This window comes from Notolabrus celidotus, chromosome 1 (assembly GCF_009762535.1).
Source record: "Notolabrus celidotus isolate fNotCel1 chromosome 1, fNotCel1.pri, whole genome shotgun sequence".
NCBI classification, from domain to species: Eukaryota; Metazoa; Chordata; class Actinopteri; order Labriformes; family Labridae; genus Notolabrus; species Notolabrus celidotus.
This window is the reverse complement of record NC_048272.1, coordinates 35,022,124-35,082,405: the sequence shown is the minus strand read 5'-3', so window position 1 is coordinate 35,082,405 and position 60,282 is coordinate 35,022,124. Positions and strand designations below refer to the sequence as shown.

At 40.6% G+C, this 60,282-nt stretch overlaps 1 protein-coding gene across 1 annotated transcript; it reads left to right on the top strand.

Annotated features, from left to right (window-relative positions):
• Positions 1-221: 221 nt before the first annotated feature.
• On the top strand, positions 222-46,536 carry lhfpl4a (LHFPL tetraspan subfamily member 4a). Its single transcript, XM_034679903.1, has 4 exons — positions 222-741; positions 32,123-32,359; positions 37,242-37,258; positions 46,016-46,536. The coding sequence occupies exons 1-4, from the start codon at positions 336-338 to the stop codon at positions 46,067-46,069; spliced, it is 714 nt and encodes a 237-aa protein (XP_034535794.1). The 5' UTR covers positions 222-335; the 3' UTR covers positions 46,070-46,536.
• The last annotated feature ends 13,746 nt before the right edge of the window (positions 46,537-60,282 follow it).

The window sequence follows — 60,282 nt, the reverse complement described above, 5'->3', positions numbered from 1 at the left end:
CATCACTGGCCGCTGTTTTTGGCTCCGTAAACTCGGCTGTCGGCTCTGCTGTGTCTTTATGGTCTTTACGCGCTGAGAGGATAAAAGAGGAGAAGAGCGGAGAGGGAAGAGGAGAGTAGAGCAGAGGAGAGGCTTCCCCCGTCAGCTGAATCACGTTTCACCACTGAATTGATTGACTGCTCTGGAGAGAGGAAGGTGGCAAGCGCGTGAAAAAGGGGGCTATTCCAAAAAGAGCAGAATCCAGATCTGCTGGTTGACTGATCTTCTTCGGGAGAAGAGGGAGTCACTGGACCTTTGGACATCTGTGCGGGGGGGTTGGGGGGTGGGAGAGAAAAATGCTGCCTTCCCAGGAAGCGTCCAAAATCTACCATGACAACTACATGCGCAACTCCAGTGCCATTGGGGTCCTGTGGGCGATATTCACCATCTGCTTGGCCATCATCAACGTGGTCGTCTTCTTCCAGCCCTACTGGATCGGTGACAGCATCAGCACCCCCCACGCTGGTTACTTCGGCTTGTTTCACTACTGTGTGGGCAACGGGAACTCCAACAGGGAGCTCTTGTGCCAGGGCACCTTCACTGAATTCAACGCCATCCCGTCGGGAGCCTTCAAGGCGGCCTCTTTCTTCGTGCTGATGTCTATGGTGCTCATCCTCACCTGCATCGGCTGTTTCGCCCTCTTCTTCTTCTGCAACACCGCCACGGTCTACAAGACGTGCGCCTGGATGCAACTGCTATGCGGTAAGGACAGAATATACTTTGGTGGGTGTTTAAAGGGAAGGTTTGTGTGAATGGGGGGATCCTCCAAGAGGTTTCTGAGTTAGGGAGAGGAGCATCAGTATCCTCATATCACCTCTATTGTGTTAGTACACTTTATCGCTTTGTGTTACCAAAGGATGAGTGCAGCGGGAGCGCATCGCTCATTCTGCGCACGAACACTGCACGGGGGACTCGCTCGCTCCTCATCAGCAGCTGCACCCCCCTCTCTCTCCCTCTCTCCTGTGGGAGCGCACAGGGGCTCTCCTTAGCTAACAATAGAGCTGGAATGCGATCTTACACTTGAGTGAGTGAGAGGCAAATCGATAGAAAATATGGCCAGAAATACATCTGTCGTGTGCAGTAATATGTTATTTCATGCAATGCATGTATTTTAAACTCTCAAATTTTAGTCATAAATCATTTGTATTATTCTAAGCTGATTTGTCCACCATGAAGAGAGTTTGTAGTCTTCATAGACTCTGGGTCTTTCCCAAAAACTTCATCATTCTGACACTGCCTGTTCAGTTTCACCCAGCTGGCTGAGATAATGTGTAATTGTATGGAATTATGATAATGAAGTGCCTTCAGCAGTGTTGCATCAAAGATCACAGCTTCTATTTTGGTTGCCATATCTGCCTGAGAGATTAGTCTGCATTATGCATGATCTGCACATGCATTCCAGTAATGTATCCCCACTCAGCACGTTCATTCATCTGTTCAAAAACTGGAAAACACTCCATGTAGAGGCTATATTGTGTTTGTAATTGAATCAAGAGGTGCAATAAGCTGTCAGATAGATACAGCTGAGCTGATTAGTGACAGGCATGATAATTAAAAATAATTTTCTGTGTGGCCAGAAAGAGTATTTTCCGTGCAAAGCTGATGAATGTGTTCAGTTTTGTAGTATCGATCTTCTTCCTCAAAGCCCTGCAGAGCCATGGAACAGATTAAGCTGAAACACAGCTAAAAAAGTGAAAACAGCACTGAGTGACAGCACTTTGTTCTTCTGCAATAGGTGACATTTCTAGCAGTGGATACCCAGAATCAATGTATGCCTCATTATTGCAATCAAATTCCATGATTAAAACCAGTGTCCCTAACACTTTTCAGTTAACAGTCCTACGACCAGAACAAAGATGTTCAAAGGTCCTTCAGCTGACGGACAGAACATGACAAATGACTCGTATCTTGTTTTGCAATGGTCCATCTCTGATCACAGGTTCTGTTGTTTTGTTACTGCAACACATTCTGTAAGCCTTCTTTCGGGTCTCCACATTCAAATGTCTCTATCCCGGTTATTTACCCCATAGGCCTACCGTATGAGGAAGACTAAAGATGTTGAGTCTGTGTCAACACATTCAACAAACCTTTGTAGAAAAATGAGCTCCAAGCAAATGTTAAATCTGGTAAAAGGCCACACTTATAAAAACTTTGCTCACAAGCCTAAGCTTAATCAGCTTTACTGTAGGCTGTGTCACTTATTGTTTACATGCACTAATATGCAATCCAATGCTCTGCAGCATATTTACTGGCTTTCAGTTTCTTCAGAAATCAAAGTAAATAGATGCAGGTTTGTGAAACAGGCCATTAACTGCTTATACAGTGTTATTTAGCAGAGCATCACAACATAACATTATCATACAGTATTTGGTTCTTTCATGCTGTTTCCGAGAGGCTATGCTAACCTGGAAAAACTTGCAAATGGCGAGTGAATGCAGGAAGTTGCTTATTAGTCAGTAACCGTTTGGTCGATTCGGGGAACCTTGACATGTAGAGGCCATACAGTAGCATGCAGGATATAATAAATGACAACTTAGGTGATGTCATTCAAGTCATTTTTTAAACAGCAAACAGAGTGTTCGAAGTGTTTGCATAAATGAAAGCTTGCAAATATTTATCTTAAAGTTCTTTATACCTCTTATTTTGTGACCAACAATCCCCTCCGCTCTGCAGCCCAAGAAGCAAAGAGCTAAGTTGTGAAACGAACATATAGTAACAGGTTTGTGTGTTTGTGTGTGTGTGTCCCATCACGTAGCGCTGGAGCAGATTGTATCAATTCAAGTTGAGCCAAAAGTATCTCCTGCACGCTGAGTCGACATCAAAGAGTCCCCTGGTGGATTCATAATCACACAAACTGCTAATTAGCTGGACGAGATGCAGATTAAACCGGTCTCAGGAGTCTTTAAAAAGGTACAGAGTGTTCTGGCATGAGGGAGATGTTTTTTTTCACTGTGTTGAATACATCATTTGATGAAGGGTTTTATTTACTTTGTGGAGATTATTTCAGAAATCATCATCCCTGTGTTCTTGCTGACAGTGTGTGTGTGTGTGTGTGTGAGTGTGTGCTTGTGTGTGGAAAGAGGGGGGGTAATTGTGCATTGGTCTGGAAGGGCTGACATTATCTAGGATGAGGTATTGATGGGTAGATTATTCCTTCCCATATTAGGCAGCGGGAGTGTGATGGTGGACCTTTAGAAATTATTGACGCATTCCTGCACTCTGTAGCTATCAGTGTTAAGACAAGAGCAAAGAAAACAGAGTAAGTTTGACATAAAGAGAAGACTGTTCAGATAAAGAAATGAAGAACTTGAGAAGAGTGGGATGAAAAGAGTAAACTACAATAATATCACTGTTTGGGGACAGGTTCAAGATAAGATTCAAGTACTGAACAAGTGAAAAAACACAATGTTCTGATCACTGGTGAGAGGATAGGGTAACAGGACATCAATTATATGCATTAATAAATCATAGCTGGAAATTATGAAGCTTTATTTACTGTAGTTTCCAGATGTAATGGCTCATTTTCTTACTTGTCCCCTCACCCTAAATGCCTCTCAGCTCAGATGAATTTTTACTTTTCTTCCAGATGGGACCAGTTATTCTTAAGGATGTTATATTTAGGGTGACTTTTACTTCTAAAGTAGCTCCTCCCCAAAGACTTATCCATGAAAGACGTTGAATTGACAAATTACATGTTACTGTTAAGGCCTGTATTTAGGAGACTGTATTTCAATGAGTATGCAGAACGTTTTTCCTGGTTGACAGATTGTAAAGGTGGTGGCTTTTCAATTCAAAGCAACCCTTCAGAGTTTGCTGGTTTTAGACACTTGTGCAATAGTCTTCTGCAAATGTACATGCCAGTGGTTTATCTCTCTCCTCATCCCTCCAAGCAGGGGAACGGGACAATTCTGCAAGCAAACACTTTATTTTTTATTTGCTTTGTTGTCACTTGATGTGATGTTAGGCGGTATTGGCCCAATGTCTGAATGAACAGAGGAGCCCCATTTAGGCATTTTTGAAGCCAATCAACATGGCTGCCAATAATGCAGATCTTCTGAATCTAGGTCCATGGCAGTATTAAAGTGATGGGAGTTAGATCTTTCTTGGATCCTCCTCTTCAAGCGCCCTCTCACCCACAGGACACTTAAGCTAGACTCTTCTCCTCTGTAGTCCAAGGTGGAATGGTTTACCCAACTACGCTGAATCCCATTGAGTCAAGGTTTTAGGCTTTCTGTGAACAGTTAGGCACTTGGTAGTTTGGTACAAGAGATGATGTTGATGATAATGGCATTGATGATGACAAGATTTCATCATGATGATGGTTATGACAGTGTTGATGGTTTAGTGGTGATGATTTTGAAAAATGCATTTAAAGAAAAAAGGAAATAAAGAACAACATATCAGTCTGATTAGATTTGAAGTTGTTAGTGGCACTTACTAATGATTTTTCCTCCCCAACATCCTTGCTTGTGATGTACTCACTCTCAGATGTACATCACTTTGGAAAAAAGCATCTGCTAAAGGAAACTGTTACATCGTACATTATTCTAAAGCCCCAAACCTGCCCCTGCAAGTTTGTAAGTTGAACACCCCCTCAAAATGAGCTGTAGATCTCAAGAGGCTGTTTTCAGTGAATTCAATTACATTTCCAGCCTCCTTTCACACTCTGTCCATCACACCCATAGACTGTATATTGAATGGACATCACGCCTCCATTCTCCTCACATTGCGAGATGTGAAGTCAGAGTCCACCCTGATGGGCGCTGACATGTTGGGCTGGTCGAGTAAAGGCATGCTCAGAAGCGACCTGGCTTTGTGAGCCGCAGGACTAATTTCACACCTCCTCTGCCAACCAAAACACGCTTAACTTCCCAATAAGCCTTCAAAGTCTCCTCAGGTCGGTACAGTCCACAGCAGATTCTTGTTTCAGTTTGAAGCAGACACGCATGATTATGGAAAGTTTAATGACTCTTGTATTAGTGATTGTTATGTTTTGTCTCACTATTCCTCTTAACTAATTAAAACTAAACTATGTATTTTAACTTTCTAGTTTGACTCATGTTCCATCTGTTTACATGAAGTGGGCAGGGTTTACGACCAATACTGCAGCCCGTCAGTAGGGAGAGCTCCAAATCTTTTGTCTGTCTGTGGACGCTAGCATCAATGTTAATATATTTCATGATCAGCCAGCTCCAAAGGCCTGATTCTATTTCTCATCAACACATGGAGTACCACAAGAAGCTTAAGAGGTGTGAAACTGTGAACACACTTCATATAAGTTTAACACTTATTTTCAAAAGACAGTAACAAGTTAAAAAAGACACGGGTTTATGATTTGGACAGTTTTCCTCTTGCTGTGGGAATATAACTCTCTCTGTTTCTGCACGAGACGTATGCTCAAATATTACCAGTTTTAAAAAATAGCACATGATTTTCTCTCATCCTGTTGTAAATGTAGCAGAGGGAGTCATGATCTCACCGAATCAAAGTCTTCAGTGTTCCAGAAAGCTTCCCTTCATGCTCTGATAACTCAAAAGTAAGGAATCATCCACAAAGGCTTCCTCCCTGTCTTGTGATGTCCCTTAACTGGCAAGCAAATCATGTAATGTTTGTGACAATTTTGTAATGCTGGCTTGAGCTCAGCTGTAAGTTCAGTGATCTATAAAAGATCGGCCCCATAGGTGGTTTGCTGGGTCAGTGCAAAATAGTGCAGAGGAGACAAGTTCTCTGAAAAATCGACTGTGTGCTCCAAAGGTGCCAGAAAGAGCTCAAACAGACAACTTTATTTCCCCATCCACAGATTCTTCAGGTATTAAGGACCGACAGTATAAGTGCTCTGACAGTTCATTTTAAGAGGTTAATGGAGAGATACCAAATTTCTGCACACAGGCGGTAGAAATGTGATGGTGTGGAATTAAGCCTGTCCTTGCCAAAGTGAAACCATTTCTTAAAGGAAGTGTGCAGAGTCATCCTGAGGGAGTCTAGAGGACTTCTGACTGTGTTTCAATATACAGCCATTACTCCATTAATTATTTTGAGGCACAGAAGAAGTGGAGGCCGGGAAGTGTTTTGTGCTGATTTATTGCATTGTGCACACAGAGTGAGAGTGAAAACCCTGATTTAAAGACCAGCAGTGAGGTTGGGGTCTGTGCCACATTCAATTAATATTTAAAGCTGCAGAAACCTGACCAATAATAACATTCAATCAAAGGAAATAACTGAAACTGCATCAAATTTAAAAACTGATTCATAATTAATATCTAGCAAAGAGTCTTTCCTGATTAGAGCTTCTCTTATGTGAGAACATTCACCTTAAGGTAGGTGACACACGAAACGAACAGATACGACACGATGCAACACGATAAAATAAGATACAATACGACAAGATACAACACAATTCGTTACAACACGATACAACACGATAGAATACAATAGAATATGATATGATAGAATACGATAAGATACAACACGATACAACACGATACAATACTATACGATAAGATACTACATGACACGATACAACCCGATACGTTACGATACAATACAATACAATATAATTCAATACGATACTACATGATACGGTACAACACAATACAACACAGTACAGTATGAGAGGATACAACATGATATAATACGACATGATACGTTGCGATACAATACGTTACAACATATGATACAACACGATCCTTTACGATACGATACAACCCGGTACGTTACAATAAGTTACAATACAACATGATACTGTATGGTACAACACGATACAATATGATACAACACGATATGATACAATACAATTTGATACAATACGATATGATATGATACAATACGATACAACATGATATGATACAACATGATACTTTATGATACGATACAACCCGGTACGTTACAATAAGTTACAACACGATATGATACCATATGATACAACACGATACAATACAATACAATTCGATACAATACAATGCGATACAACACAATACAATACGATACAAAAATGATACGATACAACACGATTCAACATGATACAATAAGATATAATACAGCGCGATACATAAAACAAGATATTGTGTGATTGAAGATAGGGTACGAAACGATATGATACGGTATGATACGACTTTGGGACAAATTTATCTGATTTCTCTTTATTGTTTTCTACATGTTCTGAAATTCCCTGACAGTTTATCAGGGAAAAATGTTGATATCCTTTGTTAATAAAAATATTCTTTATTGCAGCATCCATGACTTCCTCACTTTTTTACAGAGAAATATTTTTACAGCATTAACTGTTATTTGGGCCGTCAGTGTTAATACTTCAGTAGTTATGCTATCAAGGTAAAAAAAATATTTTTTCATTTTTTTATGTCCTGTGCTTTTTGCTATTTGTAGCTAGTGGTGCTGCTGGAACGTCTTCCTGCTGCCTCCATGATGTAAAATAACAACACGACTGCACAGTTCAACTTAAACGACCGTCCAGATGGCACAGTTGTTGTGTCATAAGTAAAATGCACTTTATGTCAAATGGAATGAAATACCTCTGAGTCTGAGTTTGAGACTATCTCGACAAGCTAAACATACAGGTGCATCAAAAAATCTGACCGAGTGCTGCTTTGGATTGCATGAATGATCACAGACCTGTGGATGAAACTAAATCAAAGAAACAGAAAGCAAACTGGAACTCCTGACAAGTGCAAAAGCTGTTGCATTAACCAGGGATCGTTGGATATTAATGTTTAATCAAAGTGATCTCAGAATGACTGCACATCCCATTGACAGTGACTTTAAACAGTTTTTCCTTAAAAACAAATAATAAGCAACATGTAGCTGTCTCCTACCTCTAAGTTGTGGTTTGAGGTAACACTGGTGCAGCAGTGCAGCATTTATTTGAATAATTAATCTAAAAGTTAAGATCATAAAGTACATTTCATCATATTTATTTGATCAAGATACGAGTAAGAATTGCTTGTGTGTGATTATTGTAATAACTTATTCAAATTCAGTGACTAAATCTGATTAAAAAGATTGTTTTACAGCCCTAGTTTGGATGAGTAAGGATCCAAATTTACTGAGTGACCGGTTGATGTACAGTATCTCAGCAGAAATTCTGCATCTCACTCATGAGGACAAATTTATGAAACGTTCTCTTTCATCTCAAACATACACACTACCAAGATTTTCAGTAAATGAGGCCAGGATTAAGAGTTTCATTTGTAAGAGGACGTAGTTCACAGGTCATGTGGAAGCTGATGATATCAAAATAGAGACTGATACACCGAACAGATTTCTGCATTAATGCCAACACAGGAGCAGAAAAGAAAAGTAGTTTATGAATCTATTCTTCAGCTCGAACTGAAGAAGAGTTTTAGTAACTGTCAGTAGGAGAACGTTAGTCGTAGTTAGCCTGAAGTGCTTAAATGTTTAAAGTTGCTCTGAAACACCATCAAAATCAGAGGTGAGAGTTTAACTGTCAGTTTTAATATCCGTCACTGTAGTGTGCTCGCTAACATCAGCCTCAAGGGCCAGAGTGTTAACTGTTGTTTGGCAGTATGTTACTCTTAGCAAGTATCACACTCATTTAAAAGTGAAACAAATGCTAATCCAACATAATAAGGCTCGTCCACTCAGTTAATATGTAGACTTTGACATAGAGATAACACAAGACAGAGCAAAGTTAGTCGGACATGTGTCTTCATAGAGATGATACTGAGGTTCGACTTCATAATAACAATAAAGAATGAAACAACCCTCCATGTTTACAGAGCATCTCTCAAAGGCACCGACATAATAAATTCAATTGTGAAGCCGTGCAGAGTCACAGTTATTGTAGTGGCCGCAGTGCATCCTTTGTGTATAAGAGAGCTTCTCACTGATACACAGAGACTGCAGCATCTCTCCATCGATAGCTCAGACAGACGAGGGCTGCAGCGGAGAGGTAGAAACTGTGTTTTCATTCATGAATGATTGGATAGCTCCACTCACAGGTGCAGCTGCAGCAGGGACTGCTTTGTAATGAAACTTCCACAGACACCTTTGACTTCACTTTCCTCCATGGGTCGTTATTTCACAATAACAGAGCCTGGTCAGAAGACACCTAAGAGTTATGCTGAGATCTTGCTCTACAGCAGCATAGAGCTTTTCTCTCTGATATCTGCTGTAAAAAAAAAACATAAAGCAGACGTCTCTTTTTAGATATTCTTCTCTGTCAGTATCTCAACACAGACTGTGATTTCAAGATTTCAAAGAGGATAGGGAGAAGAGTATCAATGGCACACACTGAAAGAAAAAGATGAATGCTAACAGGCATGAAAGAACAAGATCAAATGTGAGTTAAGAAGATTGGTAATTAAAGAAGTAAAGGAATCCAGCAGATAAGCAAAAGGATTGAAGATATGCTCGGTGTGTGTGCCGCCTGCTGAGGCCCTTTTAATGCAGAGCTAATCTCCAATCAGATGGAGACTGCCCGGGGTTTCACATCACAGCAGCCTACTCAGCGCACCCATAATCCTCAGTTCCCTCCCCAGAGGTTAAGCCTCAACCAATTATTCTCCCTACCATGGAAAACCCATCATCACTGACACATCAGACCATCAAGGCTTCCCCACTTGATTCTCCTCCCTGAGATAGCAGAGGTAATAAGTCAGGGATGCTGGGATCTCTTTTGAAATTCAGTTTGATAATATAGGTGTCTGTATCTTTCTTACTCACTATCTAAAGTCAGTATTATTTCTCATAACATTCAGACAAAGTATTTGAAATCACAGACCATATCCCTGATAGATCAGCTGTCCATCCTCATTTATGCTTGATCGCTGCTGGAAGCATTATGTTTGAGGGCTATCAAACCATTTATACTTACATGCATCCTATTCATGTGAATACAAGCTCTAAGACACACCATTATAAAACAGTTTGATATCAATATTGATCCCTCTTTATAATCCCCAAAGCGAAGAAGGCCATCAGCAAGTCAAGATCATTAGCCATCAAGCAGCATGGACTATACAAACTAGCAGCTTTGGTAAGTCCAGTATCAGAAGACTTTTATTATTTTTTATATTATTATTATTTACATATATGGATTATTGGCTCCTGTTTGAAAGAAAAATTGAATAGAACTGAAGATGACACTCATACACAGCACCCTCTTCTTTCATAAGTGGAAAAAAAAACTCACACAGGTTTACTCTGTTTGTTTTTTTTATACCCAGTGAGCGGGTATATGTGCAAGACTCAAGACTCTGTTTAGCCTATTCACTTCCTGTTGGTATGATAAAGCCATAACATAAAATACACTATGTTGCCACTGACTAAATCCCCCTGTGGCCCAGCACCCTCCCTGGTTCTACCTCTAGCTGTCCTCCTGTCACCTGCTGCAGTAAAACCCTACCAGGGGAACATGAGATGTATGAGTTTGTACAACCAGCAACATGTTTCAAGAATCTTATGACAGGGACAACAAAACTGGTAATCCAGAGTGACCACTGCTTGACCATATAGTGTCATCAAATTTGAAATGAGTATATTTTGTATAAAACAATGCAAAACCCCAGGTTGAGCATTTGGGATGTTGTGTTTGCTCTGTTTTCAAGTAAATATAGGTTTTCAATAATTTGCAAACAATGAAATTCTGTTTTTATCAACATTTTACACAATGTCCTGTGTCTATTAGGAATTGGCCTTGTATTAAAAAGTACAAGTAACCAGTTCAGCATGGATATGGACTTAATTTTCTAGATGCAAACAGGACTATTTCCGTTCACTGGAATGACCAAGTTGTTGGTATGTCTAACACTGCTTCCCCTTCCTGAATTTAGATTCCTGACATTGTGATTGATTTAATACAGATAGATGATACTCCATCAGAGACCTTCACATGTTCATTAAGTCAGGAGTTTAAATGTTGGAGTATTTCTGCGTCTGCATTCACGCCTCAGTGTGAATGAGAAAGCAGCCCAACAGGGTTGGACCTCCGCCTGACTCTCAGGCCGGGTGCAGATGATAGTTTAATCAGCTCTGTGGTGCAGCTCCACACTCAAGCTTCTCCTGGCCAATGGGCCCTCTGAAGGAGCTCAGTCTTGTAGCAGTGTGTTAGCAGACTGCAGGACGTCCCAACAGATGCCTGCCCTGTCAGAAACACCAGAGGGACAGCTGCTCTGCGCCGCACCAAGCGACCACGCCAACACCTAGACTGGCACAGAGAGAGGAAGTACTAGTAGTAGTAGTAGATCCTCTGATAAATGCTTTACACGTGCAGCATTTGAACCACAAAGAAAGTGCAAAATAGAGATTTAGCATGCTGCACTGGGAAACAACATTTGTGTGAAAGGAAACCCTTGCTTTCTTCTGTGTTTCTGTTCCTGAGAAACAGCTGAACTTGCTCGGGGAATATCCTTTCATGCTGATGACAGAAAACAATGTTAACGAAGCAAAGCTCCCCTGAGATTCAAGACAGAGGCCCACAATCCCACCAATACACACTTACATTAACACACGGGTTTACTTTCTTTGTAGTTCTCAGTAAGTGGGTAATGTGAGAATGGAGGCTGGAGGAATAAGGACAACAAGAGAAACTGCCACGCCTGCAGCTGGCTGGAGTTGTTTGAGTCTAATTAGCCCACATTCAGAGAAAGCAGAGAAGACAAACATTCAGGATCGCTCACACACTTTCTCTCTTCTCTTTCCATAGTTCTCTGCTTTTGTAACAAACTCCTGCTCAGAATCTGACCTAGTTTGCTTGTGACTATGGAGTAGTAACTACAGTAGTAACTAATGTCTTCTTTTTAAATGACTATTTCTGTGTCTTTGTCAACTCTTAAAGATGGACTTCATCATCACTACCGCTCATGGTTTAAGTTACGTTGCATTGATCAGCAGCTTAGAGATGCCCTCACCAGCTCTGCTGCTGTTGCCTGGATTACAGGACAGAATGTGAGATGGTTGTGGTCCAGTAGCTCCTCAGGCTTCTCTCACACCTGTGCCCTCTATCTGTCACTTATGGCCCTTTTCCACCGGCCGGTCTTAGCCCTACTCTACTTGACTTGACTCGGCTCTACTCGGTTTGTGTTGTGTTTCCACGGGCACGGTACCTTGTGTCAGATACCAGTTTTTCCTACCTGCTCTGTTCTGGTTCCAAGCAAGCTGAGCCGATACTAAAAGGTGACGTCGACGGACTGCCAGCCACTGATTGGTCAGAGAATATCATCACCGAAGAGTCATGAGCGTGATGCCCAACCACAGTCTATGCGCCCAACAAAGGAATCAAACCCGCCATTTTTAAAAAACGGCATCAGTACTCTTTGGCTTTCCTCTCTCGCTCGGCCTGCGACAAAAAAGCCACAGACCGAGCAGCAAGTACACCATTGCCTCCATGTCCTCCATTGTTTGTGATTGTTGTGTTTGTGTAGCGTTCAAAATGACGTGAACGCGGTTTTGCGCAGCTGTGTTATGAAGACCCCGCCCACCGTGAGACGGTACTCAGCTGGTGGAGAAGGTACCCAAACCGAGTATAGTCGAGTCGAGTAGAGCCGAGTCGAGTCAAGTAGGGCTGGAACTGTATAGTGGAAAAGGGGCATTAGTCCCGACTCTCAGGACCAGCCTGAGACAGAAGGTGTCATAGTTGCCACATTGATTCCCAAGTTAGAATGCTGAATAAATACTTGTGTTTTCAGCACTGTGCCAACAGGCAGAGGTGAAATGTGAAGGACTCATTTTGGAGGTATTTGATATGACGTGTGAGATCAGGTCGCCCTCTTGAAAATTATTAACTGTCATTTTGGGGGTTTGAGAATCAAGTATTTCAGACTCAGCCTGCTAACAAGTCAGAAGGCTGAGTATATTGTACGCAAAATCAAATATCGGACAGCAAGAGTTATTTTCTTAATTTGTGGAGACCAAAGGCTTGTGTGTCTTAGTCTTTACATTTGACAGACTGAAAGGAACACGACTCAAACTGAAGTCATATTCAAGTCCCCCAAATGTCAACTGAACTCACACCTGATCCAATATAATAGTTGATACTCTAAATGAACAGTGCCATGCCCTTTAAAACTAAGGAGTAATTGTGTCACATCGTTCCATCTTCCCCATAAGTGATCTAAGCATTGTGTAATTACATTTCAATACATGCAGGAGGAAGCATAACATTTCTTTACTGTAGAGCACGCATGAAGAGGAGTTTCTCCTCAGATCGACACATGCTCTGAGATAATTATGTGGAGGGCTTTATTTATAAAAATGCCTAGGCTGGTTGAGTTATTATTTTAAACTTAACGCTTTACTTCAGTGAAACAGACAAGCTCCTGTGTGTAGTCCTCTGTATGCAGGCAGCCAAGACAGGAAGCATTGTGACTGCATGCTGTCGTCTGTCAGTCAGCTTCTGTTTTCGCTTCTGTCCCATTCTTTAAACTTGATATCTGAGGAAGGCTTTGAGGAAATTCCTTCAAATTTTTCACAAACTTCAACATGGATCTAAAGGCAAACTGATCTGACTTTGGTGGGCAAAGGTAAAAGTTTTAGTTCACTGCGATGTCATATTGCTCCTATATCAGAAAAGTCTAGGGGTACATCTTTAACTCCAGCACTCTGAGCGAAGGTCAAGGTTACTTGGGATTTAGAGTATCTTAAGTTAAGAATTCATGTGCTTATGTTTGACAGCTCAATAAAAATTTCCAATATTTTCAATAGAATAATAAAATTAGATTATGATGTGATTTTTTTTTTTTTCCACAGGTCAAATTTCAACCTACTTGTGAAGTTATAAAATCCTTTAAAAACACATGTATTTATTTCCATCCTGCTCTTGTGAACATGGACCACAGAACCATTTGAGGGAATAGATTCAAACTCAGCACTTACCTGCACTGGGACAAAAAGACATAGTGATAAGATTTGGTGGCCAAAGGTCAAAGGTCACGTGTACTCTGAGACTGTATCTGTCTTGTTTCAGGACTTTCATCACATGTGGTTTATTTATTTGTATTCATCTGTCACTGGACGAGGCTGTGGTTAGTGCTGTCAGCATCTCACAGTCTCACTGGTTTCAATCCCTGACCTGACAGCGGCCTCTCTGTGTGTTTACATGTGTGTGTGTGTGTGTGTGTGTGTGTGTGTGTGTGTGTGTGTGTGTGTGTGTGTGTGTGTGTGTGTGTGTGTGTGTGTGTGTGTGTGTGTGTGTGTGTGTTTGTGTGTGTGTGTGTGTGTGTGTGTGTGTGTGTGTGTGTGACAGGTTGCTTGTCTCTACATGTCAGCCCTATATGATAGACTGGTGAGCTGCCCAGGATGTACTCTGCATCACTCCCAATGACAGCTGGGATTGGCTCCAGCCTCCAGCAACTCTGAATGGTGTAAATGGTTCAGATAATACATGGATGTTAATGTTCAATCTCCACTCACTCATCCCCTCCTGTACCATTCTCTGGGAAACACTGATGGATGTAAATTGCCACTTTGGACTGGTTGGGTGGCAATTCAGTCTTTTTTTTCAGCAGGACTCTGTTGTCCCTCAAGGGTTGGCAACCTCATAGAACTAGACAACTTCCCAGTAGGCTCCTGCTCACTGATCGAAGTACAACATTTGAACAAATTAAACATTTTTTTTTTTTACTGCATGGAAGATGACTGCATGTGGACAGTATTATCAATACAATGTCTGCAATATAGAAAAATTTAGTTACGTGGCAAATTGACCGACTGAGGAGTGGCCTTCTTTGAAACAGACAAAATTATGCTTCAATGATGGACTTTCCAAATTAACGATGTGTATGTTTACACACAAGACACAGCAGCATAACTTCAACATTAGGACAAGCAGATAACCTGATTTCCGGTCTCTGGTTTGTAATTGCCACCACTGTCGTGCATAAATGCTGCATTGAAATTTTCAGCTCCATCACCTCCCCAGCATCCACCTGCAGACTCTGACTATGGGGGTTTAAGATATTATCTCATCACTCCTCAGCTTCTGCATGTAAAGGTAAAACTGGGTGGAAGTCAGAGCCTACACACCAAACACAAACAATTGAAACATTGATACGTGAGCTGTCTGACTGAACTGACCAGATATATGTAAAGCATAAAAAGCGGACACTGATCGCCATGTTTTGTCCTGATGATAGAAAGCACATCTGTCTCAGATGACCTGAGCAGCCTGGATGGTTTGTAGTGCAAATGTGAACAAATAATTGAGAAAATATTGATTAAAGAAAACAAATGGACACAAATCATTTGAACCAATTTTGATCTACTTTCAGAAACATTCATGCCACTGCGTACTGTTGCTGAAGTCTAAGTTCCAAAAGAGAACAACGTTACACAACTTATATGACGCACGCTAAATTCTCATTTGAAAAGGTTCAAGTCTTTCTGCTCTAATGAGCCCTCCCTGTGTGTTTATTCTGAGGTGACCCGAGACATTTGTGACGCTGACTGTGGATTCTAATCTGGTGTTTGGTTTGGGGCAGATGATGATACATGAGAGAGCCGCTCTGTCTGTTTGCCCTCTGAGACTACAGTTCACTGGACTCACCGAATCCAAACATTACATAAAGACCATACACATACACATTAAATGGGCTCTTTAGGGAATCGTGCTACTCTCGCAGCATGTTAAATCTTTTTGACAAAAAATAACAAGGCTGAATAATCCCATAATGTTCTGTGGCATTGTAAGGCAAACAAAAAAGAGGAGTATGTATCCATGAATACTGTGCGTGTGCTTGTGTGATTGTGCATCATCAGCTGTTTCTAGCCGGCGTTTCCTCTGTGTCACTGAAGACTCACAGCTTCTCAGGCTCATTAGTGTTTGACCTTTATTAGGGTATTTTAGCGAGGCTACCATGGGTCGCTCTTACTCAGAATGTAACACATCTTGTCATGTTTCTTATTCAGTGTAGTTCTGTGGACATTAAGAGGAATAAATGTTGATGAAGTAATCAGTCATTGGCTACGTTTACTACGTTTTAAATTAATTCCGGCTCTGTCATCTTTTGTCTAATGGTGTGACAGACAAACTTCTTAGACCTCAATGTGAGTAAGACCAGGAGCTAATCATGGATTTTAGAAAAGACTACCTCAGACTCAAAGCCAGCATTATCAACAGAGGTAAAGTCCACATTGTGGATTCATATAAATACCTTGGCACAGTGTTTGACTCCAACTTGAAATTCACAGAAAACACAGAGCTTATTGTAAAACGTGGACAACAGAGGATACACCTGATGCTCAAGCTGAATTCTTTTAGTGTCTCAGAGGACATTTAATCCAGATTTTATCGTTCTCTTATAGAAAGTCTTATCAGATACATTTCTTTAAGTAGAGTAGTCACCAAATAGGTAAATGGCAATGGAACTGATGCAATAAACAAAGAAAAGTTAATTACATTTAAGAAAAAGAAAGAATGAAAGAGAGAAGTTTGGGAGTCTAGATTAGAGGAAATACTGGCAATGAGTGAAAATACTCAAGAAAACAATTCCATTTTTTTTTTTAATTCTTAGAACTACCCTTTACTTTTAGACTTATCTTCTCCAATTTGAGAAATGACATAACGTCATTAAGCCACAGTGATAAAGAAGAAAGTTTGGAGGATTTCCAGAGGAGTAGGATTTGATGCCTGGCTAAAATAGAAGTAAAAGCCAATACATGTGATTGTAAGGAATTAAGTTGAGCTTGATCAAGTGGGATTCCGAATAAAGCAACAAAATAGAAAGTATTTTAATGTTTCTTTTATCTGCTGGTTTGATGGTCTCTCTGTGTAAGACAAGAACAGTCTAAATACGATTGTTAAAGTCTGCTCCAAAATGATTGGAGTACAGCAGAAAGATTTGAGCTCCCTTTGGGGGAACTGTGTCGTCGACAAAGCCAAAGGGATATTAGACCAACCTGGAAACATCTTATCCAAGGAGTTCTCTTTGATGCCCTCAGGGCGGCGCAGTCTCGCCCCTCCAAGGAGAACTAACAGATACCCAATTTATTCTATCCCTTCTGCTGTCAGACTGATAAACGCTGATAGTAGTTGTTAACAGATTGTCATGTAAAAGTGTGTATTTATAAGGTTGTTCTTAGTATTTATTTCATGCAACTGTGTTTTTTAATTGTTTGATTTTTTATTATTTTACTCTTTTATGACGGGCCCTTTTTGCATTATTGCAGTCACTGACATGTTGAGTGTTGTGATTGTTTTTGTTTGTCTGTTTGTTTGTGATTGTGTTGTTTATTTGACAGCTGGTAGATTGCAAAGTAAATTGCCCTTCTGGGATCAATAAAGTTCTCTGATTGTGAATCTGTTCCAACTTTTTTAAAAACGTGTTGATATTATCATCCTGAGTAGATGATTTTCATAAAACAACAACCTTTTCCAGTTTCAGTTTATTTAAATAATTTGTAAAGCATCAAATCAACATTTTACAACAAGTTCCAACTTTTTCGGAATAGGAATACTTGTAATATCTGTAATAAACACATACACATGCACTCTGGGTTATAATCCCATTTATGTTGAACAAACAGTATTTTTATGACAGAAAGTAAGCAAATATTTAATTTAATATCAATGCCACATTTTTTTTCTGGAACAAAAAGATTCCACCAACATAGGTGGACGTGTCAAAAAAAAATTGAGTGCATGTATGAAACACTATTTTTTGCAAATCTTTGAAGTCAGTGGACACAAACAGAATAGCTCATAGTCAGCAGATCACAAGGCACTAAAGTGATGTTATATATATATATTTTGTAAACTGCTCCTCTTGCACTGTGCAGCTCCATCTCCTCCTTTAGAGTGTGGGTGTCTCTGTGAGGGTCTGTCTCTGTGGGTGTGTGCCGGTGAATCCAGTGCTGATGTAGATGTTAACTATGATTGGCCACCATTAGAGACCCTGCTGCTCCTAGAGCTCAGCTGCTGCTGCCGCTCAGCCCAGAGGACCAGCACAGCAGCAGGTTGTGTACTTGAATCTTGAGATGGATGATACGGTGTGTTTAATGTTGTGTGTATTGTGTGTATCGGGTCTTTAGTTTGGATTCTGCTTGCTTAATGTTTGTTAGTTTGTAAGTAGATTCTCTATAAATAATGGAGGACATTTTGCCGCAGAGCAGGAGACTGTTTTGTTTGTTCCTGTTTCTCTTTATATTTTTATTTATCTATTTATTTTGTTAAGAGCTCAGGTAAGGTGTCTGTCATTTGCTGAAGAGTTTGTTTTTCTGTTAGAGAAGTTTAGTATCTTTGTGGGAATGGGAAGAGTGAGGAACGGAAATACTTTAAATTGATCTTCATGCCTTGAAAACATAAAAACAACGTGTTTGTCTCTCATTAAGAATTCAACGTTGTCTTTGACATTACCACCAACATCTTTGGTCCCACTCACCTCATTTCAACACAGTTGACTATTTCCATAAGTATTATTATTATAACTAGAAGTATTATAAGTATAGCACTATTACTACTACAATCACCACGCTTTATTACTATTTATATATGTCCCTCAGTAATTTCCTTGAAAAGTTGGCTGTAGTAACAAACAAAAAGGACAAACAAACAAACAAATAAACTCAGATAGGAGGAAATGTGTTTATTTGTTGGGGACTATTTTGGCTGGTGGATTTATACATATTTGGTGCTCTACTGAGTATTTAGGGCAACAGGACGGTGAATGTCAGACTGAATCAAAATAACCCACAGAGTGTGTGTGTGTGTGTGTGTGTGTGTGTGTGTGTGTGTGTGTGTGTGTGTGTGTGTGTGTGTGTGTGTGTGTGTGTGTATGTGTGTGTGTGTGTGTGTGTGTGTGTGTTCATGGTAATGAAGGAGCGTGCCACTCACTGTGGCTCATTGATGTGTTTGTAATAGACTGAACCGCTGTGAGGTTGTGCGAACAGCAGTCACAGTAAGAAGACACCCACAGATCACTTCTTGATTTACTTGTTGTCAGCTGTAACATTTAAAGATAGCATTCCTGCTGTCTTCTCTAGTACCATAAGGAATATAGTTTCTTGATAACTCCCACCTTTGACCCTTTGACTCATTACTTCAAGACTCATGCAACTCTAAACTCTCCTTATCAATATTTAACTGATTGAACCAACTGAGTTAAGGATACATTTCCTCTTTAACTGATGCAAAAGTAAAAGTGTTGATGCTCTACTAATCCCTCCAGTTTTTTCATGGTATGTAAATTCTAATTTACATTAAATCCCATTCACCATGCACTAATCCGCTTATTACCCAGCTACCATCATACACAGATTGACACTACATATTCATTCAAAGATGATTTCATTGATTCAAAAATAATATATGTACAGATGAAAACAGTGCCTCTGATGACAGGTTTCTTATCCGCCTTCCTGCAGCACGAACAAACATCAAACTATACATTTCCATTGACGGTCAAGTTAAAACATTAGCATGCTAATATAATAATCATTTAACTGAACATTTCCTTTTAAGTTACGGTTAGACGAGATGAACTGAACTTTTGCAGGAATATTTGTTGACTTCTGCCCAAGCGGCAACCTCCGGTCCAAAAATATGAGTCCAATGGGGAAGTGTTATAAAAGCTGCAGTTAATTGCAGGTCCACTTGAGGCTGGCTCCGGAAGTACCGGAAGTCACATACACATGAATGGGAAAAAGACGATCTTTACAGCAGAAATAAACATGTTTACAGCCTGGTACAAAAGATGAGTGTAGTCTGGATAGCTCATTTCTCGATGGGCTCTCACTGTGAGGGGGGTGAATTTTTTTCTAACACGGCAATTTCAAAGATATTAAGATTACAAGTCTTCCAAAGAGAGGCACAGCTGACTTGATTGACATTTGGGAACACTGTAGCTGTTGACTAGGAGGCTCAAACTCCGCCTCTTTACGTCACACTGGCTTGACAGCAGCAATATGGCTGCCTCCGACGATTGGCCTCAAAACAGCGCTTCAGAAACAGGTGGGTGACGTCACAGATCCTGCCCATACAGTAGTGACTGGTTGGTTCATGTGACATACAATCGAATGGTAACATCAGTGTTAGCAATACTAAAACAATCAGCTATAAAATAATAACATCACTTGGTCAAACGTTAGACCTTGTCCATTACATCTGTGAGTCTCAAATACAAACTTGACTGGATGCCATATTTCATATCAGTCGATATCGATAATTATCACGATGAATATCAAATCAGTATTTCATTTAAATTTAAAGTCAGATTTTTGGTCCTGAGTGAAAGTTGATGAAACCAGACTGTTTGTAAGTTTGTACCTGGATTTAGTTTTCTGATCAACATCTTGAATCCATTATTTCTGACGGCGCTGACAAGAAGCAGGTCTTTTGTTTAAAATTAGATTTTTGTGGTTTTAGTTTGTAGATTCTTATTTTTCTCAGGTTGAGGTTATTTACATAATTTGATTTAAATGTACAACAAAGGAATATCAAATTGTATTCTGTGTATCAGTTTATAGAGTATTGTTTTGAGTTGTGCTCTCCCCTTTAAGATTACTAAGGCTTACAGGGAGAGTGATATTTTTTCCCACAGTGCAGTGAACGCATCACGTTTATTTAGTGTTCAGTTGTCCTACGGTGGCAGGGGACATGCTCAGCAGAAGTTGTCTCTGTGCTCTTCCTTAACCCACATCCTGAAAGCATATTTAATGAAGTGTATTAAGTTAATAGTTAAAGCAGAGTCGTCACAGTGTCAGACTAACGACTCTGCTTTGAACTGCTAGGTCTTGAGTTTTCTTCAGCGTCGCTGTTGCTTGTTTCAGCTGTGTTTACATTCAGCTCCGAACGTCTTTAAGCCCTGCCTTCCTCTTACCCTGCAACATGATTGGCTGTTCAATGCCATCTTCTTCTTCTTCTGTCTAACATTAGGTTGCAACTATAACGTTTAAGGCTCATCAGCCCCACCTTCCTCTACAGTGGTGTTATTACAGATGTATTTATATCGATTTTTTATCAAACGTTTGTTATATTTATATTGAAACTATATGAATGTGGTCCAGTGGTTCTCATTATATCTTTGGCACATTCACACCTATACTTAGAGGTTTCCACTTCTCATCTGATCATCCAGAACACATCATAACTCCGGCTGTCAACAAGACGCTAGAGAGGATGACAAGCCAAAATTGTGCGTATATTAGGTGCATGTGTGTATTTCTCTGGTTTGTTAGTGTGTATCACTTGGACTTTCTCCCAGTCATGTGACTCATTTTCATAAACATACACCTATCACACACTGACTGTCTGCTTTAGTGTCCTTGTGCCTCTTTATCGTCTCTCCATCTGAGCTTGATGTGAAAACTGAAGGCAGATATGTATTTTAGCTACATCAGCCCCCCTACATCCCCACCCCTCCGTCTCATAGGTCCAGTCAGTTGCCACAGCAACCCTGCCTCCCTTCCCTTCCTTTTCTGCATCCCTCCATCACCTCACCATCATAACCCTCTCCTCTCTCATGTCTCTCTCTCACTGTCAGTTATTTTAGTTTAGTCAGACTTGTTTTCCATCCAGCAGCCTCTGTGCTCCTCTCTCCATTTGTCCTCCCCTCTGTTTCTTCTCTCTCTCCTCTCTGCTCAGGCTTTTTTATTTCCCTCTTTGTTTTCTCTCTTTAAGTTCTTGATAGGATTGTGACCTCCATCAAATCTAAAGGCCATGTGTGCATTGTTTCAGTGTGTGTAAACATGCATGTGTAATGTGTGTTGAGCTGACAGCAGCAGGAGTGTTGCTCTGGAGATAATTGGTTGTATAGAACAATGCTGCGTGTGTCACTTATTGAGGAGCTCAACATGCACGCAAATTACCTTCATGTACACAAAAATGCATGGAACCTCTTCTCTGAATTTACCTCATTCCTCAAAGTCTGGCACACACACACACACACACACACTTACATATACAAACCTAATGCAGCTGAGGCTTCACCTGTACTCATCAAACTTTAAGTTTATTCCTGCTGTCGACACTGCTCGGGTGTATTAGACGCTCTCAGAGTGAAACTGTAGGAAACACAGCTGGCCCCATTTCATGTAAGAATCAGAGGTTTTAATTTGATAAGGTTAGAGTGATTACTATAGTTCAGAATGAGGGAGTCACTTTTTGATTCAACATTGGTGGGGACATAAAATCATGATTGGGGGGTTATATTCTTGAGCTTGAATTGTTATTTGAAAATGTGGTCCCTTTTTTTAAAAGCTCCGGTGAGGAGTTTTTCAAGTGGTTATGAAACAGGCTAAAATTATAATTGATGCCTCTTTATGACCTACAAAAACAAAAGAGACCACTATGATAAAGATTAAACGTTTCGATATGGTTATTTTTAATGCCTGAATCTGCTGCCGTGTCAGAAGAAAGATTAACAGCATGCCTCAGAATCAGCCATAAGGATTCAGTGTTACGTCTGAGTGTGGAAAGATTAAATACATGAACAGCACAAAATTAGCAAAGAGATATGAGGTACCACGTTGTCCACAGGGGGCGCCAAAATCAACACAATACCAAAAGTTTCTCATTAAAGCTTTAAGTGATATTTTTGGGGGCATTTTTGCATTTATTTACAGCTAAATAGGTAGGAAGTGTGGGGAGACAAGAGTGGGGGAAGACATGCAGTATATGGTGGAGACCTCTGCGACGAGAACTAAAGCATCTGTATATGGTGAGCACTTACTTACCGAGACTTCCACCAGAACCGGGTCCGATCTGTCTCCGCTTCGCTGCGGTCAGGCTCCATGCTCTCTCGTCTATCAACAACCACCTGTTGCGTTTTCAGAACGCAGCATGGAGCAGGACCACCTGACAGACTGAGTCATGTGACCGAGGTGTTCTTGTGGTAATAACTGAATCAAGGATTCTCCTCCTCCTCTCCTCATCCATGTTGTCTTTATGGTCCTCTGAAAACCCCTGACCTGTTGACTCCAGGCCTGGCTCCGCTCATCATGACGGTTTGTTGTTGTAGTTAAGTGAAATACGATATGGTGATAACACAGAGTACTGTTCTGAAAATACACCGGATGTTTTCATTTTGTTTTGGTGCCTGACTTCCTGTCCCGCTCCATCTGCTCTGTTGAGATTGATGCGTCGTGCTCTGGCATCCAGCAAAAATAAAATTCTTGCGTATCTGATCCAGAGGGCTCTGACCTGCAGGATCAAAGACGCAGCAGAAACACAACGGAGTGGATCCAGAGGAAGTTGTCACACATTGACAAGAATAGAAATCTATCCGATCCGATGCTGTGACGGATCGGAGACGGACGGGACATGGGATATGTCTGTTTGACCACTAGGCCATCAGCGCCACACTTTTGCTACATTATATATATTTTAATAACTTTGATTAATTGTATTTTACATAAATACACTACAATTATCAGGAGAGGAACTAAAGCCCCTCTTAATAACAACGAGTCCTGGGCATGAGAAGCATCATGTCTGTGGTAGGTGTCCTTGCAGTTGGCTGTAAGAGTGTTCACTTCTTTGTCACACAGAGTTTGTGTTTGGGATGGTGGGAATGTGTTTGTTATCTACTGTGAAGTTTGGCCTTGAATTAACAGATCCGGTTAAGTCATCTACTCCTCCTCCTCACAGTCTGTCCAAGAAAACTTTAAGTATTGTCTCTGAAATGCCAAAGACTCAGCATGACCTGAGAAGTGCTTTTGCTTTCTAAAAGCTGAGAAAAGAGGGGGAAATGTAACAACACAACAGTTATTGTAGCAAAGAGAGCTGCGCTGTGGGAATCCAGTCAGGGAGGAATAAACTGTGAGAGGTTTATGATAGTCATCAAAGATTTTTCTTCTCTTCTAATTTTTAAATGATTAGTTCGGCAGCATCACCCAGGCTCATACCTGTGTTGTTTGATGTCACTGTCGTTTCCTGACTTTTTAACAATCTGGCACGAAGAGAGACTTCACTAATCTGTTCTTGTTTTGTGGCAGCGTTGGTGTGTCTATATTATTTTTCTCACCTGTTGTGTTACAGGGGGTTCAAGTCATTTATAACTCCTCGTGTTGTTATGGAGATTGTGAAAACTAATTTGCATGTGAGAGCTTTAAAAAATCAGATGAAGAGGGCCTTTCTAAAATGAGTCATTGCAGGTCATTTTCTGAACCCTGCAAATCTGTCAGCCTCATCGCTCAGTGCACACTCCCACAACTTTTGTCAAGATGAAACACTGTGTGAAAAACATCCAAATGCTCTTTTCCTCAACATCTTTAACAAAAGCACAGGCAACTAAAGTCATTTTCTATTGTATCCACAGTTGTTTGGCCAGTTAGTGCTGAAATCACCTAATCTCAGCCAAGCAACAACCTCCAGCTGCGAAACTTAAAGCCAATGCAGAAGTGTTATAAACTGCAGTTTCTCGAGTGTCCGTTTGAGGCTGGCTCTGGAAGTACCGGAAACCACATACATACCAATTCAAAAAAGACGTTCTTTATAGCAGAAATAAACATGTTTACAGCCTGGTACAAAAAACGAGTGTAGTCTGAATAGCTAATTTCTGTATCCGCACACACTGCATCGCTGTGGTGGACACAGACATCTTATAGAGAGTCAGCTCCTGGAGCAAATAGCTCAATTAAAAAGTCAAAGTGGGGCTTTAACCCAGGAGACCGGATTTTCAGTCCAACGTAAGACAAAAAGTCGGTTCGGACTTGTTGACATAACTTAAAAGATGTGGGGATGTTACATTTAGCATTGCTATGTTACAGAATTTAGCTTTATCTTAAGTTTCTGCTTGACAGAAGTCTGCGTCTGGAGGGTGTAGATGTGAGGGTTGATGGAGGATAGAGTTAGTGTGTCACAGCCAGGAATAGGAACAGAAACCCAGCTTTAAACAGGCGCAGCGCTAAATTATTCAAGCAACATTATGAAACAAATCTTAAAATAACCGTTCCAAAATGATTTTGCTGCCACACAGACGAGTGATGAGGATGACACTTGCTCTTTCCTTTCAACTTCACATCTGGAATTCTCTACGTTATGGTACTTGAGTTTTTTGGGTATAATATCACCTGGAAAGTGTAATGTCACAGATGTAATGTCTCTAAGGCCTGGCCCTGGCTCTGTACTGTCAGCACACACACTGAGGACGATACTTGACAAGTACACGCTGCTGAGTGATTGAATCTGAAACTTTGGGGGATCCAATACAGAAAAAAAAACAATGCATACAAGATAAATAATTTATATGTTGCTTTTAAGATTGCAGCACTGATTACATCTCTTAAAGCAGCTTTTTATATGTAGTTTATTTCCTGGCTGTGTTAGATACTTGACTCTGATTGGTCAAACCCCAAAAACAACTGTGATTAATTTCAAAAGCTAAAGCATCATTAGTGTAAACCTGATTACACACCTCGGATCAAATCAATCCTCAGGAAGGAGTCCAGCACTTTTCACCTCTGCCTGTTGACACTGTGGCAAAAACATTAGTTTCAATTAGCGTTCTCAATCTGTAGGTTTAACAACATGGAGGGAAATATGTAATAATATTAGATCCTGTCCTGATCTCATCTCTAACATTACCTTCAATAAAAATATTCATTTCATTTGATTAAGCTCATCGGTTTGCATCAGGGTCTCGTCCTACCCTTTTGGGATTCTAGTGCCAATAACCGCCCGCTCACTATCACATGGTGTTTGTGATTAAAACACAACCTCTTCTGTTTTTGAACACTGCTCTGTGTGTTGGCGTTAAACTTTTTTGGATTCACACATGATTCAAAAGCAGTCTGCTGTGTGAAGTCCTGCATTGTTTCTAACTTAAGACATTTTTCAAGTTGTTGGTTGTGGATGATATTGCAGCCTGAAGCGAGAGAGCATGAAATATTACCACATCACTTTGTGTTTCTTGTTTTAACCCTAGAACACTATCGCCTGGTGATTTTCACCTGAACACATTTACATGATTTTCATTATGTTGCGTTTGTCTGAGTGTCATGGGTCCATGGGTAGCTTCAGCATCGTCTTGACATCTTTGAAGGCGTGGGTGTTTCCCTACTCCAAATCCCACTTTTTCCTTGTGTGTCAAGGAGACTGTGCATTCACCAGTGAAGTCTCAAATGTCCCAGGAATGAGTGGACTGAACATCAAGTTTGCAGTTTCATCATTTTTTCTTTTTAGGAATTTTTGATTCCAAATTTTTCAGTAATTTTGGAGTTCTTTTATAGGGTTCCCCCATGTTACATTTTTTTTCATTTTGTTAGACATGGCACAGTTGAAAATAAAAGAACACTACTCTAATTTTTTATGTATTGTCATATTTTGATACATTTTGATGACAAGTACTTTTAAATGGGTATATTATATCATGTAAAGAAAAACACCCAGCATTAGTGATAGTGTTACTAATTTTAATATTAGTGTTCTTGGAGATAGTTTGTAGTTTGTCTGTGAATACCACGTCTTGTGAGACAAGAGATGAAACACTAAAAACACAAGGGAGACTTAAGATCAACTTACAACAAACAGAATACATGGGGAGGAAAGAAGACTGAAACACATCTATCTGAAGGCTTTCATGATTGCATTTCCATTTTGATTCCACTCTGAACTCCTCAGCTGACGTTGTTTGTCTGTTTATAGTTTACTGAAACACAAAATATGGCGTTAACTTTAAACTGAGAATATAAGTGAACTATCTTCCTGTGCTGATCGTCGGCTGCATTGATATCATAAAGCAGTCAATGAGCTTTACATAAAGCTGAGGATTCCCTGTTATTAAGTGAAGCTAATGAGCTTTTACTCCAGCTGCTCTTGTCAGAGTATTTTCACTGCAGAAAGAAAAGCCGGAGTTTAACTGAGTGAGAAGAGAGTCGTGTGAGTGAGAGAGAGGCTACAAAGTGCCTCTCAAAAATGGGATCCTGTCAGTCACAGCTTCCCTCTCACATGAGCGAACAAATACGCACACAATCCCAACTTCACTTTCTCTCTCACACACAACACTCACGCACATGCAGGGAGAAGTGTGAGCTGCGAGGCTGTGTGTGTGCAGCCGTCTCAGCCTGACACAGATTTAAACGAGGCTCGATGAATTATTAAGAGTGAGTCTTGTTCACCTCTGTCTGACAGGCAGGGCTAAAGGAAAACCACAGGGGAACATAAACTCCTCAAACCACACTAAAACTGTTGTGGCTGCTTCCTAAGCACTCTACAAACCCTGAAACCTGTGTTTTCAGTCAGCAAGTAAACACAGATGTGCACAGTTCAGCCTGGTTTAATGTTTGCGGGCATCATACGAAGGAAAGATGTTCTCAGTAGCTTGTTACTCAAACCTCACATTAGCTTGTGCTACACACAGTTTTGGAAATCTGAATCAGACAGCTACAAGGCCTGCAGTGTGTAATTCAGACACACAAGATAGAGTCTGCATGAAAGGCTAAGGGCTTTCATCTAACTCCAAAAACCATCTGCAGCAGAGTGAAGTGTTTAGCCCACAGACTTGAATATCATCTTAGGAGGACTGCTGAAATCCACTTTTGGTAGCTCTTGGAAGAGTGGATTTATTAAACAAAGTAAAGCTCGAAAAACAAGGACTCAAAAGTTCAAGTCTATCCATCAATCATCTGTACCATCTATCCCATTCAGGGCTGAGGGAGGGCTGTTTGGGTGAGAGGCAGGTTACACTCTGGACAGGTCGCAAGCCGATCACAGGGCTAACATGTAGACAGACAACCAAACACACTCACACACATCTACAGACAATTTAGTGCCTATCTCCAATCTCTGGACTTAGCCTAATGGTTTAGTTGCGCGCCCATGAAGCAGTTGGCCCGGGTTCGAACCCAGCCTGTGGCCTCCTTCCCGCATGTCATTTCCCCCACTCTCTCCCTGTTCCATATACTATCCGCTGTCCTCTCCTCTATAATAAAAGTGTAAAGCCCCCCCCAAAATATATAAAAAAGAAACGGCTTCTGTCTACGTAGCTAATATCTCTATCGGCACACACTGTACGAGGGGTGTATTGTTTTTCTAACTCGACAGTTCAGAAGATATTAAGTTCACGAGTTTTGCCCAAATAAGGACAGGACTGACTTGGCTGACAGAAGAAGGCTCAAACTCCACCTCTTTGCCTCACACTATGTTTGGTTGAGTTCAGCATTACTAACATGGCTCCCACCGACGATTGGCTTCAAAACAGCGCTCAGGAACAGATGGGTGATGTCACGGATACTACGTACCTAATGAGCATACCTGTGGACTGTGGGAGGTAGCCTCAGTACCAGTAGGGAACTTGTATTTCCACAGGGAGAATGTGAACTCCACAAAGAAAGGGTCCAGCTAGGATTCCAAACCTTCCTGCTGCATTAACCACTGCACCACCATTGTCCCAAATTCAAGATCTATGTGCAACATTTCATTTTGTGTCAATGTTGTTACCCAGCCTACAGTGATTGACCTGAACAAGCATGAAGTTTTGTACCTAAATGTCACATTTACCTTTCATTAAATTCAAAGAGAACTATGCTACCTCACTAACAGCTACAATTTAACAACTTGTAAGAGGAAAGTGTTTAAGTGCTTAAAAATAAGATTTGTAATCATTAATTTGCTTCCACAACATGCATGCCTTGGCAAGAGACACATTGTTATGACAGTGGATGATGGTGCTCATGGGAAATGCAGTCTTCATCCCAGTAAACACCACAGATTTTATCCAAAGGGGTCACCAGAATACTTCAGTTGGAGGATACTACCTGGACTATAAATGGAAGCATCTTAAAAAAAAAGCATCATTGTCCTACTGATCTTTAGTCTTGAGTCTGTAAGTAGAGATGATGTTTCACTCTTAAAGCTGCATTTACTTATGAAAGATGTTTAATTATCAGAGCGATAAATGCAACTCAGTCCATTGGCAATAATAACTCTTCCATACTGCAGGTCTTCACACTGGAGCATTAAACTAGACATAGACTTTATCGTCCCCTCCCCAGAACCCCTGCTGCTCTCTCTCTGAGACTGTGAGGATCTCCTCCTCTTCACTATCCTTACATCAGCCCTATGTCCCTGCTCACACTGAACCTTTACATCAGCTGAGTTAAATCCAGTCTGTGCACAGTGACAGTGGTCTAGTAAATGCAGCATTCAGGGACCCATCTGTTAAGGCTGGTCTGTCCTCAGCTGGACTCTGCACACAACAGGGGAACACTCAGACCTCGTGGGAGCGAGCTGACTGCCAACAATCCCTACAGACTGTAAGCCCAAAATTTGTGTTTTGTTTGCACAAGGTGTGAGGCCCAGCAACAAACAGAATGTAAACAGAAGCATGAAGCAGAAACAAACTGGTTGTATATCACTCACTGAGCCTCCGAGATGTGGCTCATTTTAGTTAACTGCATATTAGATATGGTCAATAATATCAAGAAAAACAACTTATCTAAGAAAAACAAGCCTTATTTATTGACCTAAAATTGGGGCATGCCAGTAAATAAAATACAAATACACTCAAATCACCAAACAATGCAAGTGTGGGTGGAATATTTCTGGTGAATATGGTGAATCAAGTTAGTTGTCAAGCTGTCTCTAATGAGAGTGGCTTTCAAACATTGTCTGCTGATTGGAATCTTTTAAGCAACATCTGTCTTTCAAACCACCTTCATGTGTGTGAGGGTGATCCACATCTAGCTGTTAAAACTGACAGCGTTGTTTGTCAGGCTGGTGGTGTTTGTGTTTTCTCTCCTGTTTGTTCACTCATTCTAACTTCAGCCATGCAGGCAGATATGCTACCATAGCTTGCTGCGTATCATATTCAGTGAATGTGTGAGGACTCTCAAAGTGTGTTTTGATTATTTAATGCAAAATGATATCGCTGTTCGCTCATCATTAAAACAACAATAAGATATTAATATACATAGACAGATATCTGGGACAATAGATATAACACACCTCTAATACCAAGAACAAAATCATTAAGGATGGAGAGACAAAAAGAGAGAGAACAGGAAGCACAGGGAAAAGAGATGAACTGCAATCCAAGACTGGGCAAAGACAGAAGTTGAGAGCAGTGTGACAGTAAAGGGAGATTTCACACAATTTCACACTTTGAACCAGTGATCCTAATGAACAGAATAAGTAGCAGGAAAATGCATATTTTCAATGAGGGTTCTAAAAAGTGAAATAAAGTAAAGTCTACATTGGAGAGTAGAAAAGAAAGGCATTGATTACACTTTTTAACTGAAGCTATCTCCCTTCAGTTCAGCACCATGGACAGAGCCGTCAGTCCTGCACTGACAGCGGCAGAGAGATTTTCAGACAGTGTGGCTTTATTGTGTTCATTTTTCAGATACAGCGCAATACATGTTTTAGTTACAATTCCAAAACTCTAAACCTCACAGTGACAACAAGACTCTTATCATCATCAATTGTTGTTTTCTGGTTAAATCAGTCCAATTCAAGCACATTAAAAATTTTAACCCCTTTTAAATGCAATGGGTTTGGGTGCCTAAACAATGAAGAACAGACAGTTCACTATACATGAGGCTTCAATATCAATCAATCAATCAATCTTTATTCATATAGTGCTAAATCACAACAAACGTTGTCTGAAGACTCTTTTCAAACAGAGCAGGTCTAGACCATACTCTATGTTCTTAACAAAGACCCAACATCAAGACAGGATAAGATCCAGTCCCTTCTTACAGACAGGACTCAGTCTGAACTCATCTTAATCCACCATGGGTAGAGCACTTTGCAGCATTTAGCAAGTTACAGTGGCAAGGACAAACTTCCTTTAACAGGCAGAAACCTCCAGCAGGACCAGACTCATGTTAGACACACATCTGCTGAGACCGTGTTGGAGAGAGGGATAGAGGGACATGAAGAGAGAGAGATGATAGTGGTGAGACGGATAGTAGTAGTTGTTGCAGCAGGACGACTACGGCAGTGACTCAGAGGAACCTACAAGACAAGGGAACTCAGAGACTCCAGAAAGGTCTATTCTTAGTAACTTTAATGGGACAGGGAAAGTTAAAGTAAAGAGAGAGAGGGAAAGAAAGGGTTAAGTCTAAGCCTATAGCAGCATAACTAAGAGCTGGTCCAAGCCTAAGCCAGCCAAGCTTCATCATAAAGGAAAAGTTTTCAGCCGACTCTTAAAGTAAATATGGAATAAGAAGATGAAAGTCTATGAAGGATCTCTTCCAGATACTTCTGACCCCAGTCCCAAAAGCCTCTAAATGCTTGTCTCACATAGTTCTGACAGAGAAACCACCAAAGATAAAGCAACAGAACTACAAAAAAAACCCTCTTGAAAAAGTTTGACTAAAATTCCCCAATTTTGAGCACTTCTGTTGAGCAGCACCAATCGAGGCAGTCTGGATGTGGCAGGAAGAGTCTACCCACCCACCTGAGTGGAAACAAACTGAACAGACCCTCCTAAACCTAAACTGTTGTGTCATGTTTTCAGAGTGTTAAAATAAGCTTTATTTCCTTGTTTATTTCACACATTTTCCAGCATTCTGCTCTGTTAAACCACCTGAAACAGTGTGCCCATAAATTACTTAAAAGAGGGACATGTTGAAATTGCTATCTTGGTAAAAGTCCTGTGTTTCTTTGACCCACCCCACCTTCTCAAATAATCTCTTTCCTCCTTCATGTTCACACCTTCAGTCTCTTCATCCTGTCTCTTTGTCAGTTCATAGGCTTACCTCAACTAGAGGACAGAAAAACGGACACAGAGGGGGACCAAGGATTAAGTTATACCCCAGAGTGAAATTAAAAGTGATATTTCTCCTTCTCTCCCCTGCCTCCCCTCTTTTCTCCCACTTTCATCTTGTTACCATCATGCGACCCTCTGTCCTGCTGCTCGCTGTTTCACACATAAACCTATTTTCTCTCCCCACCTGCCTCCCCCTCATGTGTCATCACCCCGACTTTCAATCTTGCTTTGTTGTACGACTCGACCCTCTTCCTGTATTGATTTTCTTTCATGTGCTGCTTTTCAATGTAACGTTTGACGGATCGCTCTCTGTGGTACTACATGCGCTGCCTGACTAAATCCAATATCACACAAACCAAATGCCATTACATTGTCCTGCATCAATCTTTCTGCTTACGTCTACCACTAACTCTTTCTTCTTTTGTCCCCTCATCCCTCCATCCCTTCATCTTTCTTCCCTCCAGCCTTGTGTCTGGTGTTCGGCTGTATTATCTTCCCAAACGGCTGGGACGCTGAGATAATCCGGGACATGTGTGGAGAGGACACGGGGAGGTACACGCTGGGAAACTGCTCGGTGCGCTGGGCCTACATCCTGGCTATCGTCGGCATCCTGGACGCTCTCATCCTCTCCTTCCTGGCCTTCGTGCTCGGCAACCGGCAGAGCGACTTCCTGCAGGAGGAGCTGAGAGCAGAAAGCAAAGGTGAGACAGGGTGAATGCACGAAAGTTAAAAAAGGCAAAAAATGAAACACCCTTCTGAGGCAACACACTCAGAGTCTAGATCAACAAACTAAAGATGAATTTCCAGCATAAGTACCCGGGACTCAAAGTCCAACACACTTAAAGGGTCTTCCACCACATCGTTCCTCGGCGGTCCAAAGACAAATTAGTCTGCTGCATTGGCAGAGAGTTTACATCATGCTGCAAGTTCTCAACCAAATACAAGTTTGTCACTCTGCAAGTACCATCCCACAGTTCCTGACCTTTATAATACTCTAACTCAGAGCAGGGAACATTTTGGGGGGTTATTTTTGCCTCCATTAGACAGGACAGCTGAAGAGGGACAGGAACAGACAGCGGGGACCTTTTTGGAGAATAAAGTCCCAGTTGGATTGTGCTCCCCATGGGGCGAAAGTTTTAAAGGACGACTGCCTCCTGACATTCCATCGTCTCTGGAGGAGAAAATTATGAGATCAAGAGATTAGCCAATCAGAGCAGAACATAGAAATAATACAAAACAATCTGATTGATCATTGAGAACATTCATCTCTGAGTAATTCTTCCTGTTCCAACATGTCACCACACATCTTCCGTTGTCCCATGTTTTAAATCCTGAATCAATGAACCACAGCCATTAATCTTTATTTTTCATCAGTGTGCCGTTCCTCGAGATTCAGTGAGCAGAAGCCAAACAAGCTCATCCTCTTGTTGAAATAAGTTTTGAAATAGCTGACAAACTAAATTATTGATGTTTTTTAAAAATGTGCACACATCTTAAACTGAGGACGCGTGTTGGTTAATTGCTTTGCATGCATGATTAATCAGTTCACGCAGGGTGTGACCTGAATAAATCTACATGTTGTACCCTTGAGTTAATCATAAAAAATGATTTCCCATCAACACATCGCAGCATTTCACAGGATTTCACAGATTTCAGACATTTAGAGACTTCTCTGCTCACCGGCGATCCCTCCAGTGCTCAGACGGTGATCACAGAGAGCTCCTCAGCTGTGCTTCTGATGTATTTAGAGCCGGAGTGTCTCAGTAAATGTTGGTTGTAGGTTTTTCGTGTTGCTGTAAAACACATCATCAGACGAGTTTAGCAGCCTGAAGGAAGATAAGAATAAACTCCCCCAGTTCCTCCGAGTTTGAGGAGGGAGTTTCCATGGTTACATGTCAGATTGAGGCTCTGGTTTCCTCTCAGTGTATACGTCTATGTCTGTGTGTGTCTGTCTCTGTTTCACTGTTTGCATCTCAGTCTTTCTCAGAGTCTCCATCAGTCTTCTTTCTCCTCTCTCTCTCTCTCTCTTTCGCTCTGTTTTTGTCTCATTGAGTCTTTGGTTTTGCTTCTTTCTACTAGACTATTTGAAATAAACAAATTTCAGATTCTGGAGTTTTTATGTCTTTAGATTCAGAGTCAGGCGGCTCAAACATGCAGGCTGTGAACGCTCTCTTGACCTGTCAATCAAAGAGTTAGGCCACGCCCACACAGTCCTGAGCAATGCTCTGACCTGTAAAATAAGCTGTTTTTGAACAGAGTTCTTTCATAGTTATCGATGTTTATTTTCACTCAGATTTTTGTTGAGGCTTGATAACACATTTAATTTTGATATATTCTATGTGAAGTTTAAAAATTCCTTTTAAGTTTTTAGGGCCTTTACTTTTTTCCACATCTGTAAATCTGAACAGGTGTCTCCCACAGACATTGGCATGATACCCCATTTGCATGTGACATAGAAGTTAGACTAATGGGCACCAACTTGGCCTAATGGTTCAGTTACCCACCCATGTAGCAGGTGGCCTGGGCTCGAATCCAGACAGCGGCCTCCCACCTGTATGCCATTCCCCCACCCTCTCCCACCTTCCTACACTATCCACTGTCCTCTCCTCTATAAAATAAAGGTATAAAAGCCCAAAAATATAACTTTCAAAAAATCAAAAAATCAAAAGACTTACAGCCCGTCTAAATCCACCAGTTCCAAGATTTCCCTCCGTTTGTCTTCAGACTCAGTTACTTGGATTTAAAAGAGGGCAAGAAGCCAAGGAAACACAAATTCATGCTAAATATCTGGACCAACTTAAGCAAAGTTGATCAGATGTGACTGAGATGTCGGCAGCACAAATGAAAGATGCATCTTCAAAAATCTTTCAGCCCGATTATTAAAATGCGTCTGAACCTCAAAATGATATATTTAAATCATCTGTTTCTTTTATTACATTTCTCACATCAGGATGTTTGACCACAAGGAGTCTTAGAGACAAATTCCTAAACATGCAGCACCATCAAATGCATCAGTCTTGTCTTTTTAAGGACAACACAGACTTACCATTAAAGATGGATAATAAATTGAGTCCTTTTTGTTCTGTGTCAAACACTATATTTAAATCTTTTCAACGCCTCTGATGTGTCAGGACAAACAGTCTGAAGTTTGCACACATTACTCTTCCTGGCCCACGCAGGCTACATTTGAAAGCAGAGCTATAAATCCAGCTTATAGTGGAGGCTGTGGCATAATTTGAGAGCTTCGCTTGCTTAACGACTCATTATAAAGATTCAGTGTTTTCTGTCTCACAGAACGCCCACTGTGGGTCAGGGAACATTTCTATTGGCTGCAAAAAGTGTTATGATCAAACCCCAAATAAAAACAGACACATTAAAACAAAATAACTTCATTAATTAGTCACAAACAGTGGACTCCGAATCTGCAAACACCTATGGACATTTTATTTTCACGCATTCAGACTGATTCACCCAGAGTGGCCAAATGTTAAAAATAAACTGAGCTGCCTGGGCTCTGTGTGCTGATGAGAGACAGCGGAAGCTGTTCTGTCTTTAACTCGACCGAACACAACAAAAGCTACAGGAGAGTGAGTGTTGGTCAAGGACAGCTGAGAATAAAAGCTGAGTCAAGCATAATATATAAATAAAAAACTCCTGAGTGGGTCTTTAAAATGTTCTCTGTGTGAAAGCTTTTCATCAACTCTACTTGATTGAAACAGTATCAGAAATCCTTCACAAAAGAACAAACAGACAGAAAACTTACAGCAATAGAAACAATAAATAAAAGACTAAAACAAGAAAGAACATAGTAGTCAAGTACTTCAAAATGAAATGTAATCAATACAGTAAAAACAATAAAATATTTAAGAAACAATGCAATAAATTAAAATTGGAGAAAGTTGAATAAGATCAAATAAATAGCAGGAAAATTTTTAATTTTTTTAGTAATGATAAAAATGTAAATCAAGGCTTAAAATTAAAAGACAAGTTAAAAAGACGGATCTTTAATTTTCTTTAAATACACCCAGAGAGCTTGCCACTTTGATATCCAGACGCAGAGAGGAAAAAAGCTGTGCACAGTAAACTCAAACGATCTCATCTATAACTGTGTGAAACTTAACTCCTGCTGATGTCTTCTTTGTTTGGAAGTTATAGAATTATTACATTCATAACCACTTTTATCGCCTCAATAATCAATTAAATATAGGCAGATGTTTTTCTTGGACTTGCATGTGCAAATATAATCCCTTAAAACACAAGATAACATGTTTTACCAGGAGAGATATTTTAAATCTATCAACATACTTAAAAACACAGAACATAATCTTCTCAATAACAGACACAGTATAGCTTCATCAACAGAGTGTCTAAGATTATCAACTATAGAAAGTGCAACATAAAGAGGCAGCAGGCTGTTGTTAAAGAGCATTACTGATTAAGATGTTTTATGCCCACTGAGATTAACAATTTTTATAGAGTCACTAAACTATTAATTTTATTTACAGAGGAGAGGACAGTGATGGAAGTTATAGAATTATTACATTCATAACCACTTTTATCGCCTCAATAATCAATTCAATATAGGCAGATGTTTTTCTTGGACTTGCATGTGCAAATATAATCCCTTAAAACACAAGATAACATGTTTTACCAGGAGAGATATTGTTAACCTATCAACATACTTAAAAACACAGAACATAGTCTTCTCAATAACAGACACAGTATAGCTTCATCAACAGAGTGTCTAAGATTATCAACTATAGAAAGTGCAACATAAAGAGGCAGCAGGCTGTTGTTAAAGACCATTACTGATTAAGATGTTTTATGCTCACTGAGATGAACAATTTTTACAGAGTCACTAAACTTTTAATTTTATTTACAGAGGAGAGGACAGTGATTAGGGTAGGAAACTAGGAGAGAGTGGGGGCATGACATGTGGGAAAGGGGATCACGGGCTGGAATCGAACCATGGCCACATGCTATATGGGTGCCCAATATAACCATTAGGCTAAATCCAGGCCTGCGATTAAATTTGTTTTAAATAACTGTACCTTATGACTCTGTACCTTTTTCCTGAAGGCAAAAGCTGTACGTGATGGTTCCATGGAAGGCTGTAGTCATCAGATTTTTTATCTTAAGTGATGAACTAACTTTTCATGATAATGAGACAGCTGAGTGTGTCTACAGCCTGGGATTGTACTTCCTCATTTTACCACTTTGGAAAGCTTTGCCTTGTTTTTGACTCTCAAGTGTATGTTGTTAGAAGTGAGCACACCTTCAATAAGTGATTGAGAAAACTCTGTTCAAAGTACATTAGCTGACCTCAAAGCTGCGTAACTTGACCAGCAGGAATATTCAATACAGTGTAAAGGGTCATTCATCTCAGCACCAGCACCTGACCAGGATTCAGCATGATTAAGAATACCAGAGGGATTGTCTGAGAGCTTTAGTTTTTCAAAAACAGCACTTACATCACTGATGTATACTGTATGTGTGTCCTTGTGTCTTTGTGTTGATTTAAATGTTTAGATTCTACGAGAATACAAAATAATACATATCTTTTTCTTTATATCTTTTCCACAGATTTCACTGTGTCCAGGGTAAGTTCACACGTTGTTGTTGTTGTTGTTGCTGTTGTTTTTGTTTGTTTGTTTGTTTGTTTGTTGTTGTGCTTTGTTTGTGTTGTCTCATAGCCATGAAGGGTTTATCTTGTGAGGGGATGGATGACATGTGGGTCTAATGTAGTTCATACTTTACTGCTAACACAGACAAAATAAAACATTTCTTATTCTTTCTAATGCATCTAAACCACAGACTGTACATTCAAATGGATGCCATATAAGGTCTTTGATTTTGAGGCCAAAAGATTTAGAGCTCCACCTGCTGACTGGCTGCAGAATAGCTCATAATATCCACCTTTGTAATGTTAAAGGTGACATATCACGCTTTTTTCATCAATATATATTGGTCTAAGAGGTCCCCAAAACATGTCTTTAAAGTTTATGCTCAAAAAACACTTTGAAATCAGATTTCGGCATGCCTGAAAAGCCCTCTTCTTCAGTCCTCCTCAGAACACTCCGTTTTCCCTCTGACCACGCCCCCTCAGGAAGTGGGTGTGCCCTCAGCTCTCCGGCACGTTGATCTAATGTTTACATGTTGGCTGAATATATATGGCTGCTCAGAGATCACGTCACTTCAACCCTCTGAATCTGATCCAGAATCTGATCCTGACGGAGATGCGCCTGTAGCAGGACCTTTCTGAAGGATTGGTCACAGATTTAGTGTTTCTTGTTGTTTTATTTATCAGTATGTCGACGTGTGTCTTGGTACACAGCTACAGCTACAGCTACAGCTATGAACATGTAGCTATGTGGCTATGCTAACTAGCGCTAGCACTTTTCCATGACAAATACAAATCATCCACTAGATCTTCAAATCTGCAGACGTGGGGAGTAAAACCGACCTCTGCCAGAAAGGCAGCAGGACCTTTTTGAACGATTGGTCACAGATTCTGTGTTTCTTGTTGTTTTATTTGTCAGTATGTAGACGTGTGTCTTGGTACACAGCTACAGCTACGACATGTAGCTATGTGGCTATGCTAACTAGCGCTAGCACTTATCCATGACAAATAAAAATCATCCACTAGATGTTCAAATCTGCAGACGTGGGGAGTAAAACCGACCTTTGTGTTTATTAAGACAGCCTACAACTAGCATGCCTCCCTCCTAAGCTCCTTGTTAGCACACATTTGTGCAGGGAAAGAAAAATGGAGAAGTTGACTTGTACTTTATACAGTCTATGGGCTGAACAAGCTCCGAGCTCTGACTCCGTGACAGACCGGATATTGTTGTGACCTAACAAAAACACGGAAGTCTGAAACGGCTCGTTTCACACACATTTACAGAAAGGTGTAGAAATCAGAAAAGGGGCAGAATGGATTTTTTTCATTCTCGGGGGGTTTGTAGACATGCCAGGGAAACATATTGCAGGTAGAGAACCATTAAAAAGTCCATTTTGCATGATATGTCACCTTTAACAGAGCGGAAAAAAAAGTCATATTAACATCAAAATGTCAAATAATTTCTTTCTGTCATGATAGTTAGTTCTTATCATTCTGATTTATGTCCAAGTGTTTATATCTCTGAAAAGTTGCATTTGAATCAGTTATTTAATTTAAAAAAAGAGTGGACATGACATCATGAGAACAGCTCTGTTGACAAATGTGGACTCCTACTGTGATCTGATTAGCAGAGTAGAGGAGGATAGCGAGAGAAACGCTAACAAAAGTTAGTGGGGGCGCTGGTGGCCTAGCGGTCTAAGCGCCCCACATATAGAGGCTACAGTCCTCGTCGCAGGGGTCGCCGGTTCGATTCCCGGCCGGTCGACCATTTCCTGCATGTCTTCCCCCACTCTCTACTCCCCACATTTCCTGTCTCTCTCCACCTGTCCTATAAAATAAAATAAAATAAATATATAAAAAAAAATAAAAAAAAATAAAAAAAGTTAGTGGACTGTACTCACATGAGCTATCTTCTATCCTTTATCCGTAAGTTTATTGCATGTTTTGGTTTGAGTCACAGTTGTGACCTCAGTCCTGTGACGCTACTGGCCAGGTCGCATCTGCACATATCTTGCATTGTTGCACTGGCACAATGGAGATCTATTGGCTTCAAATCTCATATGTGCCAGATGCTGAATGATGTTGTCCATTCTATACACAGTCACTGATCAAAACTAAAATAAACTCTGCATGAACAGAAAAGCAGAAATCATCAGTTGTTCAGTTCAGTTAAACCTCAGCTCAGGTTACAGATGGATGAGTTTATTAGACAGGAGAGTTAACACTGTGCAATGACATATATGCTTACATATGTATGAATAGTTAACATGTGTCTCGACACATTAACAGCATACCTACACACAGGCCCAGCACAACATACATCTGCTGTGTGTGTGGGAGTGGTAAGGTAGTGGGGCTGTCGGTCTCTACACTTATCCTACACCTGCTGTTTAATGCATCAAGAACAGATGCAGTCTAAAGCCTGGTTTATACTTCTGCATCAAATCTACACAGTAGCTGTAGATTATCTGTCACCGTTGGATAAACAGGAAATAAAGTCAACCATTGTTCCAGGAGGCTTATGGTGCTGTATTACAATAGCCAAGGGTTCTGAATTTAAGGGTAACCCAACAGGGGACTTTCCTGCAGGACACTCAGATTTAGATTATTTTTGGGGCCTTTAGCTCCTCTCATGAGAGGATAGGACGGTGGATAAGTTAAGAAGAGAGGGGAACAAGAGCGGTTTTGTCTGATCTGATGTTATAATTCTAATATTTAGTATTTAACAGGTTCTGCTATGTGCTTCTTGAGTTTGAAGGACCAGTTCGTTTGCTGGGATTTATTGGCCTGCTGTTATTCAGGAGTTTATTTATTTTGTGTAAGAAGAAAGTTACCGTGTCACTGATCTATCACTTGTTTGCCTTTCATTCTTTTAATCTACCAAACCTTTGTTTCTCGTGTCTCCCGGTCCATCACATGGAAGTCACTCTGCATGTAACTGCCACTCTTTGTTATCTCAAACCTCACAGTAATCCATTCCTGTTCAGTGAGTTCAGCTTCCCCTCAGCTGACCTACCTGGTGTCAGGTCAGATTTCTGCACTCTTCCTCATGAAAACATAATGTTTGGTCACATTAGAGACTCTGCTAAAGTGATAAAATCCATACAGGGGACGTGGCTGAAGGCTAAAGAGCTGCTGTGCTGAGGTACAGAGGTTGTAGAGGAAAAAAGAGGAATCAGTGGAAAACAAAAGGTGGTTGCATGTTGCAGAAAACACCCTCAGGTGCAATGTTTTCCCAAAGGAGCGAGGTCTACTGCGAGCTGAGAGGAGACGTCAAGTTGAGGAAGGACTTTGGATGAGGAGTGCGTCTGCAGCGAACACCAGGCCCTGCAGCCTCTCTGTGCGTGTGTGTTAGCATCAAAGAAAGAGAGGACCGGAAAATCTGCTTAATTACAAGCCACAAACATTAATGTGGTGTTAGCAGCCGGGCGCCGCAGCACATGAAAAATAAATTGTTTGAAGCACCAGCACGAGGAAAACTATGTCCACCTGTTAAGGATTCACCAGAGGAGGGAGCGGGGCAAGCCGTACTGTGCATTGATGTTTTTTTGTCTGACATGTCTTACAGGCCACAAAATGTGAAAAAATAATGCTTATGATTATTTTTGTATGTTGTGTTTTAATGTCAAGGTCTGTTTTACTGTCTCTAGTGTCATGTGAAATGCAAAGGTTAATCTTTATTCAAAGAATATAACACACATACATAATTTGTCTATAGATATGAGATTCCCAAGTTGTATAACCAGGAGATTTACAGATCATAACCTGAGTGAAAACATCTACAGAACATGGGACAGTGTTACAGTAGTATTGAACGCAGCTCTACTGCTACCACCTCGCAGAACGATGGTGTTGCATATTTCAAGTGGCTGTTGGACTGTGTTGTTTCTCTAGTTTAAGATATTTCCTCAATGCTAATACTAATTTACTCATGCATTTGCATTCTTCTGCAAATTGTGCAGTTTTTGAAAGCTGACATAAATGATCCGAGATGAGCCAATCCCTGATCAGTTAGAAAAAAAGGAGCCTATAGATCAACTCTGATTCGATAGCTGAGATTAGGATCCACACATCCCTAATCGAGAATGTTCTCTAACCTTTACCATGTGTTTGTTATGGTGACAGTGAGGTTCAGGACCCCTTCATTTGAATTAAGAGGTCTTTTTAAAGTTGTATTTTTTGGGGCTTTTACACCTTTATTTATAGAGGAGAGGACAGTGGATAGCGTAGGAAACTGGGAGAGAGTGGGGGATGACATGCGGGGAAAGGAGCCACAGGCTGGAATTGAATTCGGGCCGCTCGCTACATTGCCGTGCAACTTAGCCATAAGCCTAAATCCATGCCCAATTTAGAAGTTATTTTATTCCACACAATTATTTTCCTACAATATCCAGGTTGTTCCTACGACTGAACCAGATCAAATCTTGACCACGGCTTTACTGAACCACCTGCTGCTAGTGTGTTTGAACTGATGTGAATCATGTTGTTTCTTGACACGTTAGCTTTGGTGACTTTCCCACAATTAAAGGTCCAGACTTATACCAAAATTATATTTCAGCCTATCTTGGTCCCATTCCATTTACCATTACTGACTCCTGTAGAGACCTTGGTATCATCTTTGACTTTCACCTCATCATGTGTTTTCCAATTAAGAAAACTGTCAACATTTTAGTCATTTTTATCAATCAGAAACCCCCAAACAGTAGCTCATGCTTTTATTTCATCCAGGATAGATTTATCCTGTCTCTCACAAAATAACCTCAACAAACTTCAGCTGATCCAGAATGCCGCAGCCAGAGTCATAACCAGGTCCAACAGGAAAGAACACATCACACCCATTTTAAAATCACTTCTCTGGCTCCCAGTCCAGAGAATTGATTCCAAAACGATGCTGTTAACTTTTAAAGCTCATAGGAGGTCAGCTCCAGAACACATAGCTGACCTCCTGACCCCCTATGAGCCACAAGTAATCCCAGATCCTTAAGTAGGTCATTATTAACTATTCCATGCTCAAACCGAAAAACCAAAGGCGTAAAACTAAAGGTGATTTCCTTAACCTGTGGATTGACCTGTCAGAGGAGATCAGGGAAGATAACACAATGTTGTCTTCTAAGTCACTTTTAAAGACTCACATTTTTAGACTTGCTTTTTATTGATTTTAGGGTTTATTACTTTGATGCTTGCCTTAATACTTCCGTTGGGTAATAATATGTTCTTAATTGGGGCCTATTACCTTTTCAATTGTTTGTAAAGTGCTTTGTAATTTGTTTTGAAAAGTGCTTTATGAATAAAGTTATTATCATTACAACAGATACAGAAGATGATATTGAAATTGTTTCCTCCCTACAGCTCCACCTCAGCTCTTCTCTCCGAATGGATGGAGTAAGATCATTGAGTTTTTTGTATTATCTTGAATGAAGTATTGATCCAGGTCTGCAGCATGACCCCCTGCATGCAGTCCTATCAGTGACAGACTGAAGGCTGTCCTCTCCTCTGTCTTGCAGAAGGATGTTGCCCTGTGAAGCCCTTCTTACCCCTCCCTATGTTGCCTTTGTGCTCGATAATCTCCTTGTACTATAAATCAGTTTGTTTTTGATTCATACTGGTAATATTGGGAATGAAATACAAGACCAGTCAGCAGCTCCCATTTGCATGTGGAGTTTTTGTCAACGGGACAGTTCATTCTTTTAAAATGTGGTGAGACGGGGTGGGTTGAAGTGGGTTGCAGACTGGGTCAGCTCTTTAAGAAACTCTGACACAAATGTCAGTGTAAGTGGGCACTCTACTAGAACATTTTCAACTCCTTACTTTGCCATCAGAAAGCCCTTTTGTTCTTGCACTATTTCCAGATGTTCCTCCACCGCAATCAATCAATCAATCAATCAATCAATCAATCTTTATTTATATCGCGCCAAATCGCAATATCTGAAGACTGTTTCCAAACAGAGCAGGTCTAGACCGTACTCTATGTTCTATTGTTAACAAAGACCCAACATCAAGACAGGATAAGATCCAGTCCCCTCTTACAGACAGGACTCAGTCTGATCTCATCTTAATCCACCATGAGCAGAGCACTTTGAAGGTTATAGTGGCAAGGACAAACTTCCTTTAACAGGCAGAAACCTCCAGCAGGACCAGACTCATGTTAGACACACATCTGCTGAGACCGAGCAATGATCAGCTGTTCAGGTCTATGACACCTTTAGAAGACTTAAGAAAGAAACGTACTCTGAGGACGCACTTCCATTCAGCTTTTCTAGTTTTCTGATTTAACTTCTTAAAATTGAAGAAAGCGTGTAAAACATCAGCGTTTTATTCAGAAAGATCCTTCAGTACTGTTGTTACTAAGTCCCACTCCTGACAGCAGGAGCTCTCTGGGTTCATGGGCTCACAGTTTACACACCTGAACCACCAGGTAACTCTGGATCTCTCTTGCTCTCCAGTTATCTCAGAAACCCCTCCCCTCATTTCTTTGGTCAAAACCCACAGACCTGAACAGCGGATCAGTGCGCTGAAGGTGGAAGAACATGTTTGTGTCATATCCTAAAATGAAAGGGCTCTCTGATTGCAAAGTAAAGTACTGAAAATGTTCTTAAGAGAGCGTAACAGGTTCACAGACTTTAGTGTTTGAGTCTCAGTTTCTTAAAATGAGTCTGATTAAGTGTTAGAGCTGACCTCGTCTGCAGCGGTTGATAGACTAGTTCTGCTTCTCCAGCTGAGCTGTGCAGAGTCCTCTCTGGAAAATACACTTACTACTTTAATGTCATTGTTAAACTAAAAAATAACTTTTCTGCCATCCATTTTAAACAAAAAGACAGGACCCAAAGCTCCCCAGATAATCCTGCATGAAAAGTCTGAGTTGTATAACAAGAGAGAAAAATGTGAGAGAAAATGTATTACAGTGTGACCTTTCAAGCTTATTGCATTAGTGAGTTTATTTATGTTTGCTTTGGTCCTTTTCATTTTCCACATCTCGGTGGCTCGCACTGACTCATATGTCAGAGTCCTCCTGCTGACGCTCTCACTTCAGTCTGCAGCCAAACGGAGTGGAGCAGCTGGAGAGAGGGAGACAGGGTGGAGATGACTGTCAAAAATCCCCTATATTATGTGTCTGCAGAGCCAGGGACTGCAGGTTCAGGACTGCAGTTCTGGGGCTGCATCTACAGGACCCATGTGTAGTTCGTGTTGGGGTTAGGGGGACAGTGACACACCAGATATGATACATTAGACACTGAAAAGCTGCTCCTTGGTGATCCAATGCACTAGGTGGTGCAATCACAAACACATGTCTGTAGCCTCTGGGTCTGCAGACACATGCTACTCAAAACCAAGGACTACAAATCATTGTGTTTCGAGATCTGAACATCAGGGTTCACAGCTGGACTGTGACTCAACATGTTTTGTTCTGACATTTTCATACAGCTCTAGGATTTTATTCCCTCTCATAAGGATCAGGGTGTGTTGTTAGCTACGTGTCCTGAATGTACTGGCCTGTTTGTCTGTGGAGAAATGCAAACCAGTTGCATAAACCATTTGGGAGGATTCTGGTTCCTCTGTCTAACTGTTCCTGATCACTATAATCAAACCCCAAGAGCTGGTTTTAAGTTGTGATTACACAGCACCCTTAGCTCTGTTTGATTGCTCTTTTTTGTTTGTCTTTTTTTCAGTTTTACGCTCAAACCTGAAGTGAATTTCAGAAGAACTGGTTCAGCTTCTAAAAGGGTCTTAAAATTTAACATATTAGACTTCAGGATGGAGAAAACATCTGACTGTAGACCTGAGCAGCTGTAAAAATACAAAGGCTTTGAGTAGTGTCCAAATATGATCAAATTCTAACCATGTCAAACGTGCAACTTAGATTTTTATAAACTAGATCAGGGGTTCCCAAACTTTTCAGCCCACAACCCCCAAAATATAGGTGCCAAAAACTAGCGACTCCCACTGTCCCTCAAAGTGTTTTAATGTGGCTTCATTCAGCTGGTCTTCAGAAAATTTGCCTACCTATATGAGCATGTGTCTGTGTTTCCTGTGCTGTTATGTATTAACCTACTGTTACTGATGCTTTTGATAATTAACTGTTCACTAACCCTAAACTTAGGAGTCATCTGGCAGAAAGAAAGGTTTTATTTCAAGTGTAGATACTATTTTTGTGGATATGTTTTACTGTGATGGGTAAAATGTTCCATTTTTAGATAACTTTTGTCATTCAACATTTTTTATTGCATTTTTCAGTACTTCTATGTGCACCACAAGTAAACAAATTATATATGTCATACAAAACCAACAAAGAGAAGAAAAAAAAATAAATAAAGAAATATAGAAAAAGTAGTAATAATTATAAAGAAATAAAAATAATAACAGTACATCCCCCCCGACCCACACTTTGGGAACCCCTGAACTAGATGTTTAGATTTAAATTGCTGCATGCCTTTTTCCTTACATTGTAAGAAAAAAACTCTTTACTTCTGCACCCTCTTTAGTGTGTTTAATGAGTGGTTAGCATCATGTGATCTAACAAGCTCTCATGACCGCCGTCGCTTGTGTAGCTCTATGAAACACACCTCAGTGTGTGTCAGTGTTCAACCTGAAGCACAGAGTCTGAATTAATCTTGATCTTTCCCTAACGTGTCACCCCCTCCTCTCTCTTGTCCCAGACACACATTTTTATTGTTCTCATCTCAGATGTTACTGAAACTCTTTCTGACTCTCTCTCTTTCTCTCTCTGTTTCTGCTCCAGATTGAAATCCGCGACACCAAGGATCCTAGATTTGCGGTTCATCGGTTCCACTGAGAACAAAACTTCCTCTCCTCCTCCTCTAGTCCCCTCCCTCGTCCCCATCCTCCTCTTACTCCTCCTCCTCCTCTAAGTTCTTCAGGTTAAACCTTGATCTGGACTTGGAAGAGGTCTTGGAGGCCTGATAGTTTGTGAAAAAAAAGGACTGAAGTGGTATCACCTTAGAAAGGAGAACTGTCTGTTGGAAGAGAAATCCAGGACCATCAGCTTTACCAAACTCTGGGATCAAAAATACAGAACACAGCGTTATTGTTCAAAATAAGTTGTTATAAAAAAAGATGATGAAGTTATTTATTATGAAAAAATGCTTGCAGTCGGAGTATATATAAATATTTTTACTGAGTGGTCAAAGTTATGTCAACCTTTCAAAGTGACATTATAAAGTGCGTATGAAAAAGCACACAAGGTGCTACTTCTGAAGAAAAAGAAACAAAAGATGCACAAAGATAAAAAAAAGATGATTTTGTACAGCCACAGCATAATTTTTATGTCTTTTTCAAATCAGTTTTCAACTTCTCTTTGTATGACAAGTTAAAAAATAAATAATTCAAGATGTTTCTAAGGAAACAGGTTGAAAAGGTTAAAAAAAGACATGTTTTAGCATCTAGTCCTCGAACATGACACTTCCCTTTCAGCTGTGGAGTAGTGAAACCTTCTTCTTTGTCATGTCAGAAAGAAAAGTGTACAATCCACTTGTCTTTAGACGTTGTGTGAAATTTGGTGAATTCCCACGGTGGCCTTTTTCCTCTGACGTTACACTCAGGATCGGAATGCCTGGACGCTGTGGTCATGTCTTAATGCTCCAGGTGAGCAAACTGTGTACACTAATGGGTTTCTACAGATGTTACTATAACTGCTCCTACATTTTTTAATAACTGAAGAAAATGGAAACGGATCATATGGAGCTACAGCAAGCTGTGATTCAAGTTTAATCAACATATGACATTATAAACTACACGTCTCCATTCACCCACTTCCTAGCTAACATTCAGGTTGGACAGATTGACACATGAAAACAGAGAGGTACTGCTGACAGTAAAGTTCAAACTATGGATCGTAAAATCATGGACGTAGTCTGTGTGACCACATCCATTGGTTTCTAAATAGACGTTTTGAAGCCCAACGATGGCGGTCGCCATATTGGAAATGGTGACTCAACCTAAGAGCCGTAACGCGCCAACCCGCCCAACACAGCTGTTCCCCCGTTTATTTTTAAACGTGTTTTCAATCAGGCTGAAACAATGTTTCTCCCAAGCGGCAAGCTCCAGTCTCAAAATATGAAGCCCATGCGGAAACTGCAGTTCATCGAGCATCTGCTTGGGGTTCGCTGCAGAAACACAGAGAACGGCATACACACCCATTCAAAAAAGACAATCTATACAGCAGAAATAAATATGTTTACAGCCTGGTTCAAAAAACAGCTTGGCTGTAGCTAATTTCTCTATTGGCACACTATATGGGAAGTACATTTTTTTCTAACGTGACGGTTCAGAAGATATTAAGATTACAAGTTTTTTCCCAAATAAGGACATGACTGACTTGACTGACAGGCTGGAACACATAGCTGTTGGCTAGGAGGCTCAAACCTCGCCTCTTTATGTCACACTTTGAGTGGTTGAGTTCAGCATTTTCAATATGGCTGCTGCTGATGATTGGCTTCAAAACAGCACTCAGGAACAGATTGGTGACGTCACAGATACTACGTACATTATTTATACAGTCTATGGTTTCTCCCTGCTCTAAAACTGGGCGTTTCATCGTTGGTGTTAACGGGGATTCTCTGATTGCTGTCAGCTTCAAGTCACAAGAGGAACTGCAGCTTTAGCAATTCTGCATTGGCTTCATGTTTCAATATCAGAGGCTGCCGCTTGGTTAGTACTGTTAGCTAATTAGCCTGATGTTAATATAAGGTGTCATGATGTCTTTTAAGTTGCTTATCAGAGAGAAATACATCACACATCCATGTCCTATGACAGGTGTGTGGGAAAGTTGCATCCATCATAAATTGTTAGCAGGAACTTCTGTACACTATATAACTCCCACACTGTATAACACATTTATTGACAGTGCATCAGTATTAGACCTCCACTAGATAAACCTGGTTCACTTGATAAAAAGACAGACCCTCTGACACAGAAAGTGGCGGCAAGCCTGCAAACAATTAACATCATCACATAAGGTCTGATTAAATCAATAGATAAATAGCAAATATCAGCTTCCTGCTTTAGAGTTAACACACCATAAAGTTATATGAGCTAAATAAGCGATCCATTATAAATTGTGAATTCATAAATTCAAGTTAAGGGGACACAAAACATCCCGAGGCTAGATTACAATCACAAACAGGGACATGACAATAAAGCACAAGTCCAACAATGCAGACTAAGTTTTGTCTATGTCAGGTTCAAAGACACATCTATCAACAAAGAATCAAACAAGAGACATCAGTTAGCATGTAAGATACTTGCAAGGAGAGCAAGAGAAGGTTTACACTCTTCCCTAAACTCTAACCCTTCTCTTGCAAACCTTTCTTTTTATTGTATTAGGAACGCCCTAGTTACAATAGTGGCGAGTAAGCATAAAGGGAGGGATTTGAGGCTTCTCACACACACTAACATTGTTCAGTCATTACTATATGTGTATGTGTTGCGCAGGTGTGATCCATCACTAGGCACACTGTCCTTCCTCATTCTGCTTGTCCTCGGATTGCCCTGCTTAAGGTCAAACGTTCAAGGAAAATGAAGTAGATTATACAGCACAGTTATGCAGCACATGATTTTTGTAGAAACCAGACTATACTGGTTTCGACTGTCCATGAACTTCTTCTTTTTTATTATAAATGAAACTCTCCCTTTTCAACTGCAAATGAACTTCCCTTTTTAAAGACATTTCAGACAGTATGATAAAGACAGTATGATTATAACAATATAAAGAAAAACAGTATGATTAAACAGTATGATTTAGACAGTATGATAATCCTATATACAGAGTAGACAATTATTCTAACAGTCTACCACAGTGAAGAAGAAGAAGTCCCCACAAGTCTTGGTCAGTATAAGGGACAACCATGGCAGGTCATTAACGTCTAAACGTAACACAGAGACAGAAGTCTAAGTCTATAGTAAGTAAGTTTCCATCAATACTAGAAAATCAATACCTTACCTGAAAAAAACTGCCTCTGTTTAAACAATGTTCAAACCTGGACTACAGTCATGTCACTTAAATCAGCATTTCAGTTTCAACCCTGAGCGTCACATCCAAGGAAAATATCCACAGTGAGTGAATTGTTTGCTTCCCATCACACAAGTCCACACCACACTCAGAAGAAGACTTCAGTCTTTTAGCCTGTCATCTTCTGATTCACTGGTTGTTTCAGTTCTGCTGCGGTCGTATGTACATCCCTCCCCCAGGAAACGCCCTGCATGCTGCATCTATCTCAGGCTTCCTCTTTACACTCAGTGGGGCTCCGGCTCAGTTCAGTCCAACAGGAGGTCTGCTGCGAAACCAGGACGGCTATCAAAAGAGCACAGAGCTGAGAGACCTAGAACAGACTTTCATCAAGACAATGCTTACCTGCTCTGACTCCTCACAGGACCCGATCTACGGAGAGAGATGGTGCTTTGAAATACCAATACGACTTGATTATTTCTATTGTAAACCACAATTGAAAGCAAAGGTTGGAAATAAAGGAGAACGATCATTTTATTTTACATTTGACCAGATTTTAATTTCCTTGAATCTGGTTGTTCTCTGAAAAACATATTTAAAGAGAAAAGAAAACTGAGCTGTGGAGATGACATCTTCCCCGACTCTCTCATGTTCACATTCTTCAAGGAAAAAATGCATGCCACTTTAATTTTCCTGTCAGAAAACTCAGATTCATTTCAAGTAATGACAGTAGCCCTGGTATTTTATGTACACTGTCACGTATGGTTATGTCACTCACGCTGAATTTGATTTTGATACCATTCTTTTAGCAAGCCTAATTAAAGACATTCAAAGACATCGTCCTCTTCAAAACTTTAAAATCTACACCTCTCCTCAAAACCTGGCTCTTCTGTTATCTAACACCACCTCTTCTCTGATTGTCTGACTGATTCAAAGAGTCATTTTAAGGACCACAGATTTAAAAGACCCTTAAAGCGGAGGTATTATGCTGATTTGCAGGTTTTCTGTTCTTGCACTAATAGCTTAGTAGCTTTACATGATTGACAGCTCAAAACATTATGTATTTATCTCAGGCTGGGGTCTTTTACCTCTTTTCGACCAACGCAAACCGGGTTGTGTTTCCAGGCTGGTGCTCGCGCTGGTTCGGAGCTGGTTGAACTTGCGAATCAACACGGCACCCATTTGTTTTTCCGCCCGCTTGATCCCATCATGACGTCAGATTTACGTTACCGCTTTTGCCAGTCTGAACTTTCCCTCACAACGACAACGATGGCGGACAATGGCAGCTTGTCTCCTCGGCCGACCACTGCTTTGCCTTGAAATCCATTATTATTATTTATTTTTTCGCTGTAGGACAATTGAGGAAACACGTTTGGTTTGTGTTTTTAATCACGGAAACCCCGCCCCCTGACGTAAGCGGTTCATGGTTCAAGACCAGCAAAGAGTTGGGGCCAAAACAGTCGAAACACAATTTTTTTTTTTCTCAATTGAGCACCAGCTCCGAACCGGCCCTGAAACTGCTTCGGTCGAAAAGGGGTGTTGGAAACCCCTGGGAAACATTTCATTTCAGCTACTGCCTCTTTAAGACCCCCAAGCATCCAGAGCCCAGCATTCTGGAAGCTTCCTTCACGGCTGCAATTCAACAAAGTTGTGTTTCTCCCTTCTGTTTACAATGAAGAACGTCTCCTTTTAAGGAGATTCACCCCCTGGTGATAGCCGATCTTGTGCTCGTCTCGCTTTTTGAACAAGTCGTTCAGAGCAGCCTGCGGTTTCATTATTACAACACACCTCACCTCTTAGTCACACTGCCCATGTTTAGTACCTACATCAAACATTTGATTTTATATTTGTAAGGATCTGAAAGAGAAACTGGTCAGACCTTTTTAGTGAATATTCTTGTTTTTTAATGGTCTGTGATTCCCACTGTGTAGTTTCTGGGCGGCTGAATCATGGTATTTAAGCTTCATCAGTCAGTCCTCCTGAGTGAATCATATGTCAGGGCTGAGTTGACTGAGGACATCTCTTCTCTTTCTGAGTTTTTAATTTGCTCATCTGGACACAAAAGTACTTTCTTCCCTTGAATTGTTATTCAGACGTGCTACAGATTTATACATTTAGCTGTTATATTTAACCCCTGACTGACTCTCCATTCAGTGCTCTTCAGTGTTTTTGTTTCTTTTCGACCTGGTTCAGTTGTTTTGGTTGCTCTGCTGTTGTTGTAACGTTGTTTTCTTGACTTATGGGATGCTGTGATAAATAAAAACAGAAATGTTTGTGTGGGATTGTCACAGAGAGTTGAGGCCAGCATCACACACCACTGTCTCACCTCTGGTGTTGTTTTAACAAGAAAAAGAATAAACGGATTGACTTCTGATGATTTCACAGTTTTCTTTTTTTATGAATACAGACATATACAGTACCGGTCAAAAGTTTGGACACACCTCCTCATTCAAGGGTTTTATTTTAATTATTTTAAACACTGTAGATTAATACTGAAGACATCAAAACTATGAAAGAACATACATGGAATTATTTAATGAACAAAAAAGTGTTAAACAAAGCAGAATATGTTTTATATTTTAGATTCTGTAAAGTAGCCCCCTTTTTCCTTCATGACAGCTTTGCACACTCTTGGTATTCTCTCAGTCTGCTTCATGAAGTGGTCTCCTGGAATGGTTTCTAATTAACATGAACCTTGTCAAGAGTTCATTTGTAGAATGACTTACCTTCTTAATGTGTTTGAGACCATCAGTTGTGTTGTTCAGAGGTAGGGTTAGTACACAATGGATAGCTCTATTTGACTACTGTTGTAATCCATATTATGGCCAAACCATATTATTTCATAGTTTTAATGTCTTCAGTATTAATCTACAATGTTGAAAATAATTAAAATAAATGAAAAACATTGAATGAGAAGGTGTGTCCAAACTTTTGACTGGTAGTGTACATGCAAAAAGAAAGAAATGAGACCATTTTTTATTGATTTGACCTTATCCACAGAGTTCTCCCAGTGTTAAAAGACGTCACTAAATACTAAATACACTGCACCTTTAAATAGACCCTGTGCATTGCTGCTGTGCACTACTTTTCAGCGCCTCTGTACAATCAGACCTGAAGCTGTTTGTGTGGCACTTCCACTGTCCCCTCTTGTAAAGGTCCATGCTGGTGTTGAACCATTTCCCATATGTACACTTTTTGGACGAATGCTTTAATAAGGCTGAGGCATGCATAAACAAAAAAAATAGCCAGCATGATTGACCAATCAGAATCAAGAATTTAATGCAGACATGTAGTAAAAATAAGTATATTTGAATGGTTCGTGAGCTGCATTAATACACTTCCTTCCTGGTCTTCTGAGCTCTCGCAGCACAGCACACATTCATGCACTGATGGTAGTGGCTGGCTGCCATGCAAGCTGCCACAATACCCCTCAGAATCTTATTTAATGCACACTCACATTCATTTAAATACTGATGCTTCATCTATTTGGAGAGATTTGAGTCTCACCATCAGGCCCAACGACACTGTAACACGTGGACTGAAGGAGCTGGGCTTTATGTTATCAGGTTTTTATAACACGTTTCAGCCGTAAGAGCAGCTCATGTTTTTCCCCTTGTGTTTAAGAATGAGAAGAATAAAGTGATTCATGGTGTCTGCAGGTGGAGCCGCACATAGAAATGTCAGAACAGGGCTTGACCAGAGATTCACAGAAATGCCCCTTTTCCTGCAGCCATTAAAGCTCTATGTTCACTCCTCACTGCCCCTCCATTCATCCCCGCTCTGTGGTTATATAATCAGCAGCAGGAGCAGCTGACCCCAAAGCTCCTCTTCCTGCTCATCCTGCAGACTGTACAGGAGACGTGACTGCTGGAACATGAAGCCCCCGGGGACTCCACACACACTCCAGCACTGTGTCAGTGTACAAATCAATCCATCATGGAAATGTGTTGTTTGCTTAACTGCTTCTGTGAGCATGTGTGTCCTTGTGAGTGTTATGTGTGGGTGTGTGTGTGTGTGGCGAGGGGACAGTTTGTGTGTGTGGTTATGTGTGTTTCACTGGTCCCATCTGTTTGTGAGGCAGCGAGGCGTTCAAGAGCAACTGTTACTGATCAAGGGGCTACTATCAGTGTTCAGCAATCCCAGGACACACAAACACACACACACACACACACACACACACACACACACACACACACACAAACACACGCACACAATGTGGCTCTCTGGTTCCTGTTTAGAGTCATACAAAGCCATAAATTGCGAATCATAAAATCAAATAAATCATGAAAATTGAGCTGGATCTTTTCTTTGTTTTTAGTTTGTAAACAACAAACTCTCAATCATAGCTAACATCTGATTTACTTTTTATCTGCCTGTTATATACCATTTTTATCTTGTCTGATTGTCACAAACAAATGTTGGTTGTATGCAAACAATTATAATAAAATATCTCACTGTATCGTATCTGGTCGTAGTAGACGTAGAGACTGTTGTCTCCTGTAGGACTCTTGACTGCCAATTTGAAGCCTTCAATTTTGCATGTTTTTTTCATGAACCAGGTTTCATAATTTATTTCAGACGAAAGGGTAAAGCTGGGGAGGAGCGAGGGGTTGGTGAACACAAAGTTAACTAATTATGCAATCTATGCCTGAGGATTATTGAATGTAGCTTTCTTGTGCAAGCGTTACATTCGTGTCAGAGTCCTGCTCACTACCCGTTCACTGTACATTATCTCCCTTTTATTACCCAACTCTCTTACTGATCTTCCGGTTGTGTAAGATGCTTGATTCCGATTGGTCAAAACACCTTGACAACGGTTATTAACTTTCACTAACATGAGCAACACCAGAGACACACTGATCACACGTCATGTCAAATCAATCCACAGAAAAGAGTTCAGGCCCATTTAGGTTCTGCTTGTTGACTCCATAGACCGTAAGGTGAGGTAAAACCGTTAGCTTCCGTTAGCATCAAAACAATGTGGCTAAAACGTTAGCTTCGGTTAGCATGCTAATACGGCAGTCTAAATAACACAGACATTTTCCTCTTGGATCCTGTCCATCAATATGATCAAGGAGCGGAGCAGGTGAGAGACTTTAGGTTAGCGATCTCTCCAAAGAAACTTAAACCATGAGCGGTGGTGATGATAGCAGCAGGGTTCAAAGTTGTGACATTTGTTTATTTTTAAAGGTGTGTGAACCGCAGAGCTCAGAGAAGAAGGAGAGCTGAATGAGGACAGTTTCATGTTAAATACACTGCAACAGGCAGATAAGAAACCATCACCATGGAACGATAACTGACGAGGAATCACTGGGACTATTTTTTTTAAAACTGTGTACAAAAATCACTTTAAATCAATAAAATAGTCTTTTACTCAATGTTTTTTTTTGCCAACGTGTATGTATCATAAGTTAGTAGGCGGGTAATAAGTGGGATAATGTATGGTTAGCAGGTAATTATTGGAAATGGAATCCCAACAGGGTGAGACAAGAACCAGAGGCCAACTAAAGACATGGCAAGTTAAAACATTAGTCTGCTCTTTTGTAATTATCCCTATCAAACTGAACAGCCCTGAAGGTAGCGTCAGACAAGCTGAACGGGACTCCTAGAGGAATATTGATGATGTTGACATTTCTGTCCTCATTCAGCTCTCTTTCGTCTCTTCGATGTTGAAACACCTTTAAAAACAATACTATATGAGGCAAATGTCACAGCTTTCAACACTGGTTCTATCATCACTACCTATTATTGTTTCAGTGACTGTGTAGAGATCAGCAGTTTAGAGATGCTCTCTCCAGCTCTGCTGCCGTTGTCTGGATTGTTGGACAGGATGTAGCTCCACTTTTCCCTCTCAGAGATGGTTGGGGTCCAGTATCTCTTCAGGCTGCTCTCACATCTGTGCCTGCTAACTGTCATTATTTCCCTACTCTCAAGACCAGCCTGAGACCACACTAATGTTTTTACCAAAGTGTCAACAGGCAGAGGGGAGTCAGTGTCAAAGTAAACAGCTCACTGCTGGAGAGGCCCTGTCTATGTTTTCCACTGCAAAGATTGTTAATGAGTGATACAACTGACTGTTATAAAAAATAAGACTAATGACATGTTACAGGACAACTTCAGCAGAAGGAAAGAGGTACCACGTTGGCCACAGGGGGCGCCAAAATGAGCACCAACTAAAAGTTCCCCACAGGAGTGTGAATATAATCTGAACCGTTGAGTTTTATGAAAGTTGGAATAAAGATGAATGAACCATGACGCATCTCACTCTCCTATATGATCCTCTGCACCTGAGAGTCAGTAGACCTTCGGCACAGCTTAAGCTCCTGCTGTCCAAATGTCTTTGAAGGCTTTTCTTGGATTGAAACCTCTCAGAAAGTATTCTGCCACACGGTCCACAAGCAAACCAGATATCCACAAACAGCATCCCTTTAAATCCTGAACCCAGCGCGTATCAAGCTAAGAAACACAAGAGGCCGTTTAAGGAAACACATTATCATGCAACCTCATAACAACATCTCCTGGCACACCGCACAAACCTCTCCGCCCCTCTGAGTCGGTTAGCCCACGCAAACCGGTGCTATTTTTAGCCCCGACAGAGCAGCTAAAAGATGGCCGGGGGGCAGCGGGCTACGCGGTATGTCAGAAGAGATTGGCGCTTTCTTTATTGTGGCGCAGCGTGTCCAGACTGCTGGCTGGATTGGGGATAATAACAGAGATCCTCAGTGATGTGCCTCGCAGTCCTCTCTGCCTCCCCCTCTCTCAGTTTGTCATCTTGCTGTCTGCTTGTCTGCACAGCTCAGAGAGGAGCCATGACCTCACACAGCTCATGTGGCTCCCCAGGTGGGACTGCACACTGCCATTAGCACAAGGGTCAAAGGTCAACCTAAGAAAGCCACTACAGGGTCTGGTTACAGGTTTTGGTTTTCACACAGATGTCACCAAAATCTGTGCACAGAGGGTTTCAGTTTGTTTTCTACCTTTCAAAATAAAAGAGGAGAGGCTTTCTGATGGAAACACTCCTCTGCACAAGCCTTAGTGATATATCAGCACCACATACTGCAAACTAAAGCCCCTTTCACACATGGTCTGCACTTCTGAAAATTTCTTGAAACATCCTCTTGGGCTGCATGTGTGAATGCAAAAGGCCAAATCTTTCAACCCGACTTCATCAGGACTTTTTACTACAAGCTCCCTTCCAAAATGTCTAAAAGAAGTCGAGGTGAGCCGATGTGTAAACACGGGAGGAAATATTCGGGACATTCAATGCACAGTCAGCAAAGTGGGAGGGGTTTATACTATCTATCTCATGCCACTGGTGTGATGAAGCTGCTTCATACTCTCTCCTGCGGACCTGCATGTTTTTACCACTTGTTTGTTTATATTGTGAATACGTTTAATGACCGTCATCACTCTTCTGCTTCACCTGCCATCTTGAATACCCTGCAAACAAAACCCTGTCACTGCAGCGTCCATTCAATGTCATGTCCAAGAAAGCATCTCCCAGAAACATCTCATTCTTGATCATACAATACATAATGAGCTGTTTTATCCAGAACAGTATTAATGACTAAAAGTAAACACTGTCCTGTGATCTGTCTTGTTTCTCCTGAGACATTCAGATCCTGTGCCCGTTCGTGTAGAGGCTTTAAATCTTTGAAAGGGCTTTTTGACATGTATAAGTAATAAAACATCTGTAGTTTACTTTAATCACAGTTGACACACAAATTATTTACTTAATTGACATAATTATTTCACTAAGATGTGACCCAAGCCTCCTCTCTGCCTGATGGCACTTCCTCTGCAGCCCACTTTAGATGCTGGGGAACACTGTGATGACCTCGACACTCAGTTTGGATTGTGTTTCGTAGAAGAGTGATGTCCGTAGAAAGTGTTGGGGAATCTAAAGTGACTAAGAAGTTAACCAATAATAAAAAATAAAAAAACTCAAAATTATTATTATACAAGGTTCTAAATGATTAACAGCTTCTTACTTCACTGAAAGTCTCCTCTGTGTTCACTCAGGCTTCACGAAAGTCTCAGGTCATCATAACCTAAAGCAGCACACATTACACATCTGAGTGAAGAGACTGACTCATGTTTTTAAAGACTGATAATGCCTGAATACATCATTTAATAAATGACATTTGATATAAATCATGTTGACATGCATTATGTGTATTCAAACTTTAAATATTTTACACAACAGTAACTTAAAACTCAAATTGGTGAGCTGGAGCCAAAAAGAGGAATTGTGTCACTTTGTCTCTCAGAACTATTGATGTACCCTCCTCCTCATTGACATGATATGCTGTGGAGTATTTTGGAGAAGCTTAAACAAAAGTGATCTAGCCTGTAGAGCCGTGGGACCAAAGTCACACCTCTTTTCAAACCAAAGCACATATTTAACTTATGAATAAAATGACAAAGATCCCTCTGAGCTGCCGTAGGCATCCTCCTGCTGCGGACGTGCTGGACTCCAGCTGCAACAGCTTCTACTACTGGTCTCATCGCTATCACCTCTCTCTCTTACTCTCCTCTATCCCTCTTTCAAGACCCAACTTGGTCAAACGCTGGAAATCATTTGCAGCTACTTTTGAGTGATTTGTGATGATTTGATTTTGAGGGATTTAGAGTAAACAGCATGTTTCTGTGTCATTGTGAGTGAGTTTCTGTTGAAAACTTTAAGAACATAGCTGAAATAAATCTCTGAAAGGAATCATGACTCTCTAAGGCAGGCAGATTTATTTGGTGTAAAGCTGTGTTCTCACTGTGACAGATCTGCCACTTAAAGCACTAAAGGAGGAATGTCAGTGCATCTCCATAAATCTGAGACGGACGAGTGTAAGCCTTTAATTTCACTCTTATTTCAGCAAACAGATTTAGTTCATGAAAAGAGCTGAACAGAGCTCACAGTGTTTCTTCTCTCCTCACATCTGATCTAAATCTCCATGTCATCACAGATTGAGTTGTTGCCTCCTGCACCTTTTTCCTTGACCCGTGTTGATTTATTGAGAAACCAGCCTAGTGTTTCAGATTTGGTTTCTGCATGACTGATTAGCCTGATTCCTGAAGTGATGATTCTGGCCTCAGGGGCGGCGCCCTTCAAAGGACACAGGCTACAAAGGACGTGTCCTTCATAGCCTTTGTAGACCCCTAAGGCTTGAGGAAATGAGACGGTCTGGTCCACGGAAGAATTTGTGTCTGAAGTTGTTCCTGCCCTTACCCTAGCATCACAGAGCTAACTGGCTAACTAGCAAACATTATAGACGTCACATCACTAAACCTATTGTGTTGGAAATGTAAAGGCCCCCTCTCAATTTATTTAACATTTGCATCACGAGTGAGTCCATTGACTTGAACCTAACACATTCATCACTAGGCCACTTGAGGGTCCTCTGTCTTGTTTGAAATTTGGAGCGGTGAATCTTGGGGTAAGTTTGGACACAAAGGATGCACCTATCAAAACGGCTATCGACCCTGGCCTGATGCACATTTTTCACAGTGATGGTACATTCTAAACCTGATATGGAAAGAGTGATGATTGTATTTTTTAATAGCTGCTCTGTGTAACTCTACCCATGCTGGTAGTAATGTGGTTTCACCAAAGGAGTATTTAAAGCTGTTGTTAACTCCACAGGGCCTCTTTGTCAGTCCACTGGGGACCTTTTATTAGTGAGTTTTCCAATGTTTATGTTGATGCTGAGAAAAAGTACAGCAGGGCTCCGAGCCATGTTTCTGGAGTGAGTTTTTCCTCAATATGCCCCAAAAGAACTACTGGTTTAATCCTGAGTACAGGGTTTTGAAAGACAAACCCTAACAAAAAAGCATAATGTGTAAAACCTGATTGAATAATCAGTTTTTGTTAAAGAACCACTCATTTGTATTATTTGATCAAACTGAAATATTAGAGCTGTCTAACAGGTGTTTGTCCAAAAAGAAAAGCTCTATGTTTGCAGTTTGTCAAAATCCCATTAGTGTCTAGCTTGTGTTTTTGGCAACATTTAACTCTAAAGATGAGAATAAAATCTCTGTGTGTATGGATGATGCCCTCGAAAAGGATAACCTCTTATCTGTCACATCTGTGGGTTAAGTAATTTTATTTGTCTCTCCTCATGTTTCTTGTCCTGTGAGTCATGTTTTATTTTTTGTAACTTATCCTTGTCTCTTGTTTCAGATCCAGTGACTTCCTGCTCCCCTGTTTCCCGCTCTCCTGATTACCCCGATGTGTTGCACCTGTGTCTTGTTAATTCCACTCCCAATGTGTACTTAAGCTCACTCTCCCCTTCCTTTGCCAGTTCGTCTTGTACCTTGTGTCAGCGGTCCAGCATTTTCCCTCATGTTTAGTCCCATGGTTTTGACCAGTTTATGTCCCTTTACGAATACAATTTTTGCCTCTCATCTTTGATACCTCTGCCCTTGTGACTGTCTGCCTGTGTGTACCGAACTTGTTTCCTGCCTCTTGAGTCCTGCTTTTGGGTTCAAATTCTTGGTACAGTTTCACATTATCCTGGTTTTGAGAAACCCGATTTTTAGGGGTGAGCCCGACTAAGGATTTGCTTAGTCGAATCTGATTGATCAGATTTTGCCCATAGTCGACGAATAGTCGAATGTTTGTTGTTTTTCCTTACTGACCCAAAGTCTGCATGATGGTGACCGCATGACAATATTACGCATAACCATTTACAATTAAGAGACTCGTAGCTTAAAGTAAAAGGGACAACAGAATATTATAAATATAAAACTTAGATTTTTTAAATCTATATTCCACGCAAAAACAACGGGGTGATGAAGGAGAGAAAACTCAAATAAGGCCACCATCCGTTAAACATGGAACAACGCTCCACTATAGAATAAGGAATCAGGAGATATTTAAACAGTGTTCACACAGAGGAGAGCAGCGCTGCGGAGGGTAGTTTGTCCAACTTAAGGCTAAACATTTTTATAATGTTCAAAATCAAACCTGAACCAGCTAAAGGGTTTTTAAATACCTTAGCAGTACCTTTTAAAACAGTCTTTCATCGCGTCTTTGTCCACTTGAGTCT

Bases quoted from the DNA above. Each gene is read 5' to 3' on its own strand.
- lhfpl4a (XM_034679903.1), top strand. From the start codon at position 336: ATGCTGCCTTCCCAGGAAGCGTCCAAAATCTACCATGACAACTACATG. The intron at 742-32,122 runs GTAAGGACAGAA...TCTTCCCTCCAG, and splicing joins CTGGATGCAACTGCTATGCG to CCTTGTGTCTGGTGTTCGGC.